The 69,726-nt window shown below is 48.3% G+C and overlaps 5 protein-coding genes and 1 pseudogene across 10 annotated transcripts; 2 read left to right on the top strand and 4 right to left on the bottom strand.

The window, feature by feature from the left end:
* Nucleotides 1–5,414: 5,414 nt before the first annotated feature.
* On the top strand, nt 5,415–9,739 carry LOC136518767 (uncharacterized). Of its 4 annotated transcripts, XM_066512460.1 has the most exons (8): nt 5,415–5,596; nt 5,688–5,836; nt 5,929–6,006; nt 6,283–6,346; nt 6,473–6,851; nt 6,942–7,000; nt 7,173–8,135; nt 8,205–8,768. In XM_066512460.1, the coding sequence occupies exons 6-8, from the start codon at nt 6,975–6,977 to the stop codon at nt 8,410–8,412; spliced, it is 1,197 nt and encodes a 398-aa protein (XP_066368557.1). In that variant the 5' UTR covers nt 5,415–5,596; nt 5,688–5,836; nt 5,929–6,006; nt 6,283–6,346; nt 6,473–6,851; nt 6,942–6,974; the 3' UTR covers nt 8,413–8,768. The 4 variants fall into 4 exon arrangements, 3 of the variants coding, with proteins under 3 accessions (XP_066368557.1, XP_066368558.1, XP_066368559.1); XM_066512461.1 differs by having other exon boundaries at nt 5,929–6,034; nt 6,473–7,000; XR_010774607.1 differs by lacking the exons at nt 6,473–6,851; nt 6,942–7,000; nt 7,173–8,135; nt 8,205–8,768 and adding an exon at nt 9,485–9,739 and having other exon boundaries at nt 6,283–6,334.
* A 3,328-nt stretch (nt 9,740–13,067) lies between these two features.
* LOC136517675 (uncharacterized) lies at nt 13,068–15,219 on the top strand. Its single transcript, XM_066511308.1, has 2 exons — nt 13,068–14,306; nt 14,400–15,219. The coding sequence occupies exons 1-2, from the start codon at nt 13,383–13,385 to the stop codon at nt 15,033–15,035; spliced, it is 1,560 nt and encodes a 519-aa protein (XP_066367405.1). The 5' UTR covers nt 13,068–13,382; the 3' UTR covers nt 15,036–15,219.
* Nucleotides 15,220–16,233: 1,014 nt separating this feature from the next.
* LOC136515047 (tubby-like F-box protein 9) lies at nt 16,234–23,161 on the bottom strand. Its single transcript, XM_066508741.1, has 4 exons — nt 22,610–23,161; nt 21,749–21,836; nt 18,860–18,989; nt 16,234–16,992 (listed from the first exon to the last, which is right to left on the bottom strand). Exons 1-4 carry the CDS (start codon nt 22,955–22,957, stop codon nt 16,437–16,439), a joined length of 1,122 nt encoding a protein of 373 aa, XP_066364838.1. The 5' UTR covers nt 22,958–23,161; the 3' UTR covers nt 16,234–16,436.
* Nucleotides 23,162–24,656: 1,495 nt separating this feature from the next.
* LOC136518946 (uncharacterized) lies at nt 24,657–27,222 on the bottom strand. 3 transcript variants are annotated; one of them, XR_010774657.1, is made up of 6 exons: nt 27,089–27,222; nt 26,445–26,788; nt 26,224–26,350; nt 25,825–25,902; nt 25,454–25,587; nt 24,657–24,815 (listed from the first exon to the last, which is right to left on the bottom strand). XR_010774657.1 is itself a non-coding variant. In XM_066512626.1 (4 exons), exons 1-4 carry the CDS (start codon nt 26,595–26,597, stop codon nt 25,574–25,576), a joined length of 372 nt encoding a protein of 123 aa, XP_066368723.1. In that variant the 5' UTR covers nt 26,598–27,080; the 3' UTR covers nt 25,416–25,573. The 3 variants fall into 3 exon arrangements, 1 of the variants encoding a protein (XP_066368723.1); XR_010774658.1 differs by lacking the exon at nt 27,089–27,222 and having other exon boundaries at nt 26,441–27,080; XM_066512626.1 differs by lacking the exons at nt 24,657–24,815; nt 27,089–27,222 and having other exon boundaries at nt 25,416–25,587; nt 26,445–27,080.
* A 7,063-nt stretch (nt 27,223–34,285) lies between these two features.
* LOC136516291 (CBL-interacting protein kinase 19) lies at nt 34,286–36,422 on the bottom strand. The gene has a single exon (XM_066509650.1). The coding sequence runs from the start codon at nt 36,222–36,224 to the stop codon at nt 34,710–34,712; it is 1,515 nt and encodes a 504-aa protein (XP_066365747.1). The 5' UTR covers nt 36,225–36,422; the 3' UTR covers nt 34,286–34,709.
* A 6,611-nt stretch (nt 36,423–43,033) lies between these two features.
* Nucleotides 43,034–44,293, bottom strand: LOC136518159 (uncharacterized; annotated as a pseudogene).
* Nucleotides 44,294–69,726: the final 25,433 nt, after the last annotated feature.

Raw genomic sequence — 69,726 nt, 5'->3', positions numbered from 1 at the left:
GATAGATTTCCTGAGCTGCATAAGTCTAAATTAATGCCAAGAGCAGCTGGTCCTTATAAGATAATTGAGAAAATAAATGATAATGCCTACAAACTTGAGTTGCCACCTAAGTTTGGGGTTAGTCTCACCTTTAACATTGCAGATTTGAAGCCTTATTTGGGAGAAGAAGATGAGCTTGAGTCGAGGATGACTCAGTTTCAAGAGGGGGAGGATGATGAGGACATCACTCCTTTGGATGTACCCGCTGATCCTCCAACCGTTATGCAAGGCCCAATGACCCGGGCTCGAACGTGTCAACTCAATTTAGAGGTAAGCTCGTTCTTAAGCGATCCTTTTCATACTTTTGAGAATAGACTACTACCTAATGATCTTATCTTGCTTAGGAACATTGGAGAGGGTCATGAGGGACTTAGAGGAAGAGGTGGAGGCATTGATGACCAGCAAGGACGTTCAACAGAAACCGGAGGCCCGGTCCAACATGATTTCGAGTCTGCATCGGCCTCCAGGACCAGTCTGCCTTAAACTGGTCACCCAGGACGCATCCAGACTCTGTTTTCAATGATCCATATATGGTTGGAAAGCTAATTTGATAAGGAAGCCAATCCAAGTAGTGCTCATATCAAAATACCTTCAGAATCAACAGGAATCATCGAAACGAGTCAGCATCTAGAATCTGTCCAGGGTGCTGTGACATCCGTCTTTTGGTCCATTGGACCTGTGTATCGTGTTTGGGCCCATTAGGAGGCGCATCCTAGGTAGGCGATGACCCTAAGACCTTTATAATCATATGCCACTGCTGTCATTAGGTTTTGGGGTTTTGCTTAGATTAATCTATCAAGAACAGTTTCAGCCGTTCATCGATTTGTGAGACCCCAACTTCGTGATGATTAATCAATCATCTGTAATTTGGTTGCTTTCTTTCTTATTCTTGCTTGTGTTCTTCGTTGCATAGGTAGGGATTAGCCTTCTTGGTGAGGTCAACTGGATCCGTGTCTAGGTTGATAACCTAGAGGAGTTATGGTGCTAAGATTGCAGGGTTCGATCTTTCGATCTGAAGTCAGGATCGGTGTGTCATTCTCTGCCACAACTGATAGTTATCACTACCTTGATAGAAGATCAGGGATCCCCGTTTCCATTAGCTAGCATCAGAGCAAGATTCAACATTAATTGCCACATGTGTATTTAAAACAAAGGTTTTTGTTTTCCAAAACCAGTTTCTAGCAACTTATAGCTATATATATAGGTTTTAGTAACCTTGTTAGTCACATTGCTTAGTTTGTGTAGCTAAGTATTTTGTGCTCTATAATTTGGCTTGTGTAGCCTTGTTATTGAGAATTGCTAGTGAGCTTAGGCTTTGTGCGCTTTGCATCACTAGATTGTGTAGGTGCTCCCTGGTTTGCATGAAGTACTAGATGCATAGGTTTGCGTGACCTTGCAAGCTAGAATTGGTTAGGTGAGCACTAGCTAGCCCAGCACCTTTGTTGCCTTATTAGGATCTTTATAAGGTGCTTGTGAACTTAGATAGAGGGATATAGTCTTGGCTAGACCGATAGTTTTAATTCTGCACTTATTTCGGTTAGCCGACGCAATTAATTTTGAAAGGACTATTCACCCCCCTAGTCCGCCATCTCGACCCTACACCTGTCGCAGCCTTCTCCACCAGAGCGGTGAGCTCCGCGCCACTGAGACACTGCTGTAGGACAGCATGGCACGTGGCTGCCATCTCCTAGTTGTGCAGCCATTGCCTCTCTGCCATGTTGCAGAGCCACCGCCACCGGCCTACTGCCTCTGGCACGCCTGTAAGGAAAATGGACCCTAGGCCCATTTACTTTGGATTTTAGTATTTGATGACCAACACAACCAAATTGGACTAATAAATTTGCAAGTAATTGTTTTGTAGTTCAATAGGGTGTAAGACGTGACTTGGACAAAGGCGACATGATGATCCCACGATCAACACCATAAGTAAGACCCTAGAAGCACAAGAGAAGACATAAGATATCAAGCATAGTCCAAGCACAAAGATGGAAACCAAGCCGGACGCAAGATCGCAAAGAAACGAGCTCGACAGAGGTGACTAGATGCGGCCCCTATAGGGACCGAAAGTGTTTGATTAGTTGCTCGGCAACAGCAGGCGTCAGCAGCTGTGACCGGACGTTGAGCGAAGCAGTGACCGAACGCACCGATGACATTGTTCTTCGTCACGGCAATGTTTTCAGCATGACCGAATGCAGCAGCACTGGACGACCGGATGCACAAAGTACAGCGTTTGATCAAGTCCAGAGAGGTTCTAGAGCGGCGCTAGCGTGACCGGATGCGTCCGATCGAGTGAGACCGGACTTGGCCTAGAGTCCGATCAACGCGCATGCTCTAACGGTCAGGACAACCAGACACGTCTGGTCAGGACGATAGCATCATTCGGTCAGTAGTAGAAAGCCGGGTTTTGCCCCCAACGGCTACTTTCTCGGTAGGGCTTATAAATAGACCCCCCAACTGGCCATTTGAGATGTGGAGAGTTAAGGAAACATACCAAGGGTGTTGATACACCATTTTAGTGATCTCCACTTGCATAGTGCTTAGTGATACATTTGGTGATTAGCGTAGGAGCTTTGCTAAGTGCTTAGGTTGATTAGACCACCGCTTATGCGCTTGCTCTAGGTTTAGGCCTAGTGTTTAGTGAGGTTTGCATACCTCTTACCACTCGGTGCTTGCACGCATCATTGTTGTACATCAGAGGGGCTTGTAGTCTTATGAGATCACACCAACCGCGTTTGTGGTGTGACCGCCACCGTGTACCGAAGGGAACAAGGCCCGTGGCATTTCGGCTAGAAGCTTGATAGTGAAGACAGCGGGGAGCATCCGGGAGAGGCTTGCCGAAAGGCACGTCAGAGACCCACTTGCGCATGGGGAAGGCCCGAGGCTATCCACAGAGTTACCCGATTGGGAGCTTGGCCCTTGCGAAGAATTCCTTGTGAGGGGCTCCAACGAGCACTAGAGGGAAGCTTGTGTGCTTCTTGATACCTTGGTAAAAATATCGGAGTCGTCGACAGGAGTTTGCATATCTCTATCTCACTCTTTAGCTTTCGCATTTACATTGCAATCTTAGTGTGTGCTTTACTTTCCTAGCTTAGTGATAGGCTAGTTGATAGGTTTGGAACCTAGGTTGCATAACTCCTTTTGCGGTAGAGATAGCAACATACTAGCAAAACCGTAGTTTCATATTTAGATAGTTTATCTTTTGCATAGGTTTTGCTAAGGGTAGAAAAGAGGCCATAGTTTAGAGTTAGAGTTTTAAGTTGCCTAATTCACCCCCCTCCCTCTTAGGTCTCATGGTCCCTTTCAACGCCGATGAGCCTCCATTCTCCCAAGTAGCAAGAAGATGTTGCGCTGAAAGTACATGTTGCAAGTGTATGTTTCAAGTATTTCAACGAATGTTGCAAAAGTAGATCGGGGATGTTGCATATGTTGCAATGGTTGTACACGTATGTTGCAAGTGTCTGTTCCCATTGTTTCATCTGTGTTTTTAGACGTATGTTGCAAGTGTGTTTATCTGGATGTTGCATATGTTTCACACATATGTCGTAGGTGTTTTATCTGGATATTGCGTATGTTTGCAATGGTTTTCAAGTATTTTTCAGGTGTTTTTGTTCAATTGTTTCAGAAGCATGTTTCAAGTGTTTCATCTATCTTCAGACGTATCTTGCAATTGTTGCATCTGGATGTTTCAAAAGTAGATCAGGTGTTTGCACATGTTGTAATGTCACCCGCCTGTTGCAGCTACTAGAGGGGGCGTGAGGGGTCGAGCAGGGCACAGACTCCGCATGGGGTTGGGTTGGGTGCAGACGCCTCGTCGAGCTAGCGCATGGGTGAAGTGTAGGCGCGTCTTGTCCGGATGTCCGGGCGCCAGCACTACTAGTAACCGGATCTTTCAAAAAATTATTGCTATGGCACTCAACCAAATGCATATCTATGTTTTTTCCCTAACTTTTTTTTCCCTAACTTTGACAAGGCTAAGTTCTAGCTTACCATGGTTTTCGTTGGGCAAGAATTAGAGGCCAACCAAACGGATCCTGAAATTCTGAATGGACCTCTAGACTGCAGCCTACATGTATTGTGCGAGTGGGAGCCTTTAGTTGCTATTGGGCTGACAAAAAGGCTAATAACCTATAGTAGATGGGCCAAATCTTGAGTCTTTAGGCCTAATTTAGTTGGCCCATAAGCAAGCTTCCTTGCCAATTGCCACAGATGGGCTGGGCCACCTAGAATCCAACATCATCTTAAGGGCTAAAATAAGGTCCGCATTTCTTTTCCTCGGTGTTCTTCTCCTAGTAAGGGTAGGATTAAAAAACAAAAAAGCTATGCAACAACCGTGTGTTTAGCAACTTTGGACACTTGATTTTTTTTGGCCGTGTGTCGCCACGCTTGCACCCGCCCGTGCCTGTGCCGCCGCCGCACCCACACCCGCCCATGCTCGCGCCGCCATCCCCCATGCTGCAACGCCCGCCAGGCATCTTCCCCAACTCCGACAAACTTCTTCTTCCCCAACTCCGACGCCACCCACCAAATTTTGTCCTTGTCCTTTTATAGAAAAAATAGTTGTGATTTATAATTTGTTACTTGTGCTTGTAATTTGTGATTTGTGCCAAGGGCGGGGCGGTGGCGGGGAGAGGAAGATTATGAACAGTATAATGGGGGAAAATGGTGTGTGCCAACAACCGAGTGTTGGATAGATTGACTCTAGAAAAACCATGACTTGCAAGCGAGCTCGGCAATATGTTGGCTCCGGATCGAGCTAATAGTTTAGCTCATCATATCATATCATCATATCATATCATATCATATCATCATATCAAATCTAATCTAATCAAATCTTTAGTTTCTCAGCCATCACAGTCCTACAGTGCCCAGCCACACGCTTGGTCGTCCGATCTGGCCATCCGACGGTCACCATTCGATACTATTTTACTGTTTCAATGCCACCTCCCACCTCACGTATGAAGCCACACGTGCCATCCATGCCTAGATGTGTGGCCTGCCTCGCAAACCATTAGCTCAGAAATAGAAACAAAAAGTCGGCCATCCTAGACCTCACGACCGTCGCCTCATTCCTATTCCTATCCTGATTCTCCTCCCTTAGCGTCGCTGCCACCAATCCCTTAGGCCGTCCTGCACCTCCGTCGCGCGCCCTTCACCTCTCCCACTCATGTAGTCATCTACCTCCATGGCATGCCCTCAGCATCTCCTCTGTGTCACCCCTCCCTCTCCCTCTCTCTCTCTCTCCTTCCCTCTCATGATCGATCTGATCCCTCGAGTCATCGTCCACCTCCATCGCGCACCATTCGCCTCTTCCCCTCATGTCATCCTCCACCTCCACCATGCGCCCTCCGCTTCTCCCCCCACGCCGCCCCTCCCTCTCCCTCTCTCTCTCCTTCCCTCTCACACTCGGATCTTGCTCAGCACTCGCGGAGGCGCGGTGCGATGGGCCTCACAGTGGACCTCCATGGCGGTGCACAGCAGCAGCGGGACACCGTCGCCACACCCTGGGAGGAACTCGGGACCCCACGCCCGTCGTTGCTGCTCAGTAAGAGAAACGGAGGTCATCACGTGCCCTAGGGCTGCCTTCCTGCTCCAATTTGGTACACCGGTAGTTCGATTTTTTTTTCTGAATGCCTTCATTTGTGTTGTAGGTACTGTTCGACTTGCTTCATAGGTCACCATGAGGTAGGCCGTTGCGCAGCTTCGTGGTGCTCAATTGTTGTGCGTGCCAGTTGATATGGTGTTCAATCTGCAAACGCCCACCACGCCAAGGTCATCTGCATTACAGCAAGTACGCCAGGTTTGTGCTTCCTGGGATTCAATTTATATGTGTTGGCTGTTTAGTTATTTTGTACCAACTAATTCTGGGTTGCCTGCGATATGGATCTGTAGCTGGTGATGTGGAATATTATCGAGGCTATGGAGGCCCTCTGCATGTATGCTCCTCTTTAGCCTGGACTACCTTGAAAGGTCCGTAGAGGACAATTGCGCCATTATGGTCTGCTGCCTCTCCTTACCTTCATATCAGGTTTTCATATTAGTTTCCCTAAATGTTTAAAGTTCTAATAACCTAAATTTAGGTCCATGTGCTATGCTTCCTGTGTAGTTTATGTATTAAAGAAACTAACTGGAATCATCATATAAGCTTTACAGGACCTGGTCACATGTGTTCATATGATCCTTCGTTGTATCCTTATATGCAATGAAAGATATACTAAATAGACTGGTCTGTTCATGTACCTGCAGATTCTGTTTGAAAGATTGCTTCCATGATCACAGCAGTAGGAACAATTTAAAGGTCTGCTCTTCGGTGAGCATTTACTTTTCTGACTCTTTAAAGTTATACTATGCTACCTTTGCACCTTTGAACTAATTCGTGTTTGTATTCTTCGATATGTGCTTACTCATCTTTCTAATTCAATATCTATGTGCACAGATGCAAGCTACACATATAGGATTATAAAAGCCCACACACGCATACATGTTTTTTCTCTAGGGAAAATTAGCTCAGTACCATTAAAAGATCCGATCGTTAGAAAACTACCACCGAAACATTCAACTGCAGAAAAGTAGCATGGAAAGCTTTCTCCGTTATATCTTTTACCATCCCCGTTTACTGCACGTTAGCTGAAGGGAAAAATAAAAAAAGAACAGAGCCAACAGCAGAAACGCACGCAGCCTGAGAAGGTCTCGGACCTGAGCGTGACCTCGAGCGGCGCTCTTTCTCTCGCAGCGACGGTCTTCCCCTCGGCGACAGCGCTCCTCCCCTCGGCGACGACAGCAGTGGTAGTGACTTCACAGGCCTATCCTCCATGGTGAGCCCCTCTTCTTCCCTACTTTTCTTGTTCTCCATTCTTTTTGTCCTCTTCTCATGGTCTGAACCCTAGGTATTGGGGATTTTGTAGTGCTATGACAAGAGATTAGGGATTTGATTGAAGATGGATGCTACTGAAATTCCAGAAGGGTAATCTCCTTGGACACATTCTACATTCTTTCAATTTGTATCTATTTTGCTGGGTTTTTTTTAGGGTGGACATAGCTATCTAAACGTACTGAATGAGGACCTGATTTATTTTTGTGAAATTGGGCCTTACTGTTTTCCCTTTGTTCTATGTGTTTCGGGCTGCATATCACAGGATTGATCCAAAGAATGCTTGTAGAGTAGAGGTCACAGTGAACTCATACTTTAGTATTGTACATGGTAAAAAGGTCTACAATAGGGGCAGAGATGTAAGCTGGGTTGTTGATTCAAAAAAATATTCAGTCATTAATCTAGAGAAGGATATTGCTTCGCACTTTGCATGGGACAACAACCAGCAGGCAAATTTCTGGGTTGTAAAAGGGATGCATTGGACAGACAAATTAATTTCAGATGGTCAGCTTCATAGCTTGCTAAGGGCATCTCAATTGGTGAAATTTATGATGATAGTGGGCAATCGTGTGGAGGGGGATGAGATGCCTCCTGCAGTGAACATGGATTGTGAGGGCATGCCTAATGAAGTGCCAGTTGTTGAGAAGAAGACGGAATTTGAGGGATTTGAATGGGCAGAAATACCACAATATGGAGAAACCATAGCAGGGCCACCAATGCCTGAAGAGGAGGAGAAGGAGCACTTCATGACTGTTGGGTGTGACCCTGATGGGGATGAGCCAACCGGAGTAGATGAAGAGTGGAGATACTTAAAACCAGTTGATGCTGCAGTTAATGATGCACAGCCAACAGAAAATATTGAAGTGGAGTTGCAGAAAAGAAAGAGGGCAAGGCCTGTTCTGGACTTTGATTCTGAATGTGTACATGATTACTATTCTGTGGAGAGATTCAAGATGGCTTACCAATTTCAAATCGCTCCTATGAATGACAAGTCTCAATGGCCAAAGGTTAATCTTGGTTTTGAAATGATTCCTCCACCACTACAAAGGGCTGCTGGTAGACCAAGGAAACAAAGAGTAAAGGCTAGAGGAGAGCCAGGAAAAAGAGGACCATACCAATGCAAAAGGTGTTTTCAATTTGGACATATAGAGAAGGGTTGTAATGCTACTCAAGCTGAATTAGAACAAGAACTTCCACCACCTCGTCCAAAAAAAGGGAAAAAACAAAGGTAATATAATATTTTGTTTCTTTTACGTGCTCAAAAAGTAGTTTTACCAATCCAAATTTTCAAATGTAGGATAAACAACTATGAATCTGTTGGAGCCTCCACAACTGATTCTAGGACATCTAAAGCAGCTATTGAACCCTCTCCAATGCCTCATTCAAGCCCGGGTGTAACAATTAGAAGGATGTCATCCATTTCTCCGACTAGCCCAGGTGTAACAACTAGAAGGATGGCTGCAATCTCACCTGGTGGAATCAATCGGAGGCTCATCATTGAGTAGATGAATTAGCTATATTAGTACTGTAGTGTGTGAACTATGGTCTTATATATATGTGTGTAATTTCTGGACAAATCTTGCTGAAACTTTTAGAGAAACCATGCTGAAATTTCTGTGATAAATTTTTGGAGAAACCATGCTGTAGTGTGTGAATTGTGGTCTTATATATATGTGTGTAATTTCTAAACAAACCTTGCTAGAACTTCTAAAGAAATCATGCTGAAATTTCTACCTTGACGAGTGTTATATCCTGTGGGATTAGGTAAGGCAACAACATATATGCTGCAGTCAGGTCTGGAGGGCTACTCAGTGTTTGCTTTTTTTTACGTGTTTGCTGAAATGAATCAGGTGTGAAAGGTTGCTCAAATGAACCTTTCAGCAGGAGTTAACGTTGAGTTAACAGATGTGCTAGAAGCCTACGATGTAGAAAGCTTTCAATGGTATTTTTCTATAGTTGAATCTTTTAATGGTATTTTTCTAAAGATTGGATCTTTTAATGGTACTCAGCTAATTTTTCCTTTTCTCTATTATCAGTGGTGTTCGATGTATGTTCAGATCATCCATGTGGCAGTTAGTACGAAACATGCATTACAACTTTGAATGTTGTTAATCTTTTCGTAAGCATTACTAATCTGCCAATGTCAGTTACAAGTGCAGCTCCTAATTCATTCTAGCTATCTAATGTATACTACTACGTACAATCTAATGCATTGTCACTTTTTGGATGTTTACTACAAACCATATTGGCTGCGCTCCACATTAGTTTACATAGCATTCAAAATATTAGAAAAAAGGATTGTACCTGCTTTTTGATCCTGCACTAAATGCAGTCATGACACTTTTTTGAAAATGCTTCACATAAACAATTAGTAGTAATTCTAATCTTTCGTATGTTCTGCATAGTCACTGATAAGTGAATCCAAATTTGTTATGCGAGGGTTGAATCTGGCAAAATCTCTCTAAATATCCATTCTTTCTTTCATCCCATTCTATTTGTCTAGGTAGTATTTGTAGGTTCATAGGTGTATTCTAAATTTGGTTTACACTCTTACAAACATGTCTACTTGATTCGTAGGCAAAGATTACACAACTCTTCACTTGCTCCAGTGTCTCATACATCCAATTTGACCCCTTAAGTGTTCTACTACACTTTTTGAAGTAAGTTGTCGTCGAGTTCCAGAACAAAAAAAAATGTAAGTCTACTTTTAGGCCATCTCACATGATTTATGGAGTTACAATTTCCTTCTATTAGTCATAGCATTTGCTTGATAAAAAAAACTTTCCCCATACCCACAGGATTTGCTTGATAAAAAAACTTTCCCCATACAAGAAAAAAAGAAATTGAAAGAAAGAGGCTAAAAAATAATACATGATACCTACTGATTTACATAGACCCTTTCAGAGTTTGATGTCATTAAAAAACAAATCCATTGTATCATCTTTGCTATGCCTATGGTATGTACATAATCTTGCTCTCTTTAAAGTTTAAATGACTACATTGAGTCTATGGAAACCTCTTTCTCTAATATGATGATTTAACCATATCCATGCTCATATTGATTGACCGATTTCATGCCTTATAAACTGGCGGATCCAAAGGAGGGCTGCCGGGGCTACAGCCTCCCCTAGTAAGCATGATTTCTTCATTAGACCACGGTTACTTAGCCTTAAATCACCATTAATCTCTAGCCCTAGCTCTAAATCTTCATTATTTAGCCTCCCCTCTGTTCTCATCCTACATCCGCCACTGAAACTGGCATAGGCTCTTCGTCTTTTTCATCTTGTGTTCATTTGTTCTTGGAGCTTATTGGTTATCTCTTGCTTGCTTTGTGACCATTGCAGATACATATTATGAGCCAGCGCATTACATAAGGAGACCGATCCACCCTGAAGTGGTGTGGTTATGAATTTGATCGATTATATATTTTCCAGCTCAAACACTTTGAATTGAATATGACATTTGTTTAGGGAGACATGATTATAGAGTCTGGTACATTTTTTAGTATCTTTGCTTATATTTGGTGTGTTTCGCCCTCTACCCGCGCTAGCGAGCTCGCAAGTTAGCTATCGAGTCAAAGGAACTAAGCATTTCATAGTCCAAACACCTAAACAAGCAAAAGCTAGAGTTTGACGTTATGTTCTACACATGAGATGAAATTCAGAACAGGTATATATAAGCTATGCATTGTACTTCTTTTCTGATGATTGCTTCAAACTATTAGTAGTTTTTTATTGAAACAAGTCCAAACTGTTAGCTAAACAATCTGAGTCGGACTAAAGTTTTAGCTTGTTTTCTTAACAATCCGAACCGAGCCAGCTAGTCTTAACGATCGAGCCATAACGAGGCTTAAGGCAAGAGTTCAACTAAAAATTAGCTAGTTGCTAGTTAGCTAAGATTAGTTTTAGTGCATCCCAACATGAGAGCTAATAGGTGGGCTAATTTTTTTAGCCAATGTTCAACTAGTAGTTAGCCAACTAGAAAAACAACCACAGCTAATTTGAGCTAATTTTAGCAAAGTTAATAACTAGCCATGTTTATCAAATAGGCCCTTAGTATAATGGGCTGAATTGACTTGTTGCGCCCTACTCCTCGAAGTGAGAAAAGTCTCGAGGAATGCTTTCTTCTTTATTTCCATTGAAAGAACCTTGTTTTGGAAAAGGGAGAAAAGCTAAATATCACCAGAGCGGTGAGTGCTAGCCTTAACAATCCCTAAGGGGGTGTTTAGGACTACTCCACAAACTTCACCGTGGAGTAGCTCCACAAAAAATTAGAGTTTGTGGAGCATCTCTTTAGGTACTCTCATAACTTCACCCTTTTTCTCGAACAGATTGCATGGGGCTGAAACCGTTTGGCTAAAAAAACGTAGAGCGGAGCTAAAAAAACGTAAAACGGAGCAGTCCCAGACACCCCAAACACTTTGTTTTTCTACTACTCGAACATTGATGCTGCTCTAAGATGATGTGGTTAGAGAATTAGAAACACAGTCCTCATCCCTGGCAATATTTCAGGATTACAGTGTTGGGATGGAATTTAGGAACGGGTTCACCGCGGAGTCCGGCGAGGAGATATCACTAGCGGCACATTGGCCTGATGGTGGCTGCGGTTTGAGAGCAGGATGGCAAGACAGCTTGACGCCCATGGTAGGGTGAGAAGTCAATAGATGCATCTGGCTAGAGAGGAACACTATGACTTTGGACTGTTACACGGTGTTTGGTTTGAGTGATTACTTTACAAGGTGGTGTATTGTGAGTTTATTTTTTCAAATTTGGTGGAATGACTCTAATCCTCGTACTAGTATTAATTATTAGCTTGTGGTGAATTAGGTGATCGATTAACCTATTTTTTCCACAAACCAAAAGAAAGAGCAAGGAGACAACGGACTAACCTATTCCTCAAACTAAAAACCCTAGTAGATTCTTCGATCCAGCGCCACATACTCCTGGGGAAAGATCAGGTGCTGTGCTGGCCGCTTGGCACGCTTTAGGTGCCGATGGACAGTCCCTTCGGAAAAAGTAGAAAGGGGCGTTTCAGCGAGTGACCTGTAAATGGGCTCTTGAATGTAAAACAAACAGAAACGCCATGCAGATAGTAGAGTTGTTAGATCTGGACGCATACAGCTTAACCGCGCTAGATGCAAGGTTCGCACACCAAACGCACTATTGGGGATGCTGCATACACTTAGCACGTAGTACTTGGTTTACTACTGAAACGAACAGTCCTTAGAATTATGCTTGCCAAACCAAACCAACCAAGCCATTATTAGCATGGCGATAATGTCAGAAAGAAATCTCAGACACGTCGGCGATGCTGGACGTGATTAGCACGTACTCATCGGATTACTGCACAGCATTGCCTGCCAATCAACGTGATGACTGTACCATTTCTGTAGCATGATTCTGGTCATCCCCTATAGTCAGTCGTCAGTTGGTGACGTCAGGGATAAACGCTCTGTTCACTTGGCTTATAAGCCGTACTTTTTCAGCCAACGAATAATATTTTTCTCTCACAATAAATCAACCAACAGTACTTTCAGCCATGGCTTATCAGCCAGCAAACGGACAAAAGGGAACACGGGTTGTGTCGGTGCTGCTCGATCTCCTCCCACCTCTCGCGCGACGGGAAAACGACCTGCCTCGCTGCAGTCTGCATGGCATTATGAACACAACGACGACTCCCCATCCGCTACCGACAATGCCGTCCATCAGATCCAGGGGCGGATCCAGAACGGGGCTGCGCCCCGGGCTGAGCTGCTGATTCACGTTCAAAACAGTCTGATCTTATTTCCTAGGCCTCCTTTTATCTAATTAAGATCATAGTTTTTTAGGCTAAAAACCACGTATATTATAGGGGCTACATGGACTCGCCCCGGGCTACAGCCCGGGCAGCCCGGGCCCTGGATCCGCCCCTGATCAGATCTGACGCAAGGGTCACCAACCGGTTGTTATGCATGCTCTAATCTCCCGCGAGACCACACAGCCGTTTTGTCAGCGCTGATGATGCTTCTGCTACGTACGTTCCAATAATACAACCAATTAATCATGCTGTAACCGTTTCCCCCTTTCGGCAACAGCTGCAGCTGCAGGCAGCAGCCGACAGGCACATAAAAAACCTTCACCTGCCACAGGGTGTAAAGAAATGTTCCACAGGAGCAGATGTATCTCTGTTTGTTTTTCTCTTCGTTTTTTACAAGAATTTTACAGGAATCAGAGCTCGTGACAGTGTAGCAACCTGTCAGCTCAGTTTGGTCGCTTCCCGCCACGTCGTGTACGGCTATACCGGCGCCATGCGGCGAGCTACTGTACTGCACCTGAATACGAGTACAAGGAATCGTTAAGCAGAACGATCCAAGTGTCTCCCATTATTTAATCCGCGGATTACTTCAGTGCAGTGCAGTGACGAAGTGGTTGCGGTCTGCGGAGCGCAGCAGCGAGCTTCGCATTCTCACTAGTTGTCTAATAATTAGGCCGTCGTCATGGCCGACGCCAACAAGCGCATCAATCTCACCGCGCCACTCCTCTCCGTCCGGCGCCACGGTGGCGGTGGCGCCGAGACCGCGGCCACGGGGTTGCCGCTGCCGGCCTACAAGGCGGACGCCACGTCGGATCCCCCGGGCCACACCAGCGCGGTGCCATTCGGGTGGGAGCACCGCCCCGGGCACCCCAAGAGCGTCCGCACCCGCCGGCCGCCTCCGCCGCCGCCGCCGGCCCCACCACCTCCCTTGACGATCGTCGACGTCAACGACAACGAGCCCTCGCGCGTGACGCGGGATCCGACGGCGGTGGTCGTGGCCTCTGAGCGCGCGCGGCGGGGCGAGGAGCCGTGCTCGGACGCGCTCTCCCGCGACGACGTCAGCTGCGTCACCGTGAACTGCAGCGCGACCGGGCTCAGCGACGCCGCGGGGGCCGGGGCGGGGTCGGGGCCGTGCGCCCGTGGCAGCGGCAGCGTCATGATGGACCGGTTCCTGCGGGCCGCGCACGCCGTGGCCGCCGGCTCCCCACAGAACACGTTCCGGAAGGCGGGGTCGGCCCGGGCGGCTGTGGTGCTAGGCGCGCACACGACCGGCGGCGACAGGGTGCCGGCGCAAAGGCGGGTGCCCCTCCAGCACATTGCGGCGTATCACCTGCCGCCCCTCCCTCCCAGTGGCAAGAACGACGACGACGACGACGACAATTCCGACGCGCACAGCACGGCGGGCTTCGCGTCCAAGAGCTGCGGGCTGCTCTCAACCCGTTGCGTGAAGAGCGCCTTGCTGCTATCCCGCGTCGCGCGGCGAGGTGCAGGCACACCGTTCCAGTCAAACGGCGACGGTAGCCAAAGAGAAAAGAAGCCAATGCTGCCGCCGCGCTCGCGTAACGGGCAGCGGCGACTTCTGCATACCGGAGACGATCACGGCATGGTACTCCTGTTACATATCCTCGTGTGCATCAACTTCACGTGCGTGCTGACGAATTGACCGCCTCATGCCTGAACAACTCGACTTGTCGTGCAGATCTCGCAGCAATCCTGGGAGGAAGTGTACATCAAATCACTGCTCCGATCATCAGGCCCCGGCGGCCTGATGGGACCGGCGGCCGCCGTGGCCTCGGAGCTGGACAGAACAGTGCACGAACTGTACAAACGCCGGGACGGGCGAGCCGTCCGCCCGAAGGCGAGCCATCTGGGTTTGCTCCTGGTCCTCGACAGGTCAAACGAGGCTTGCGGCCACGTCTCGCCGGTGCGAAAGCTCTCCAGAATCGGCGACACCGCGTTGCTTCTGACGGCTACTACTAAAAGCTCGCCGGACGGCGACAAGCAGCTGGGGCGTGAGCACGCGGCCGCCGATGCTGGCGGCGGAGGGTACGGTTTCCCGCTGCTTCTGGAAGACAAGGAGGCCGTTGCCGGACGTGAGATGGCGCTGTCGCCGCAGCCGCTGCTCCGGTTGCCGCTGCCCAAGTCGCCTACGGAGTCGTGGCTCTCGCTCGCGCTGCCTTCCGTGTCCACTCGACCCCCAGCGACGTCTTTTCTGGGACTCCATGTGCAGCCCAAGAAACGTGCTCCGTTGCCGCGGTGCTCCTCCATTGATTCGAGCAGGGACGTCCATCATGACAGGCAACGGCAAATTCGCGTGTACCACCTACTGAAATGACGGAAGCCGCTATCCTGATCATGCCAACTGTTAGCGACTCCTGGTTGTTTTGTTCTACTGGTGATGGGTATGTAGGAATGGATATGTTGTAGTGATGGGTTCTTTAGCAATCTCCAAGGGCATGTAGCATGATTCTATATAAATCTATATAAATGGAGCACGTGGTAAGTCAATGACAAGGTAATTTAATCATGCATGCTTCCTCACCTGGTCCAATAAACAATAGTACTACCAGTTTAGCAGCAACCAAAAATAGATATGCTCACACCGTCACAGGTGGTCGACAGTGCCGGCCCTAGGGTAGGGCACGAGGTGCGACGGCCGAGGACCTAAGCGGAGGAGAGACCCAAGTCTAGTATACAAACTTCTATGTCATATAGTCCATTAGGCATTAGCAACCTAATGAGAAGAGAGACATATAACTGGTCAGACGGCCCAAAAAGACAACATCGGCATTTCTTTCCAGTTTTCTTTCTCCATGGCCCTCGGGTAGAGAGGATGCGAGGAGTAACGCTGCACACAGCACACTCTGATCGTGAAGTTCGCGACGTGCGCCTTACACACGCGGAGCTAGCCCGCCACGCCGCCACGAAGAGCTAGACTACTGGAGATATGGACACGGCGCACGAGGACGGCGACCAAGCAGGGCTCCACGACGACGACATCTTGATTCTTGGCTTCTTACGAATTGTGATCACCGATCAGTTGTTTAAGCCCAAGGTATTTTTTTTCCTTTTTATTTTTAATCCAAATTAATTATTTGTATAGTATTCTAGACTTCTAGTACTTTATACCCATATCGTCATATTTTTCTTTTAATTTAGGTGTTAGAATTTTAGAATGTTACCTAACAAACATTTATCATGGGTACGAAAAAAAACGAATATATTACTTTTTTAATCTACATTGTTCCTTGATAATTATCATACATCTACAAATACATTGCTTAATCTACATTATTTCTCGGTAATTATCAGACATATTAAATTAAAAATATGTTATTGAATTTACTTTTGTTTTATAAATAAAATTAGTGTCTATATATTATAAGATTTTATACATGAGGGAGCCATTGCGATGAGATAAATCATAGCAGCGGCAGCACTGGTGGTCAATCATGTCTGATAGAAACCTCTCAACCATCATCTTTGAAATAATGCAGAAAAGAGGATGTTTAACAGCACACTGCACACCATCGGAATAAGGCATTATGAGTGAATCTCACCAAACGAAAGGGAGTGCCATTTACAACAATAAGTCATCGTCATCTCTTCAACAACATAGACGCACATCATATAATTGTCGCCAGTTTTCTCCCATCTCGGGGGCTCAGGGCAACTAGTTCAGACTATCCCCTACAATTTGATCCCCAACATATATAATGGGTAAACAGGCAATCACTTATTCACAAGCCAGCTTCGTGCCAAAGCTGGTGAGGCAGATGGCGAACGCCTGGAAAGCAGACAGAGGCTGCCGGTAGTCCATTGTAAACGCATCGTCCTCGATCTTCCCAAACTGCAGGATCACCGTTTCCTCATCTCCAACGCCCCATGGACCACCAGAGCCAGCTGTGGCAACAAGCTGGAAGTTCTTCACGGAGGCGACAGTCACCCGGCCATGGAAATTTAAGCACCAACACTGAAGATGGTCGTGCCAACGTGGAGCTTTGTTCTTTAGATCTAAGGAACTCGGAGAGGGTGTTTTCTCCTTGGATGGATCTGACGAAGTGCCCTGGCCTACAGGGCACTGGATATTGCACTGCATTCGCCTTGGCCCTCTTGATTTCATGAAGTTGAACTTATAGGTCACTTGCCCAACATCGAAATTGCCACCTGAAACCTGTGGGCTTATCTGCTTGCTTGCAAAGCGGCGAGTGGATCGGCTCCTCGAAGGTTTAGCACCATCATATGGTGCCTGGCTATCATAGATGATGAACTTTGTCCCCAAGAAGTCAGATCTACAGGCAGAACTCACATTATCAAATTAGTATTATTGCAAACTTTATAACAAGATATCATTTTTCTTATAATAACAATGCCTTTCATAATATAAACAAACACTCCATAAAGTGCCAAATTATGACTTTATTACTTCATGGCTAACGCTGGATCAAATGCATTTGAAAGTGATAGAAAGTCAGGTGTCTCTCCATAGAGGTTAGGACTCGTGTATGTAGGATTGAGAAAATCAGATGTCTCTCCATAACTGTAGGACTAGTTTCAGTTGGGTTAGGGCATGGAAATTAGCATGTGCTTGTGCCTTGCCCCTGTGTCAGGGTGGAGCAGGGGTTTGGAGTTTTCTCGGCCTGTGTGAGAAGGTCTCTCTTACAGGTTACAGCAATGCCCGAGGGGTGGCTTATCCCTCGCAGGTGAGTTTTTTCAAGGAACCTCCCAACCAACTGTATACTACAACAATATCTGCCTACCCTCCCACCAAATGTACATTTACCTGTATCGCAATGGAGCATTTTGTGCTGTAAAAAATAAATTTTTAAGTCAAACATCACTGTACAACATCTGTTGATGTTTTTCCGGATCTACACAAATATTAGCATGGTTGAAAGTTTTAAGTTTAATGTCCCTTGCAGCAATTTGTAAGTATAAACTATTTTTGTATTTCATTGTCTACAGTTCACTCTCATATGGATGTTTAAGGCCCAATTCTTTCAATGTTCACATGTTTTTTTCCAGTACAATGAACAGTAGAAAGTGCATATAAGCATTGAGATACCTTTGTGTAATGCAGAGCTAGAGCTAAGATCTGGATGACTGGATCAGGTATCAATATACGCTACTGAAAATACACATGGACGGGCCACGGTTTTGAATGACATTATGGAAAATCAAAGACAACACATAAAAGGGGAGGAAGGAAAATTCTTTGAATATGTTACCAGTACTTGCAACGAGATTAAATACAATTGCTTACAATGCAATTTTTTAAACGCTTTCAAAAGCCTTCCACAAACCAAACTTTGGGGTTGCACACAACGAATTTATGGGAGCAATGCATCCTACTAATGGAGAAGCAATCCTTCCATCATGGCAGCTTAATATGTATAAGAGAAGAATATGATACAGGGTATTATCATGTTTGAGGCTGTGTGCTAGGGCATCAATGACAGGTGCATTGAGTTATGGACGTGTTGTAGGCTGTAGCCAATTTATAGCGAAGGAAGCAAGGCATGAGCGACATGAACAAAGAAAACAATGTGCATATAATCTCCATTAGTAGAAGTTCAGAGGTAACAGAACAGTGTTTACTATACCCCTATAGTGAACTTGGCAATAAACAAGACAGCATTTGGAGTAAATTATCCAATAGATCGAATCGGTTCTTTGTTTTCATACAAATAGCTCTATGTAACAGGTGACTGACTGACTGCAAAGCAAGGAAAAGCAGCCACAATTCATCAATGTAACTGAGCCAGAAACTCAACCTATGAATAAACAGGATTTCAGCCAGTGCTAGCTGAATATAGATACCACAGAAATCTGTCGCAGCTGCACTCACACAAGCAATTTGCTCATAAGCTGATTCAATCACAGAATATGACCATGCATATGAACGTGGATAGTGTATATTGACAATATAACTACTAGAAATAAAGAGATGATGGGTTAATTTACTGAAGTGTTTGAACAATGATTAAAGTACCAGCAATGGAAATAAGGCACGTGATACAAATTATATGGTTTTATGCCCATAAATAGACCTCAGCTAACACATAGTCAAAAGATGAACATTTAACCTCGTGGGCATGCACAACAAACAAATCAGGTAATCAAATTGGAAAATAAGGTTCTGGAATGATTAGACCATACCTCAACTTTCCAACATATGAACTGCTTCTTGGGTGCAGATCATCATAGTCATAAGAGATGATATATTCTGTATGTGCTCCTTGTCTGAACCTTCGAGCAGCCAAAAGAAACTTCCCTTTATCCGTTAGGGCTGCCAAGAGAGCAACAACAACAACAACAACAACAAAGCCTTTAAGTCCCAAACAAGTTGGGATATTTATAAAATAATTACAATCTCTAGAACAAGCTTATTCGGATCGATAGCAGGGAATAAGAGATGAACTGGACTAATGCTGCACTTGTTCATGGTTTCAAGTTCCCAAGCCGTAATGCCTCTACATACCATACTTGTGAGAAACTGTAACCTTATTTATACAGTGAAATAATGAATCATACACTTGACAGGACCCAGTATTTCAACATTTTCTTGCTTTCACAGAACATAAGTTGAACTGATTATGTGAGTGGAAATGGATCATGCAGAGTTTCCAAAACTCCGTTAGCTTTGCAAAATCATCTATTGACTCCATTCCGAATTATAAGACATTTTGGCTTTTCTAGATACGTAGCTTTTGCTATGTACTTAGATATCCATTATGTCTAGATACATAGTAAAAGTAATGTATCTATCCTTTTAGTCCCAAGCAAGTTGGGGTAGGCTAGAGTTGAAACCTAACAAGAGCCCCTAGTCATGGTTCAGGCACGTCAATAAACGCTTTCCAAGCACTCCTATCCAAACAAAGATCTCTAGATATATCCCAACCCTTTAAATATCTTTTTATTGCCTCCCCCCATGTCAGCTTCGGTCTTCCTCTACCTCTCCTCACATTGATATCTCGACTTGGGACTCCACAATGCACTGGTGCCTCTGAAGGTCTCCTTTGGACATGGCCAAACCACCTCAGCCGATGTTAGACAAATTTTTCTTCAATTGGTGCTACCCCTAGACAAAAGGCTTTGTTGTTGTTGGTGCTACCCCTAGACGATCACATATATCATCATTCCGAGCTCGGTCCATCCTTGTGTGACCACAAATCCAACGCAACATATGCATTTACGCGACAGTCAGTTGTTGGACATATCGTCTTTTTGTAGGCCAACATTCTGCTCCATACAACATAGCGGGTCTAATCGCCGTTCTATAAAACTTGCCTTTAAGCTTTTGTGATACCCTCTTGTCACAGAGAATGCCAGATGCTTGGCTCCACTTCATCCACCCTGCTTTGATCCTATGGCAAACAAGCTCTACTGTATATTATTATGCCAGTGGGTGATCATGTTTCTGTAATTTGGAAGCTTGGAAAAAGTAATTCTTTTACTGTGAAATCAATTTATAATGGGTTATCTAAAGCCGAATCTGGAATTTATCACAAAAGGATATGGAAGGGGAAGATCCCCGCAAAGATCAAGATCTTTTTATGGCTTATGACTAACAATGCTATTTTGACTAAAGACAATTTGCAGAAAATGAAATGGCAAGGAGATCCTAGTTGTGCCTTTTGTGATTGTGTGGAAACTGTCTCTCATTTGTTTTTTCAATGTCCAGTTGTCAAAGTTATCTGGCCAGTTGTTGCGAAATGCTTTGGGGCTTCTAACATTCCTACAAATCTTCAGCAATGTTGGCAATGGTGTGAACAATGGTTCCCTTTTGGTAAACAATATCACCCCTGGGGTGTGGCTGCCATATGCTGGACAATATGGAAATGTTGAAATAGGGCCTGTTTTGAGAAAAAAAAAAAACTCATTAATAATCCTCTTGAGATAATTTGTCACGCATGCGCACTTATGATTTACTGGTCAGATCTATATGCAGAAATAGATCATGAACAGCTGGTGGAAGGGGCAAACACGATGCTGAGGGTTGCTAAGGAGATCTGGCGACCCAGACGGCGAGACAAGTCAACAGGCTACTCCTTCGTGACGGCGAATCATCAGACCCTGAAGATGCAGTTTGAATCGGGTCCAAAATACATGCGAGGGGTGGTGCCTGAAGTCTTCAGTTAGTGGTTGCCTTCTGTTAAACAAACATTGGCCTTGGTGTGTTCCAACTTCCAAGTGCTGCTTTTAAGATCTTTTCTGAAACTCTGGTTGTAGGTTGTTCTGGATGGTGAGTGTGGTGAGGCTCAGGGACCTTTTAGTTGCTTGTTAGTTTTCTGGTGGCTGGTTTTAGCTCCTGGCATCCCTGATGTCGTTGATCGGTTTCTGTTATGTTCGTTTACATGTCCTCTGCTTCTATCTCATCTGTAATGCTGAACAATGTATTTCCGTTGATCTAATGGAAATGGGGAAGGTTCCTCGTGTGGAAAAAAATAGTATTATGCCAGCAAGGTAGATTTCCAAAATTTACATTAGCCATTAAGATCAAATCAAGTAGATGCCGAGTAAGAATCAATGCCAAAGTATTCAATTGAATTGTTTTTCAACAATCAATGACACAAGTCAAATCTTCCTACCGAACGAATAGGATTATATTTAGGCAGGACCCTCTAAACATGTAGGTGAGACGGCAAAGTAGGTGTACAGGGTCCTCGTCAAATGGTACAAGAAAGCCGTAAATGATTATAGGAATAAACAAACTATATATTCACTTTTCTATTTTCTAAACAAGACTACGTACAGATGTGCAACATCACAAGTCATATGCAAAGTAACCTCAGCAGCTGTATTTGCTGTTTATTTGGCCCCAATGGCTACGCTTTCAATTTTATAAACATGATTTGACAGAATTATAGGATTCCATTTCAAATATCATAGGTGGGTCAGGAACCTCAGAAAGTCAAGTCAGCCTTTTTTGTTGTTTACTTGGCACTACCTATTGAAACCAAAAGAGATCTGAAACCCCTATGTCAATCCACCAAGTGAACCAGATCAAAAGCATGGCGGAATAAGAAGATACCCAAGCTTACTCACCCTGTGTTAAGCTGAGATAGAGAGAAAAGGTTGAGTTCTTTTTGTCCCTCCGGATAAAACAGTGCATCGGTGCATCCCTTGGTCCTGGCTGTGCAAAAGAAATAATATACGTGTCCATTAAATCAATACTTAGTAAAGCCAAACGAAGAAGCAAGCTTTTATAGGTAATATCATATCGCTATTGGCATACCAAACAAAATCCAGCTATCACATATAAACATAAATAAAGAAAGTCCGTGTTTGTGCCAACTTCTCCACTACTGTCATACTTTATTAGCACTAGCCACCAAAAATATAGTGTTATGTAGCCAAAAGAAGAGGATGGAGATTATGATGAATATGTGGCTCCATTCTAAATCCTAACGCACAAGGAACATTACAGCAGCGCTAGACGAACAATAAGAATTAGATATACAAATTGTTCGAGTACTAACATGGATCTGCTGATCCTTGTAAGCAGAACACATAAGAATTAGATATACAAATTGTTAGCATTTCTGCGTACAAATAAAATTGAATAGGCATAGACATCTATTCAGAAACAGAAAAATAATTTGAAGAAGATGAAATCCAACAACTGATCCGGAGATCATCTGAGATCGAGTCAAACTGCATACGAAAAAGGCGCAGAAGACATCTCTTGCACCTAGAGCTTCAAATCAAAGATACCCATAGGATTTGTAGCTACTGGTTTTAGAAATGGGTAATAAGAAAACGCACAGCCACAATAACCATGAGCCCCAAATCCTCAAGAACACAGCAATTTCAAGCCATGTAGATTCAGGCAATTTACACAAACAGATCAAAAGAGCCAGTATTACCATGACGAGACGTTACGGCCCGGTGGTTTCTGTGTCTCACCTGCTTGAGCGAGGACGGGAAGGTGATCCTCCCGCACTCGAGCGGCGGGCGCACGACGGAGACCGCAGCGTCGCGCCACCGCCGGCACACGCAGGCGCAGACCACCACGTCCCGCCGCGGCGGCCAGCGCTCGGCGCCGGCGTCCACGCGCCGCATGATCTCCGCGAGCAGCTCCGGCAGCAGGCGAGACCACCGCTCCTCGTCGGCCTCGTCCTCCTCCTCCTCCTCCTCCTCCTGGGCCGCCGGATCCGCCTCCGGCGTGACCTTCGCCTCCCCGCCGACGGCAGCGCCGAGCGAGGAGCGCGACGCCGACGACAGCCAGGACGCGCTGCGCCGCCAGGAGATCATGACGGGCGGCGGCCAGGAACCGATCCCTGCCCCCCGGCCGAAGAGATTGGCGCGAGTGGATGGAGGATTAAAGGGGGTGCTGGGGGAGGAAGGGGAGCAGGGAAGGGAAGCGAGCGAGAGGAAGGAGGAAGAGAAAGGGAAAAAAAATGACGAAGAAACGGCGCCGAAAATTGAAAAAGTGGCTCATCGACGTGCGCCTCTCACTCGCCTAAATTAATCCCGGATCTGCTGCGCCTAATTATACGCCTTGTCTGCCATGACACGTGGGGCCATTAAGCGCCTGGGTCCCACGCGTACTGAGCGCGGATCGCAGGCTCGCTGCTGCCGCGACACTACACGTACTCTTTTAGCGCCAAAAAAAAAAGGGCTCGTGCTCGTTTATTTTTATTTTTTTTCCGAACTCGTACTTCCTTTATTTTATTTAAAAAAGAAAACAGAAAAACCAGTAGTCGCACTCGGCTTACTTGCGAATTGAAGGTTTCCAGATTTTCTCAAACTGGCTTGAAAGTGTGACATCTTTGACGAGTTCACAGTGGATCCGACTTTCTCCGTTTTGAATTGGACCTAACATTTGAAAACAGATGGTAGGTTCTAAATCCTTGGTAATTAAGACGAAGAAGAGTATTAGGTGAACCGTGTCTAGAAACTCTCCGGGTATGTCTCGTGTTGCGGTGACGTCAATGTCCCGTCCAAGGTCCAACCACCTGACCTGACAACACCCGGGCGACGACGCGATTAGCTCAGCAGCTTCAGCGTCAAACTCCCTAGCACCCAACAGTAGTCAGTAGTGCGGCCTGCAGCAGCCGAAGAAACAGGCAGCCGCTAGAAAAGTCGCCCGGGAATCCACCCACCGCCCCCCGAGCACGACGTCCCCGCGCGGGCAGCACGTCGCGGTCCGGTCCACCAGTGCGCGCGCCGAGTCGCGCACGAGCTTTCCCCGCCCCCTCGCCCCGAGCGACAGCGTCTTGCTAGGGGACGTGACGTGGCGTGGCCGCGTGGGAGCGGGATGGTTTTCCACTGCTGCCGCGGACTGCGGACGCCGCGGCCGGGCCGGACTGCCCCCGCTTTGGACGTGCGCGCGGGAGGCGGTGTGACCCGCGGGCCTACGTGCCGGGCGGTGTGGTGGCTGGTGCTCCTGGCCGGCCATGGGCCATCTCCGTGGCCGTGGGGCGGGAGCGGGACCCGGGGCCGGGGCATGCGCGCCACCCGCTGTTTGACTGATTTGTCCTCGTGGTCCAGGGCCTTGTGGTGGCGGTGGGGTGGACGCCGCACGCTCGGAAAACGTCCTGACGATTACCCATATCTAGAGACCAGTGTCAGGGCGCGCGCATTCGCGCGCCCGGGGATAAGTGTGGGTATAGAATGTGATGCACGCGCTCGGGAATAAGTGTGGGTGTAGAATGTGCCGTGAAGCAGGTCTATTTATATAGATTACCGAAAGGCATGCCTATAACCAGCATGGTAGGGCATCAGAGCATTATACAAGCAAGGTTCACATAAATAGCATGGCGCATCATATACTGAATATTACACGGTTCTGTTTAGTACTAAACACACAAGACTCAGAAGTCCACTATAGGTTGCAATGTACATAGGGATTACACAGTTGTCTTTAGCACTAAACACACAAGACTCAGAATTTAGGTATGTAAAGTCGTGCGCCAATGTTGAGTCATTTTGCGAAAACTAAAAAGGCAAATGTTGGAATGGAACATGGATGCCCATGTAAACTGAGACACTCCATGGAATTGAGCGAAGGAAAACATGTAGAATTAGATACGATTAGATATGTAAGCCAAATAGGTTGGCAGGACGGCCTGATTTTGGCGTAACTGGAATTAGAACCATATGTATTAACCTGCAGGAACCACAATCAAACAGCTGTATTATGAGCAGAGGATACATAAATTGTTCTAAGTCAACCAAATGTAGCAAATGCAGTGGACATAGGCTATGGATAGGTCTGTGGGTGTTAAAATAAACGGGAAGCATTCATCCATAGAAGAAGGGTATTGTGTGGCAAAAAAAGAGAAAGAATTTGGCTTGGAAGCAAAATAGAAGTGCTAGACGTAAATAATAGAAGGCAAGATAAAGTGTTGTACACTTAACATCTAGTTGTTGAGCAGCTATAGCGGATAAAGGGGACAATTTCCTACAAACTCAGGTATTTCTTGGTGATTTCTTAAATATTTGATGAACAGTAACGCACTTTGGGAAAAAAATAGCGTGCAAAATTAAGCAAAGCAAGTCACTACCTGCAGCACAATTAATAGTAGTGCCTTTTTTCACTCACTGTGCTGTGGCCATTCATAACTGAACATCTAAGAAGTAAAAATGAGGGAGCAAGAGAGATTGTGCCAGTTTATGCAGGTTTTGTTCAGTGTGTAATAACAGGTTGTTTTCAGGAAGACACATGCAGCCAAACCAATTTATTCAATCATACTTGAATGTACGGAAGTCATCGTGAAATAGATCTGAAGAAGCAGGCAGCCATACCTTACAAATAAACTGCCAATCAAATTATATGTGAACCAGAAACGAGATCCGTCAGATCAGATACTCTTTCTCCAACTGTTCAGCTGTCGCTGTATATCACCAGTGGATTGTTGAAATGGGCTACGTAGATAAGCCTGAAACCAATGAAAAGAAATCGCACCACTTAGACCATAGTAATTGAATTTAAATTCAGTCAAAAAGTTAGACGTCGACAATTTCTCAGTTTGAGGTTTGGCCCCAACATTTATGAAAGCAGAGATGATAGACACTGTAAGATGTAAATTGAGGTGGGTAGCTGTATGAATGCGAACTCATTCTATTAGCCTACATTCAACTAAACAATAAAAGTCAACAGAGAGATTGGAAAATACCTTTGTTTCCCGAATAAGGTAGCAGAAAGTAGGTGTGCGCCATCGCGCACACAGGCAGGTTGCAAAAAGACCTCGAATCTGGAGAATATATAGATTATAAAAAATAAGAAGGTAGATATATAAATCTAAGATGTGCATATTACATATGTTGTTCAAGGTTTCAAAGAGCCGAGGATGGTGCATAGGTTTATATTACATGCACTGTCACTGGAGTAGAGAAACCGGGAAAAAAAACAGAATAATGGATGCAAAGATATGGCCAAATCAAGTATCTGTTCAGAGAATGAACTACTCGAGAAACAACTGGGAATAAAGCTTTGTATTGAGCTGTTGAACTAAGACGAAATGAGCATTAAATGATCCTCCAAAGGCAAGAAAATCGAATGCGAGTGTACTCACCAGAGGCATCAGTGTTTGTTATTTGTTGGTCCATGTAAACATGCTCGAGAAGTTCATGCGCTTTTGTGTAGTCGTTTTGTTTCAACCGGAGCAGTTCCTTGTGGTACTTCTGAGAGAGTGCAAATTCCTGTCAGTATCAAAAAGGAATCTTAGCGACACAATGATACCGAGCACAGGAGCCGCGGACCGGCGGCAGGAAGCGGCGTCGGGGCGGCACCTACGCCGGTGGCCACAGGGAGGCCCGCTTGGGACGTGCTGTGCCCGGGGACGGCCACCGTGGGGGCGCACGCGCTTGCCGCAGCCCAGGGACGCCGTCGCGCCGGCAGCTCGTGGCGCGGTGGCCTCGTGGCCCCGGCAGCGAGCCGCGCGGCCATCCGGTGGCGCTTGGCCCGGCCGGCACGCCACCAGGTCGGGAGAGAGGGAGAGGGAGAGAGAGGAAGGGAAGGGCGGACGCGGCGGGGGGCGACGCCTGCGGGAGAAGAGGCGTCTGGGATCGGGACGAAACGTCGGGAAGGGGAAGAGGAGGCAGAAGCGGGAATCCCAGCTATACAGTCGGCCTTTGTTACTGCACAAAAGCTAGTAAAATATAACAATATATTGACAGAAGGTATCAGCAATACGCCAAATAAGAAATCTACTCGGTGTTGTAGCTTAAGGCAGCAAGGTAGTAGTGCCAAGATTATTGACAGCAGCCATAATATGCAGGAGGTTCAAAGTTGACATATGTAAACAAAAGCCCACATTGTAAACCTCTGTTTTGCATGGATCACACAGAACACAAGAATAAAAACATACCAAGGAAAAGCTCCAAGTACCATTCTATTCAAAAGGAAGGAAAAATGCAACGCAAGACAGGAATCAGCACCTTCCTCAGCGTCTCTTCTCTCTTTTCGTCCAAGGCTTTTGATGCAACGCGCAGCGACAACTGCTCTCTGTTGTAATCATGAAGCCTCTGCTTGAGGGCATCGACCTCCTTCTCGAGCTAGTGGACCATGGGTGCCTCCAGCTGCTCCCTAAGCAGATGTTCCTCTTTCGCCTTGCTAAGCTGTATAAGGTGGAAAATGGAAGGGAACAAAACGCCAAAAAGAAAACACACACAGGGAGAGAAAACCTAAGTATTTCCCCGTACAGAAGGCAGGAAAATGTAAAGGAGGAGGATGGGAACGCGACCTCGTCGATCTTAGCCCTGACCTCCCTCTGCCGTTTGTCAAGCGCACCGTACTCTTGGACGATGGGCTCGATCAAGGCGAGCTTGTCCCGCCTGAAGAGGAGGAAGTTGATGAGGGCGTTGAGGATGAGGACGACACGGGGGCCGTCGGCGCGGAGGAGGTCGCGGAGATTGAGGTCTCGGAACTGGATGGACTGGAGGAAGGCGTTGGCCCTCTTGTAGATCCGCGACAACCGTAGGGCGCGCATGTGGTGCTCCGGGTTGTCGACCACCTGCAGCGCCTGGACTGTAGCTGCTGGTCGGGCTCGTGGCTGCAACAAGCAAAATGCCCCCCAAAGCAAGCAAACGCAGAGATGAGGCCGGATCCAGGTGAGACGAGACAGCTCGGGGCGAGGGGAGCGTCGGGGGCGTACCCGACGAAGTTGAGGAGGAAGAGATAGAGGACCTCGGCGACGAAGCCGGGCTGAGGGTGGACGATGTCCTCGGCGTAGAGGCTAGTGCTGGGCGCGATGCCGTGGCTGTGCAGCGCCGCCTCGATCTCTGCCGGCTCGAACAGTGGGAAGGAGTAGGAGCTCGCCATCCCCTCCGCTGCGGGCACCACCGGCGAATCGAATCGAAATCGGATGGGTGGGGTGGGGTGGGATGCGATTTCGGCGGGTTTACCCCTTTCCACTCCGGCAGGCGGCGGCGTTGGGGTTTTCGTCTTCCCGCCCCGTTCTGCGCTGGAGAAACGCAGCGTCTGTGGCTGAGAAACTGAGCCCACCCACCATTGATTTTGAACACACCCGTCCTCGATGCCAGCAAGGGGAGGGGAAGGGGAACGGGAAGGGGTAGAGGAAGGGAATGAAGGGAGACAATGCACCTCCACTTGGTTCGCGTCGGAGGCCTCCCTAGCCGGGACGGCTGCACCCGTACAGCCGCGCTGGGGCTTGCTGGTCTCGGAAGGGGCGGCGACGACGATGGGGAGAGGCGGAGGCAGAGGCAGAGCTGGGAAGGGGGAGGGGAGGAGCACCGGCGCTGGGGAGGAGCGGCGGCGGAGGTGGGAGGGGGCGGACAGAAGCTCGGGGGAGCGGAGACGTCGAGGGAACCGACGTCTGCGGCGATGCTTCTGGAGGAAGGGAGGGAGCGGATAGAGACGGCAACAGATATTTCTGGACGAGGTAGGATCAGCCTCCACCGTTGATCTCAGAATCAAACGGTCAGAGGATATCGGGGTGACGTGGACGGCCTGGCCGCTCGGGAAGCACTTCCGGCTTGTGTAGGGTAATATCTTCAGCAGCGCGCCGCGTGCATGATTGATCGCCATCGCCACTAGGTGATTTCTTTTAAAATATATATATAAATATAAAAAAAATACTAGCTTCGAGATGAGATCGCCATTAGCGAGGTGTTGACGGCTCGTCGATAACGGGCCCCCACGTCGCTGATGGCGTCTCGCGTCTGTCAATGTGATTGATTTAATGATTTCTCTTCTCTTAAGGAGCAAGGAATATTTTCCTCGATGCCCAGTTGAACTGTGCCGTGACTTGCAACAGCTGTGCTGCTGCTGAGCTTGCACGAACTGGAGTGAAGGTGTCAACTTCTTCGTCGACACGATGAGGGGCCCCCTCAATCCGCAAGCTGTTTCTGCTCAATGTCCGAATAGGTGAGTCCATCGTTGTCAGAGACTGGAATCTTTGAAAAGTAGGAGATCGATAAGGGGGGTAACAGATAAAAATTCATGGACAAAAAAATGCGCCAAAAAGGGATTGATGATCATCATAAAGGCGGTATTTTATTAATCTAACAAAATATCAATGCTGCGTGGCTGCATGAGCGCTGAACTTCCGCAATACACGGAAGAACATTTTCTATTTAACCCTCCCTGTTCTCCGTTGTGAGACCCCGCTAATAGGCCAAGTGGGCCGGTCTGATGGACTGGGCCAAATTACCGAGTCCTGCAGCGATAAGGTGATGTGAGCAACTGTAGCATCATGGAACACTGTAGCTGCGGAATTTAGTCGGAACCTGAAGGGTACCCAACCAGCTTAAAAGTCTCGGTCTGGGAAACTATCAACTCTAGTTTAAACTTTTTGCGCGAAGTGAGAATAAAAACGTAAGAGAGTTAATTAGCAGGCGTGGTCCATTCAACGTGTAGCCGTCTTCCCGGAGTGGGGCGTTACAAATGGTATTTAGAGTCAACTTTCGCGGTTTCACGGACGTATGGCTCGGGAGCTCGGACAGGTTGCGCATGACTCTACAAAAGCATGGCACTTGGCTCGAGGAGCTGGGAATATGGACGTGGGCCAAGAGAGTCAATCCGTTTGGGTAGGTTGGTTTGACCCTCGTCGTCCCGGGTCGGGCGTTACAAATGGTATTTAGAGCTAACTCTCGCGGTTTCACGGACATATGGCCCGGGAGCTCGGACAGGTAGGTTGGTTCGACCCTCGTCATCTCGGGTCGGGCATTACAAATGGTATTCAGAGCTAACTCTCGAGGTTTCACGGACATATGGCCCGGGAGCTCGGACTGGTTGCGCATGGCTCTGCAAGAGCATGGCACTTGGGCGGGGGAGCTGGGAATATGGACGTGGGCCAAGAGAGTCGATCCTGGACATTTGTTCCGTTTGGGTAGGTTGGTTCGGCCTTCGACGAGGACGTCGAGTCCTAAGGGTGCGCTAATGGGCCAAGTTGGGCCGGTCGGATGGGCTGGGGCGAATGACTAGTACTGTAGCTGTGAAACTTAAGTCCCACATCGGAACCTGGAGGGTACCGGACCAACTTAAAAGTCTCGGTCTTTGAAGCTGTTAACTCCGGTTCGAACCTTTTGCACGAAACGAGGACGAAAGTGCAAGAGAGTTAATTAGCAGGTGTGATCCATTCAACGTGTAGAGTGGATCTTAGCTGTGTTTCCGGGCTAGGGCATTACATCCGTTCTGTGTCATCAACTATAATCTTGCTTGGTCACAAGATTGTTAGGCTCTCCTCAAAAAGAAATACATTTCTTTCAGCCAAAAGTATCTTCCTTGCAGCTTCCAGCAGCACTTCCCCTCCTGCTGGCACCATTCAAGGTTCTGGAAATTCTACACATAGCAGACAGCAAGAAAACTGCTCCGGCAATAGCTTCAGTGAGCTCAAGAAAACTGACCATTGAACATTCGAACCGTTCAAAACCTGCAACCAGTAGGAGGGCCAATTAAGCTGCTCTGACAGAGACCAAATCAACTGCTTGTTGACACCTCAGCTTACAAGTGGGCTATCCAACTCATAAACACCCCTCAGCTTAGAGTATCTAGCTGAGTCTTAAAGTTATTAAACAATTCTAGTAGTTGCTACATCTCATTCACTATCGAAGTAAGGACTCTAGTCAGAAGTAGAATAGGAATTTACAATGCATGTTAGCCTCAACTCATCACAAGAACAAGTCCAGAATAGAACTCCAAACACTATGGACCTCACCTACTACTGGATCATAATTTCAGCTGTTATCCAGAGGAAGTAATCTTAGTCCAGTAAATGTAATGAGACATGAATCAGGGGGGCATTCTTCGCTTCAATATGAGGCACAATTTGTTTACTCCTGTAGAAATATACAAATAGTACCACACATTAGTCTCCTTCAAATCAGCATAAAACAGGCTGCAACAAAACAATAGCTTCAATGAAGTACTAGCATTTGCACTTGACTTTGCACATGCTCGTGGTTTATTCATTTGCTCGTGCTTGTAGTCTGAGACAGCAGTATCAAGTCCTTTGCAAGTACCTAAAGCAACAGATGGCTTGACTTCTTGTAGTGCATTACATAGCACGACATGAATTATTAATGAGAGAAAAGAATAGAAGTTCCACTCGGTTGTTCACTATGACACATGACTGCATGAGTTTCCCAGGAAATATCCTACAAAATCGATACCCGAATATTTTGCATTATACCTAAATACCCTTAGACCTAAGAAATAAAATATACCTACAAAACAAGTGAAGGAGATATAACTGCATTTGTGAAACTTAATTTGGGTTGTTCACTCTGACACATGACTGCATGAGTTTCCCAGGAAATATCCTACAAAATCGATACCCGGATATTTTGCATTATACCTAAATACCCTTAGGCCTAAGAAATAAAATATACCTACAAAACCAATGAAGGAGATATAACTGCATTTGTGAAACTTAATTTTGTTAAAATGAGAAGGAATTAGTATTCAATATTTACGTAATTCAAACAAAAAAATGAGACACTTGTGAAACAGTGTATCAAAACACTATGCTTTCTCCACGCATTCATTTTGGCTTTAAATTCTAATTGTTTTCAAGTCATGATATTTCTAGGTATATTTCACTATCACAATTAATTAATTGATTTCACTCATTGTACTACATTTCTTTATGAAGTGACTTTATTAAAGTTGGCCTTTGAACTCAATGTACTGTGTTCTTTTTCCTTAGTGAAGTGACTTTACTAAACATTGGCCCTTTATATGCTGTAAAAAGAAGAAACTCCGTGACCGAACATCTTAGTCATGGATGACTCTTTACATCAGGTGAAAACAAATCCATAGCCTGACAACTACAAATTAAGTATACCAACTATTGTTCACACATGACATGAGTGGCCAGAATATTTATCCTCAGACAATTACTCTCGTGACTGATGTATGTAGTTAAGTTGCAAAGAACATTTTTAAAGTCGAGCACTGCAAAATATCAGCTACCTGTTTATCAATTTCGCCTCGTCACCAAAATGAAGCTGCACCCATCTGGCCATCACATTTAGTTAGATTAACAAAAACATGTCAAGTCCTATTCTATTCACAAATAGTAAGAAGGGAGCAGCGGCGAATCTAGACTAAACTGCTGCTGGGGTCGCACAGATTCATGAACTCAATTTGATGGGGTCGTAGCTGGCCGGAATACGCAGGGTTCCACTGATTCGTACAAAGTTATCGGCTTCGCCGCTGGAAGGGAGGATTCCCAAAGCGTACAACAGGTGCACAGTGCAAATGGGTGCGTGACAACCAACTAACAACTAGATACTTAGCACAGCAATTCCTCCACCAATACTCCAATAGGGGAAAAAGTTTTGTTAGACCACTTAATATAATTCTTCTTTCCTCTGTGAACCAAATTACAAATGGAAGGGAGTCCAAGGTTTATAACCATGCAAGAAGAAACTCAGCCATCTGGAAACATTGTTTTCTAATTGAACTTCGCTTAGAACAACATAAGTTTAGTTTTTTTTTTTGAGCAAAACAACATAAGTTTAGTTGAGAAGAAAGAATCAGCAGTACAGCACAATTTTGCATTCAATCAAAAACAGTAAACAAAGTTCATTAGAAATATGGTACACGATTGTGTACGCAGTTTACAGCTTTTCCACCATCAATTACTCGTCCTACAGGCTACAGCCTACAGGTGTGAAAACAAATTCTTAGCCTGACAACTACAAATTAAGTATACCGACCATTTTTTCACTACATGACAAGAGTGGACCAGAATATTTATCCTCCACAATTACTCTAGTGACTGATGCATGTAGTCAAGTTGCAAAGAATAATTCTAAAGACGAGCACTGCAAAATATCAGCTACCTGATTATCAATTTCGTGCTGTCACCAAAATTAAGCCGAGGCACCCATCTAGCCATCCCATTTAGTTAGATTAGCAAAACATGTCGCCCTAATTCTATTTAGGCCATGTTTAGATCCCACCCAAAATCCAAAATTTTTCAAGATTCCCCGTCACATCAAATCTTACGGCACATGGAGCATTAAATGTAGGTAAAAAGAATAACTAATTGCACAGTTTGCCCGTAATTGGCGAGACGAATCTTTTAAGCCTAAATAGTCCATAATTGGACAATTTTTGTCAAATACAAACGAAAGTGCTACACTAGCCAAAAGCCAAAAATTTCCGCATCTAAACGGAGCCTTGCCAGTAGTAAGAAGGGGGATCCCCCAAAGCTTACAACAGGGTGCAAAGTGCAAATGGGTGCATGACAACCAACCGACCACTAGATACTTAGCACAACAATTCCTCCACCAAAAAGGAAAAGAAAAGTTTTGCTAGACCACTTACTATAACTCTTCTTCTTGCCTCTGCAAACCAAATCACAAATGCAAGGGAGTCCAAGGTTTATAACCATGCAAGAAAAGGAAACTCAACCGCCTGGAAACATTGTTTTCTAATTGAACTTCGCTTACAACAACATAAGCTTAGATGAGAGGAAAGAAACAACGCAATTTTGCATTCAATAAAAAACAGTAAACAAAGTTGGTTAGAAATATGGTAATGATTGTGTCCGCAGTCTCCACACAAGCTTTTCCACCATCATTTACTTGTCCTACAAGCTACAAGTTTGAGTTCTTCTTACTACCACCCTCTGTCTCAAATTATAGGTCATTTTGGATTTTCTAGGTGTATAGATTTTACTATGCACCTAGATATACAATGTGGTCTAGATACACAATAGAAGTTGTGTATCTAGAAATGCCAAAACGACCTATAAATTACAACGGAGGGAATATTAGCCATCTCCTATTAAATTTGGATCAAACAGAATGTTCTCAGTAACTGAATTAGTTAAGCTCAATAGCAACAAAACAATGGTCACTCTAACTCTACAAGGACTCTTGTTCCATAAGCCCGAAAAGACCACAGGATATACAAGCTACACTATTTAACCTTGTACACAGTTACAAACCATAATATAAGTATGAGTAAGGAAGCAAAACACCGAATTTGAGAATTTACACTTTTTAGATAATGGAACAAAGTTCAGAGAATTCACACTTTTAGCCGCCTACCATTTTATAATTGGATCCAATACAATGTTTTTCAATTAATAAAGTGGTGAAGCTGCACAGGAGGGAACCAATGAATATTTTAATTCTAATACTTTGATTCCAGAGTTCATAAACCCACCCAAAAATAACTGAATATACAAATTTTACATTCTTTAGTCTTTTGTATGTACACACCAAGGCCAATATTCCTTCTTCAAGAAATTTACAGATGACATTTGTACAAGAACGAATGTACATAATTGTAGCACAGTTACATGGCTAATAACATTAGAGTTATAGCTTTGATAATTCTGTAGTGAAATGGCCACAACTTTTAAACTTCCAACTAAAAAGATTGATGATTGATATTAGCACACAACTACTATCACAAAACATCATTGATTGTGGAAAGAATATTAACAAAAAGAAACAATTAAGGAAATCTATGAATAACATTTTCCTGCACAGATGCTTAGACTGAAACAGAAAGGTGCATCCTTTCAATCCAAATTTCCTTTTCATATTCCTTCAAAGCAAGAGCACACTGCCTTTTAAGCTACTCAGTGTCAGAAGGTATATCAGGAACAGAGGCTGTATGGTGCACGAGGTGCTGCATCCCAGGTTTCAACTCCCTCTCACAAAAATCCTCATATTCTTTCCTGTCCCCTGCCTTCATCCTCACCTCCACCACCACAAGGCTTGGTGTGAGCTCAAATACTTCAGCCCCGATTGTCAATGGACCCTTTTCGCTTTCTCTCGTGCCTTCCAGGCTCACCCGCCAGTCCTTCCGCCGAACTGCAAAGCTCTTCACCTTTGCGATCTCCTCCAATTTTGTTATAATTGTTTGCATGGGGTGTGCTGAGACAAATCTCACTTCACTGCCTCGCTCCTCAAACAACCCCGACAAATTGAATCCCCTTGAGAACGATATGATATCAAACGCATTTAGACTTACTGGCCGTGGGAGAGATCCAACAGGCCGTCTCCTCTCCTCTGATGACAATGTGGCTGGGCAGGATGCTACAGACGAGTCTGATTCCCATCCAGAATCATCACCATCGTCCTCTTTCTGTGGTGGTGGTGGGAGAGGTGGAGGTGGCGGCTCACTAGGCCCCAGTTCCGGCACCTCATTCTCACTGTCTGCCAAGCTGTGCACTTGGTCATCCTCGACGTAGAACCTGACCGGTCGGAACCCTTTCTGAAACCACCTGCTCTCCATTATCTGAGCCACGGTGATCCTGGTCTCTGGGTTCGTGTCAAGAAGCCGATTCAATAGACTGCTAAGATCCTTGGAAAACCATCTCGGACACCGGAATTCCCCCCTGTAAATCTTACGGTACATCGCCATGAGGTTCTGGTCATGGAAAGGAAGGTAGCCAGCCATGAGCACGAACAGGATGACACCGCACGACCATATGTCCGCCTTGGCGCCGTCATAGCCGCGGCGCGCGAGCACCTCCGGGGCGACGTAGGAGGGCGTGCCACAGAAGGTGTGGAGAAGGCCGTCGGGGTGGAACTGATCGGCGACCGCCGAGAGGCCGAAATCGGAGACCTTGAGGTCGCCGCGCTCGTCGACGAGGAGGTTCTCGGGCTTGAGGTCGCGGTGGAAAACGCCCCTGGCGTGGCAGAAGCCGACGGCGGAGATGAGCTGCTGGAAGTACCTCCGGGCGGTGTCCTCCTTGAGCCGGCCCTTGGCGACGCGCGCGAAGAGCTCCCCGCCGCGGACGAACTCCATGACGAAGTAGATCTTGGACTTGGTGGCCATGACCTCGAAGAGGCGGACGATGTTGGGGTGGCGCACGCGGCGGAGGATGGCGATCTCGCGCTTGATGTGCGGGACGAGGCCGTTGCGGAGGGCCTTCTCCTTGTCCAGCACCTTGATGGCGACGGTCTCGCCAGTGTCGGCGTGGCGGGCGTGGTAGACCTTGGCGAAGGTGCCGTGGCCGAGCAGGCGGCCCAGCTCGTAGCGGCCGAGCAGGAGGCCCCCGCGCTTGGAGGCGGGCCCCGCGGAGGAGGCCGGCCGCCGGGGCTGCGGCGACGGGTCCCGCGACGACGGCGGGGTGGCGGCCATCGGGCAGCGGAGGAGGCCGGGCGCGCGGATAAACGGAGGGGAAGGCCGAAGGCGGATTAGCGGATTAGGTGGTGGTGGTGAGGGCACGGGTCGGGGGCGCGCGGAGGGGAAGGTGATGGGTGGCCGGCATTGGAGGGGGAACGAACAAGCAAACGGCTCCTGGATACTTCCTGTTTATTTGCTCTGCTGCGCTGGCTGTGACCTGCCGTCCGCCGTCCTGCCCTGCTGGAGTCAAGCTCCCGACAGAATTTGATACATGCAACTACAGAGGTTGTATGTGCAAGTGTGCCATCATACATGGGCGGATCCATACTCATGGTTCTGGGTGCAGGCCGCAACCACAGGAAATTAGAAAAATAGTGACGATGTTTATTTTTTCACCCCATATACACCCATACAATAAAAATCTATGCACCCACGAGGTAAGGGTACTCTCCTTAAATTTGTTCCAGCTCCACCACTACCATCATATACACCATTTCGAGTAGAGTATACATGTACTCCTTCCTTAACTTTTAAATATATGGCTTGTTCGCTGGTTGGTTTCTGGGCTGATAAGCCCGGCTAGTGTTAGTTCGTTGTGAGAGAAAAATACTATTGACTGACTGATAAGCCCTGATTGAAACCAACAAACAAACAAGCTGATAACATATATTTAGGTGTATAACAAAAGTTATCTAAAACAAAATCTGACCTATGATTTAGGACAGGAGGTGTAAATGTGTAATTGTTTACACCAAAAACAGTAGTGAAAAATTGGTCACCGGATGTGTAAAATCTAATTATTATATTGATCCTCACCTCCGTAGTACAATCTTATTGTGTTAATCCTCCACTATACCAAGCTCTTAGCCATCTTCGTCAACCCTAATTTACTTGCATATCATCCACATTTAAATGGCATAAACATTATCCTACTCCTTTTGTCAAGACATTGGCTTCTCATCTAGCACCTCCCATCACCATCTATCTTTCTCTTTACTAGCCATCGCCGTCTATCTTGATAATGTGGAACCTGTCATGTTGCAGGCTTCACCTACCACAAGCTACTTGAGTACATCAAAAAAAAATTGTAGTTGCCTCTGTCATTTTCTTTCACCATGGAACTCTAGCCACCGAATGGATTCTGCGGGTCCTCTTTAGGATTCATTATCTACTAACAGTTTGTTGCTAATAACTCATATCTAATATATTAGCTAACTAATTGTTAGCTACTTATTGGGTAGAGGGTCTTTGATACACAGCTAATGAAAAATGCTACTAAGATACTAACTATTACATACTATTATCTTATTTGGTCCAACTAGTGAGATAATTATAATCTAGAGGTTCAGATAATAATTAGCTATTTTATTAGCACTTGCTTGATCCAAAACGAGAACTATTATCTATAAGGATCCAAATAGGTCATAAGTATTCACTATTCACCAACGTTAAAATATGACCCATGCATGATCCAATGTAGTTTTTGAATGAAACGGCGCTACATTTTCTGGATTGATTTACGTGACTTTTATTTCAAATTTTAAATTGGAACGCCATGTTGATTTTGTACCTAATCCATAGTAACTCTTTTGCATTTCCTTATTTCTTTTCTCCCGGATCTTCATTATTTCGGCTAGACACTTGTTATATGTGTGTCAAGGAAAATAAGTTAGTAGTATATATAATATTAACCCAGCCGGAAAATAGACGGACAGTATTCATTTACGAAAAAATGTGCACGCGTATTTGAAATGCAAAGAGCCAAAGAAAGCGAGTACGGAAGTTTTTTTGAATGAAAGGAGAAAAAAACGTTGCGGGGAAGCAACGACCGCAACTTGCTACGCGCCCCGCGGACACAGGTGGCGCCCCGGCGGTGGAACCGACATACGTGGAGCGTTCTGGGTGGCGCAGACTGGTGCCAGGCCGGTGCACGTCGGCGTCGGCGGAAGGTTTCCGGGCGGCTTGGAGTCGCGAACTGGCACCGACCGACGACCGCCGGGGAGGTGCCGAGGTGACACATTGTTGACGGAGTCTGTTGTGACTTCTGAGGCAGGTGAGGTTAAGGATGGCGATGGGTAAATCTCCGTCGGGTATGGCCACCTCAGACTCATCCCCGCCATAAAAATTTGGTGCCGCCAAAATACCCATACCTGTTATGGGTGGGGAATTTTTCCCAGATCCATACCCGACCGGGTAAATCATACCCGTCGGGTCACCCATACCCACCAATAATTTATTCACGCACATGAAAATCAACAATTCAACAGCAACCATCACTAACCAGAGCACATAAAATTAGACAAATAATAGCATATAATAATATCTTCTGCAAATTAAGATTCCTTTTCATTTAGTTTCTCCTCTACATTAGTCACGATTAATGTAGAAGTTACTGATTATAGGCATGGCATGCAGGACATGGGAAACAAGCAATATGTAACTAATTGAATGGCATGCAGGACATGGCTTACATATGGCAATAGCAGATTCAGTTATTTTAGGGGTATACTAACTGAATGGAAGGCTATATTGCTTATATGCTTGATGTAAAATGTTTCCGTACTGAACTCCTTGATGTGGCTGGTTACTGGCTATAGAAACAAAAAATTCATGTTGCTATGTTTAAATTAGAAACTTATAACTCATAACTCTTACTGGCTACCGAAACTCTTATTGGAAACTCATAACTCATGTTGCTATGTTTAAATTAGAAGAAGCATATAGTCACAATAAATACAATCTGCCACTAGCACTATTACTCTTGGGTTTACTTACATCAGTGGCTGCAGCAACTTGTGGCTAGTACCAGTAGGCCGAGTATTAGTTACTGCTCCACCTCCACCCGAAGATGTGGCTGCAGAAGAGGGGCGGCGACCGAAACGAGCAGCAGCAGCACCTTCCCGAGATGAAGCTGGAGAAAGAGGGGGTCAGCCGGTCCTTTTCTTCTCCTTGGTGGTGGTGTTCTTGGGCTTGGATGTAGGAGCGGTGTCGTTCCCGTTCTTGGGCTTGGATGCAGGAGTACTGCCAGTGCCGGTGCCGTTCTTTGGATCCGCTGCAGGAGCACCGCCAGCGACTTTAGCTTGGACCTCCGGATCTAGCAGCTTCGGAGTCTTCACGGCATCGACGAGCTCGGTATCCGGCAGCTTCAGGCGGTCACCATCCTGCAGGACCTACACGAAAGTCCCTTGACGCCGGAGTGAAGGAGCTGGTTAGTGCAATAGTGCGGGGGAGAATATGATATGAAGGGAATTAGGGGAAGGGGAATCACCGTTCTTGCTCCGTCGCCGGCATGGCGTGGCGAGTTCCTGACGCTAGGATGTGAATCTGCGATGCGAATACGATAAACGCCGAGACGAGGTCACGAGGGGCGTTTTTTTTGGCGAGGAGCGAGACTTGCGATGCGAGCGCCAGAGGAGTAAACACGGCGCTATTTTTTTCGGCGGCGGGAGGCCAGGCGTCGACGGCTCTAGAATCCAGGCGACCAGGCGGGTCACGCGGGTGGGACCGTGGGAAAATGGCAATTGGGATAGGGTTGGCAAACCTAGGGTTTTACATGGGCTGGTGGGCTTCTTCACTTTTGGGCCAGGTATTTTTCACCCATGGGTAAACGGGTACGGGGACTGCTGGAACATACCCATACCCGCGTACCCGATGGGTGAAGGGTTTGGTCCATTTACGTACCCGTGGGTAGTATGTTAAGTCCATATTTAGACCCTAATGGAGTAAATACCCGTCGGGTATCGGATCACGGGTCCCCATTGCCATCTTTAGGTGAGGTGAGTGGATCGTTTTCTCACGCTTCGGCAGGGGGTCTCGGTTTCACTGTTTCAGCCCGCGACCGCAAACGAACGGTAGGTCCGGTACGGAGTGCGGACGGGCCAACGGGATCCGCTCGGCTGCTACGACACCATCTCGGCATCAAGCACGGCTGCTGATTTTATCACCGCCGAGTTCATAAAGTTTTTTTTGTGTGTGTGTGACTGTGCCACGTATAATAATCATGTAATGCCATCCTGATTCCTGATTTCCCGAGGTGGGCTAAAGTTGTGGATTAGGCTTAGGGCGGTGGGTTCAGGCTTTACTAAGGCCTCGACAGTTCTTGGGCTTGATTTAGGCCTATATTGGCTGTTTGGGCTTTTCTAATTCAAAAAGCATGGTTAGGTTTAGGGCCTTTGACGTTGGAACGCCAGAATTGAGAGAAATTGTATCATCGTCCGATATGAGTTGTTCTAACTCGTATCCATGACTCATGGAGATCACATATGAGATACGGAGGACACGACCTAATATGTCTTGAAATCGAACTCTATATCGATCATCGATAGACCCGACTTATTCTAACTTCTAACTCATATGAGCACGATCATGTGAGTCCAGATCATATACGACGCACATAAGAGTATATAGGTGTAGTTTGGAAAGTAAAAAAATGGAACAGAAGAAACTCTCCACTGTTTCATAAGTAAAAGAAACCACCATTGAACGATACCTAAACGACATCATCCTCGTCACGCCAAGCCAGTAATGACCTTGCAATGGCTCCTCCCACGACGGTCCTCCACTATCGTATCTAGCGAGATACACGCCGTTAGGTAATGCTGCCCCTCGCTATCACTAGCTAAAGACGGAGAAACATCGTCCAGAAGACCTACAGCAGTATCAAGTGTGTAGCTGTTTAGCCTATCATAACATAAAAGAGAAAAATTCTTATTTGACCCTGATTAAAACTTGCCTTTCTTTCTTGACCCTGAAACAAATTTTCTTATCTATTTGGCCCCACTTGAACTTTTGATTTCTAATCTGGCCTTACCGTCACCTCCATCCAAGTTGATCAAGATTGACTTGTCAGGTTTTGTTAAACTGACAAAAATGTCCCTGGGATATTATAGGGCGCAAGGAGGCAGGCATGTCTCTCCTTCGTGTCATCACCTCCATCTATCCCGTCTCCCTCCCACTCTCCCTTCTCAACCCTAGCGGTGGCGAAGGCGGCAGGCCGAGCAGCGAAGCCAGGGCACAAGGCGGCATGGCACGACCTGGGGGCGATGCGACCTAGGCGCTAGTCGACGGCTTGAGCAGCGCATGCTGGGCACTAGGGGGCGCCAGCTTGTGCTGAATGGAGGCCAACAACAATCGTGTGTGGGGAGGTAGGTGTGATTTAGAGAGGAGGAGACCGGATCCATGGCGTCGAAGCGGATCCTCCAGGAGCTCAAGGACCTGTAGAAGGATCCGCCCACCTCATGCAGCGCAGGTGATTTAGATTCCGCCCGCCCTTCCTCTTTCACTGCTACAGCTTTACTTTTTTGAATTTTCCATGATGGGAGACGACTTCTTCCCTGCGTTTGGTTGTCAGCGCAGTGCGATTCTTCATGCGTAGTTGCCAGATCTGCGTATACATCCACTGGGGACGTTTGTAAATAGTGATCGCAAATTTTGAACGGTGTAGGTTGTTGGTGGGATAATGAGCATGTGTTGTGCAATGTTTTTGAGGCGCCGCAGAATAACGAGCATGTGTTGTGCAATGTTTTTGAGGCGCCGCGGCGAGGCACGGCGCCCAACCCCCTTCACAACGCCTAGGCGTTTGTGGCAGATGCCTAGGCGACGCCATACACACATTGTAAGGCATTGTAAGCTAGAATTTTATATACTAGTGCAGCACATACATACCTCGTTTGTTGCCAATTCTTGAGCCTATGTTCCTTTCTTTCCTTTCCAAAAGCTCTTCTCCCATGTAGCATCCAACCCCTTGAAGGAAACTGCATGATAATTAAAGAATTCAGCAATCAAACACATTATCAGTTGCTGAGAATTAAATAGGAAACAATACACAAGAGGCAAGATAACAAATTAGCAAGCATTAGTGCATGCATGAGCATGACAATGACATCATAGTCTGTCTCAAATAGTCCACAAACTTAGAATGAAGTACTGAACTCTAAAGCATACTAATTAAGTCAACTACACCAAAGCCATACAACAGAAGTGTAGGACAATACAAAAGTACAGCAAGGGTGCAGGACACAAAAGAATCCATCAGCAGGAGTGCAAATCTCTGTTTTAGCACTCAAAATCCATCATCAAACTCATCAGGATTAGCAGCCTTGTCTTCTTCAGTAGCAAGAACATTGCCATGTTCTTCACACTCGCTCACTTCTGCATCACCATGTGGGTCTTCAACTTCATCTTCCTCTTCTCCATCTTCAGTAGCAGGAACAGGAATATTCCTTAAATGACTATAATATTGAGTAGCAGTAGCTCTCCTAGGAATATTATGACCCTGCAGCGCTTGTGATGCACCAATGGCTTCATCAACATGCTGCCATGTGAGCTCATTGACATCATCAGACCCTCGAGCACCCGGAATGGGCACATGCAATGAATCAGCCCATTCATTGTCCCAATCAAACTCCTCAATTACCAAAGGGTCATATTTCTTGCCTACCTTCTCATGCATAAACTGAAACCTTGTTCTCATCTTCTGATTGTATGAAACAAAAACAATATCATTCAATCTCTTATGCAGCAGCCTATTCCTTTTCTTTATATGCATCTACAAACAAAAAATCAGATGGGAAGCAAAATAAAAAAATTAGATTGTATGCATCTAAATAGAAATTGTTAATCACAAGGATACTCACAAAATTGAAGGTACTCCAGCATCACTCACAACCAGATGATGAAGCACAAAGACTAACTATACGCTTAGCAAGTCTTTGTAGTTCAATGGCTCGGCCACCATAAGAACGCCACCAATCAACTGGATGAAAAGTATATCACATATTAGGAGTTTGGAATACAATTAAGTTGCTAAAATTTGCAAGCTGAGATTAACAACACTTATGAGGACTCATTTTGTCATAGCTTTCCTTTGCCATTTTGTTTGAGAAGGCATCTCCACGTTGCTCTTCATACTCAATGGCCTGCCTATTGATCTTCATTTGTGTTTCCACATATGGTATCACTCTTCCAAGCACTTCAATAAAATAACCTCTTAGCTACCCAATAGTGGCATCATCATTAGCTTTTACAAGAGGATAAAATTTTTCTAGGTTCAAATATAGTGCAGCCCCATACAATGGATGCTCCATTTGATTCATCCAACGCTTCTCAATAATGTCCATGATACGCTTGAGCAGGCCCTGCTTGGTTGATATATTGAAGCTGAGCTTTATCCTATCTTTTGCATGATTCATTAGAGTTGTGACCTCTGGCATTTCAGGCTTCTCATCACCATCAATAGCCCTCAAAACAATTAAGAGTGGGGCTAAAGCTCTTAGGGAATCTTCTACTGAGTTCCAAAACTCAGTAGATAGCACAATGTCTTGCACTTGTTGACCTGCTGTAGTTGTACACAAGTTGTTCCCAATCCATGCTTCACTAACAAACAAGCTCTTCAAGGCATCCTTGTTCTTGTACAAACTCTTCAATGTCAGAAATGACGTGGCAAATCGAGTCTTTGCTGCCCTAACAAGATCATTCCCACCTGTTTGAGCCATCATTGCACTAAGAAGCCTCCCATGCCTATAAATGAATGTGGTGACACGCCTAGCACGTGCAATAGGTTTCTTAAATGCCTTCAAGTTCCCAATTTCTTCCAACATCAAATCCAAGCAATGTGTAGCACAAGGACTCCAAAACAGTGTGGGAATCCTATCCATCAAAATCTTACCAGTAGCCTTGTAGTTAGCACCATTGTCGGTCACAACTTGAACAACATTGTCCTTTCCAATGTCCTCAATCTTCTCCTGTAACAAATCAGCTAACATTGTTGCACTATGAACTTGACTTGATGCATCAACTGACTCCAAAAAGTATGTTCCCTCAGGGTTGTTCATAAGAAAATTAATCAAGTGGCACCCTCTCATATCAGTCCATCCGTCTAACATTAGTGTACAACCATATTGCTTCCAGGCCTACTCATGGTCCTTCCTCATGGCACTTGTCACCTTAACACATTCTTGAAGCAAAGGTTCACCAAGCTGTTGGTTAGTTGGAGGCTTGTACCCTGAACCATATTGGGTTGTTGCCTCACAGGCTACTTCAAATTGCCTTGAATTTGCCGCATTAAAGGATACACCACACTCCATGAACCATAGTGCCCATTGCAAATCCACATATTGCTTCTCCTCCTTAGTCTTTGTGCTAGACTCAATGGTGGGTTGGAAGTCCTTTGCACGCCTTTGATCTACTATCTGTTCAGGTGTTCTTCTAAGCATAGCAACAACAGACTTTGTTGTCTTTGGTGTCTTTGGTGTTGAATTGCCATTGCTAGGTCTTGAAGCCTTGAATTGATAGGTAGCATGCCTTCTCTTGGCGGTTGTCCCAGAACTTGGTTTTGCAGCCGATTTTGGTGTTGCACCCCCATCTACTCCTACTTGTACATCTGCTGCTGCCGCCTCCATAACTTCATCTTCCCCATCTTCTTCCTCAATACCATCCAAGAACAAAGGCCTTCTTCTCTTCTTTTGCATGTAAGCTTCCATCTCTTTTCTGATTTCAGTGGTAACTTTTGGACAAAGGACAACATCTCCATATCCACCAGTCAAATGTTGCTTGAACCTCTTTATGCCTCCTGAAGCCTCATTTCCACACAGGATACATGTCACCCAGTCTCTCCTAGCAGGGTCCTACCAGTAGGCATATTTTTAGCCTGGATCATTGGACTTTGCTTTCCTTACTAGATTAGTATTGGGATCATAATCAGGTGCTTCACTTGATCTTGCCATGTTGTTGGATGCTACATAAAAGAAAGCAAGAGCCTTATGTTTAGGAAAGCAGAGCACACACCATTGAAAGGGTTGAGATGGCGACTAGAGGGGGGGTGAATAGTCATTTTTAAAACTTAATCACATTGGCTGACTGAAACAAGTGTAAAATTAAAACTATCGGACTAGCCAAGACTACACCTGTCGGTGTTTCGGACCGGGGGATCCTCAACCAACTAGTAAATTTATACCATGTGTTCCTGATCCCGGATGGTGATGTAAAGAGACACAAGATTTATACTGGTTCGGGCAATTGGTGCCCTACATCCAGTCTGAGAGATCGATCTTGTATTCCTTGCACCGAAGTGCTTGTAGTAGGGGGTTACAAGCTGGGTGAGAGAGGGAGCTAGTCACAGGTCTCGGCGAGGAGTGATGCGGACTGCTTGAGATGTTGCTCTCAGGCAGCAGGGAAGTGTGCGTGTTATAGAGTGTTGCTTTGGTGGGTGCGTGTGTTCCCCTTAGAAATGGCCCAATTCCTTTCCTTTTATAGTTGAAGGGAGGACAAGGGTAGTACGTGTGCTAACTATACGGCGTCGTGCGAATGGAGGCGGCGTGTCCGAGCCCTGTAGCCTTTTCCTGTGGCGGCGTGGTCGTCGGAGTGGTCCGTCCTTAAAGCGCTGGGGCGACGTGCTGGTCACATCCGATCCTGTGCGTCATGGGAGCTCCAGGGCTGCCTCGAAGCGGGCGCGGCGGTCAGCGTGCGGGTTGTCATGGATTGACTACGCGTGAGGCCAAGGCTCGGTTGGTGTCGAGGCCGAACTATGGTGGGGGTCTCGGCAGACGTGAATCTCGAGATGGCCGAGGCCCTGACGTAGAGTGCCGAGGCTGAGAGGGAGCGGTCGATCTGGTACGCTGGTTTGGAGGCAATGATGGCCTGGGCCAGACTTACCATGCCGCGCTGTCTTCGGGGCATGTGTTACGGGGCACAGCGTAGCGCCGGCCCTGATTGTGGGTATAGTGCCTGAACACAGTGGCCGGTAATCCCCGCCGCGCCTTGTCTTAGCCGGTATGGCGTTGATGCGACTTCTTGTCCCGTCGGCCACTCCGTGGTGTCGAGCCGTCGTCCAGCTGAGATTGCGGGAGTGGTTGACGCATTAATGGGACGTGACATGCTGTCGGGAAGGCTGGTCAAGGCGGGAGCGACAGGTTATTGACAAGCCAGCCTCGAGCGATACGGAGAATAGCTGTCTTGTTTGAGGCTGTACGCACGGGGCCTCGGATGAGACGGAGATTAGGATCCTTGCCGAGGCCTCTCGCGAGAGGCCTCGCGCGAGGCGGAGATTTTGTTAGGGTGTCGAGACCTCCCGTGCGAGGCCTCGGACGAGGCGGAGAGCCGGTGGGTCACGACGGTGCTGGTGATGAACCCATGGCTTACCTTCTGGCTTTGTTGTTGATGAGATTTAAGTGACTCTTTTGGTGGATGCTCGGGGTACCCCGTTTTATGGTACCCGACAGTAGCCCCTGAGCCTTAGGGGGAGTGCGTGCACTCTCCCTAAGGGTTTGTCGAGACTTGGCTTGTAGCCGCTCCTGTAGGGATTGTGTCTCGCTTCTTGAGGTTTCGGTGGGTGCACGCGAGCGCACCCGCCGGGTGTAGCCCCCGAGGCCCTAGAGGAGTGGATTTTACTCCTCCAGGGGCTTTTTTCGTGCTTGAGTGTGGAGTTTTTATTGTATTTGCCGAGCCCACAAGTGCGAGTTCAGGTCGCGGGGTTTTGGCAAGGTTGCAGGGAGAGCCCCCGAGCCTCTGCACAAAGCAAGAGGGCGATCAGGGGTGCCCCTGACTTTTTGCGTGACCCTCATGCTTCCTTTTCGCTCAGAAGGAGGGGTGGAATGTGCTAGGCTACCCTCGGTGGGCACGAGCGGTGGCACTTTCGGTGAGCTGTTATCGGGTAAGTCCGAGTGGAGGCCCACGCCCCGTTTGCTAGGGGACGGCTAGTGGTCCAGAGATGCATTCCAAGGGTACCAGAGGGTTTCTCTAGTGGGTGCTGAGGCTGTTCGCTGGGCCCCGGTGGCTCGGTGCCTCCCTATGGTGGGATCCCATTTGGAGACCTCCCTACCGGCCTCGGACACGACTTAGGACACCCTGAGCGATTGTTTGCTTGGGCCTTGGCCATACGTGGGCTCACCCATAGTCGTCCCTGACTCTGTTGCCCTAGGGCGGCTGTCGAAACCTCAGGGGGGCTAGCATTCGAACCCCTAGACCGTAACGGGCTCGGTGCCCTTTATTGTGTTTGTAACAAAACTTCTAGCGTGGGCTTAGGTCGTTTGTCTTTGTCTTGGGTGCAGGAAGAGCCCCCGAGCCTCCGCTCAGAGCGAGAGGGCGGTCAGGGGCCGCCCTGGCTTTTTTGTTCGACCCTCACATATCCTTTTTGTTTGGACGGAGGGGTTGTTTGCCGAGCCCATTCGGGTGCGAGCCTGGGCCGCTGGGTCTCGGCAAGGTTGCAGGAAGAGCCCCCTAGCCTCTGCACGGAGCGAGAGGGCCATCGGGAGTTCCCCTAGCTTTTTGTACGCCCCTTTTACGTGAGGGTTTGTTTGCCAAGGCCCCTTTGGGTGCGAGCCTAGGTCATAGGGTCTCGAAGCCTCTGCACGGAGCGAGAGGGCCATCAGGAACTCCCCTGGCTTTTTGTACGACCCTCGCGCTTCCTTTTCGCTCAGAAGGAGAGGTTGTTTTGCCGAGCCCCCTTGAGTGCGAGCCGGGGTCGCTAGGTCTCGGTAAGGTTGCAGGAAGAGCCCCCTAGCCTCTGCACAGAGCAAGAGGTCCGTTAGGGGTTCCCTTGACTTTTTGTACGACCCTCACGCTTCCTTTTCGCTTGGAAGGAGGGGTGGAATGTGCCAGGCTACCCTCGGTGGGCACGAGCATTGGCACTTCTGGTGAGCTGTTATCGGGTAAGTCCAAGTGGAGGCCCGTGCCCCGTTTGCTAGGGGACAGCTAGCAGTCCAGAGACGCACTCTAAGAGTACCGGAGGGTTTCTCTAGTGGGTGCCGAGGCCGTTCGCTGGGCCTCGGTGGCTCGGTGCCTCCCTACGGTGGGATCCCATTCGGAGACCTCCCTGCCGGTCTCGAACACGACTTAGGGCATCCCAAGCATTTTGCTTGCTTGGGCCTCGGCTCCATGTGGGCTCGCCCATGGTCGTCCCTAATTCTATTGTCCTAGGGCGGCTGTCGAAACCCCTAGGGGCCTAGCCTTCGAACCCCTGGACCATAATAGGCTCAGAGCCCAGTTCCTTCATCTGAAAGGAATAGGGCGGGGGGAATATCTTCCCCATCGGCTCAGCAATGGCTGGCGCACCTTTTGAGGCAGTTTTCTAGGGAGACGGAACGACGCCTGCTGTCACAGCGGTCGGGCGCGATGTGGTGGATGGGACATAACTGTTCCCGTAATTAATGAGAAAAAGGTGGGCACGAGGGCGGTAAAATCGGATCGGGGTTAACCGCGTCGGATCCGGGGGAAACTTCCCCGATTTCATCATCTGTCCGTTTTGCCTTTACCCTGTATAAATACGTAACGAGCCTCGCCCCTCCTCACCTTACCTTTCCTGCGTTAGTTCTGCCCCCATCGAGCCATCGCTAGAGCAGCGGGTGCTGGGAAGAAGGGAGAAGGGCGAGCTAGAGAGAGAGATACTCATCGTCGCATTCGAACCCTCCACCACACTCATGGCTAGCGACATCATTATCATCGAGGTGGATCCTTGGGATCCATCCGACGTCACCGTGGAGATGCACCAGTCGCTCGACGACGGCGGACTCCTTCGTCCAGTGATGGACCCCAACAGGCCGGAGTGGATCGCTCCGTCGGGCGAGCCAGAGCTAAGGCCTCGCGACGGCTACGTCGTGAGCTTCGTCTCCTTTCACGAGCGTGGCCTTGGCATTCCGATGGATCGGTTCATGCGGGCGCTCCCGCACTACTATGGCATGGAGCTCCACAACTTCAACCCCAACTCCATCGCGCAGGCGGCCATCTTCGTCGCTGTCTGCGAGGAGTACTTGGGGATTGCTCCCCATTGGGAGTTATGGCTCCATCTCTTCTGGGCGGGGCACACCACTAAGCCAACGGGCACATCGGGCACAAGGAAAGCGGTGAGGGTCGGTGGCTGCACTCTCGAAATGCATTAGGACTGCCAGCACCTCTACATCCCGGCCCAGCTCGCGCCATCCAATTGTCAATGGTACACGAGCTGGTTATATCTTCGCAACGACGATGGAGGACTTCCCCCTACACTAGGTAGATTGTGGGGAGCTACCCGGAGAGGTGGAAGTACGTTGTCCCGAGGGAGGATCAGCCCAAGCTGTAGCCACTTCTGGAGGGGCTAGAGAGGCTATGGAGCCGTGGCCTTACTGCGGCCATGGTCGTGGCTACCTTCCACCACTGAAGGGTGCTGCCGCTGATGGCTCGGCGGCGGCGCCTGTTCGAGATGAGGCCGGGTGAGCCAAATGAGGGCATCCGGATGTCCTCCTCCGCCCTTTTCGATGAGGAAATTCTTCACCGAGTGGGGGAGATGGTGGAGGCGAAGCTGAGGGGCGGCAACCTGACCCCCATCGCGATGCGCCCATCACGATGGTTCCTCTCGCTAGTAAGTCACGCGCCGCTGCAGCCCCTGAGGCTTCTTCGTTTCTCCTTACTTCTCGTTCCCTTATGCACGTTCACCATTCCTGCAGGGGATGAGGGACGTGCGCGCCTCTTTGCCGCCCGTCCCCAAGGACGCGAGGCGGCGGGCGATCAACCGGGTGCACGTCGAGGCGCAGAAAAAGCAGAAGGACGCCAAGGCGGCGAAGCGCACGAAGAAGATCCTCACGCGCGAGGAACTGGACAAGCGCCGCTGTCAGCAAAGGAAGGATGGCCTCCCATTGGAGGAGTCCCCATCGCTGTCGATATCGACGGATGCCTCGGACGGGGATGATGAGGGCGAGATAGGACGGGGTCCCCTAGACCATCTCCCTGACGTAGGGGAGGTGGTGCCCGAGGCGTTGGCAAGCAGCCCGGCGCTCCTAGGAGGAGGAGGAGGAGCTACCCCAGGGTCGGCGGTTGCCCACCTCGGGGCCGAGGCCAACACGCTCGAGGAGCGGGCGTTGGGCAAGCGTGGTGTCAGCCCGGTGGGCTCGGCGGCAGCGGTAGAGCAGGTGGCGGCGGGGGCGACGCAACTACCCCCGCAGAGGACCGTGGGGGCATTGGGGTCCATCGAGGACCATCCAGCGCTGATGGAAAGGAAGGTGTGCCTCTACCACCACCACCGCCTGCACGGACAAGGGTCGTCATGGCGAAGCGGTTGCCGCCCCGCTCGAGGTAGGTGTATTTTTGGTGGAGTCGCAGTGCTTTCCGTCCGTTCTTTTGTCTTGTGCTGACCTTGTAAACACTTTGTCCTTAGCCAAAAGCGGCCTATGGAGGTGCCGACCTTGGCGCCCCTAAAAGGGCTCAAGGTTAACCTCAGCTCCACCGCCCACTGGGTGGCGGAGGCGCAAGCCGCCCTGCAACATGGTGCGGCGTTGGCGAGGGCCGACCCGAAGGAGCCGGCCACCCAAGGAAGTGGTGCCGGGGCAGCCCTGACACATGTGGGGGAGGGAGCGCCTCTGCCCCATGATGGTGAGGCCTGTGGGTCAGATGGGGCCGAGGTTCCCTTACCTACGGAGGCCGCCGGGATCAAGGTCCCCGTGGTTTCATAGGCCGGGGCAACGGAGGCAGCGGTGCCTAGGACCATCGAGGTCGCTACGGCGGGTGCCAGAGCCCCCACAACCACCGAGGCCATGGTGGTGGGGGGCGGAGCCCCCGGGACCACCAAGGCCACGGTGGCAGAGGCCAGAGCCCCCGGGACCACCGAGGCCACGATGGCGGAGGTTGGAGCCCTCGGGACCACCGAGGCTGACGTGATTGCGGCGAGGCTATTCACCCAGGAAGTGGAGACGAGGGCCGCGGAGGCCTCGGCGGCACCCTTGGTTCAAGGCCCGCCGTCATTGCGGGAGAGCACTCGGGAGGTGGAAGTTCTTCCAATCTCCTCCGACGATACTTCCTAGGCGCAGGAGATGGCCGACGCTGACGCGAGTATGACCTGAGCCCCACGGGTGGGATCACCCGCGTGTCCTGTGGTAGAGCCGGGACGACCCTAGGGCGGAGCCTCTGTTTACCCTCGAGGACGCGGCCAAGGGTGGTCGCTGGGACACGTTTGAGTAGTACCGCCAGCTGGCGGAGCGGTCACTACAGACGGCGCTATCCGTGGTGGCCAATGATTTGCCTGGAGTCGCCCAAGTTCGTGCTTTCTTTTCTCATGCGGTGGTATTTTCTGAGTTTTCTTTGTAGGGATTGACCCCTGTTCTGTTTTCCCCAGGAGCTCGAGACCCGGTCCCTTGGGAAGTCGGTCTTTCTCCGGCGGGAGAGGGACGTCTAGGACCAGCTTCAGTGGCAGAAAGGCCTTCTTGACGGCGCCAACGAGCTCCTGTCGGCGTGGAGCGTAGATGTGGAGGACCTCCGCCTTCGTTGTGCCAACACGAAGGTCGAGGCGGCCATGGCTTAGGAGCAGCTCGCCCCTCTGGCGGCGTGGATCAAGGAGTTGGAGGAGGAGCTCACCTGCATGGCCAGTGATTGGGATGCCTTCAGGTCTTGAGCCAAAGAAGCCACGGCCTCAGGCAAGGCTCTAGCTGGGCAGCTAAGAGCAGAACAAAGTGCGCACCAGCTGGCGAAAGGCGCTTTGGATGACGTCCTTGCAGCAGCTGAGGCCTCGCGAACCGAGGCTATGGTTTGGAGGGGAAAGGCCGAGGGTGATTCCTAGTCCCCTCGTTTTATTCGCTTTATCTTATGTTCGCTCCCTAACTTCGTGGTGTGATGCAGAGCTGGGGAGTGAAGCTTCCAGGGTGGCCGAGGCTTCTCGGGTCGAGGCCCAGCACCTGAAGGAGAAGGCTGAGGCCTCTCAGGTCGAGGCCCAACGCTGGGAGCTGAAGGCCAAGGGTGAGTTCCGTAGGCTTCCGTCCTTATTTGGCTTGTTTTTTCTCTCGTTCAACCCCATTCTGTTTCCTGTGGTGCAGAGTCGGAGGCGGAGGTCACCCGGGCTGCTGAGGCTTCCGTCGCGGTGCAGACGGTGCTCGAGACCGAGATTAGGGAGCACGACGCGCTGAAGGGTGCTGCACGTGCCGCCTGTGAGGCCCTGGTGGTCGAGGGGGTTCAGTTAGGCAGCTCCCTTGGGAGCCATCTGATTGCACTGAGCGGTCAAGTGTGTGAGCGGCTCCGAGGAGTGCTGCATACGGGCATCAAGCATGCACTGGCCGTCATCGCCTCGCACTATGTCAGTGTTGACCTCCAAGCCATCAGCGATGGCTACGTCTTGCTCGATGATGACGATGAGGCCAACGAGGTGGTGACGAAGCTGTTGGAGGTGGCGGAAGGCCCTGGCACAGCGCTGGCAACGTTGTTTGAAGAGGAGGTGGTCCCTCCCCCACCGTCTGCCGATGCTGGAGGTCCAGAACCCTGACCTGGGCCCAAGCGGCCATGTAAATAGAGTAGGAATTAACTTTGTATCGTAACGCTTGTGGCCGTCGAGGCCTTTCTTTTAAAGTACTCGTGTTTCTTTAATCGTTTGTCTTGTATTTCCGAGCCTCTGCCCTCTTGTTGTCTCTGATCTGATTTCTTTGCAAAAAAACTCCTTGGAGCCTAAGCCGTCCCCTAGGCGAAAGGTGGTGAGGGAGCACTGTAGCCTAGAGGCTTATGCCATCTCACGACTCTACCGACCTTCTGGCCCTGAGACGGACTTTTGGTCCTTGGGTTTTCTACAACCGATTCGTTAGAGCATGCTAGAGGGTTTGGCGTAGGAGTTTTTTCGAAAAACGACTAAAAAATGGTGTGTGGGACTTAGGGGGAATCCCCCATCTAGCCTTCGAGGGAGATTCAGTTCTGTGGAGGTAGAGCCAAGTCTCCCTTACAGTGTCATCGTATTGCCAAGACCAACGATAGGCTCGGGGGGGGGGGGGGGTTCTCGAACAACTAAAGAACGCTTTTCAATTGTATTCCAAAAAACAATATATACAATGCTTGGAATTTTAAGGGTAAAAGCGACATAGCTGTTCTATATTCCAAGCGTTGGTGAAGATTTCGCCCTTCTCGTTGGCTAGCTTATAGGTTCCGGGCTTCAGCACTTGGGCGATGATGTACGGTCCTTCCCATGGCGGGGTCAGCTTGTGGCGACCCTTGTTGCTTTGCGCTAGCCTCAACACCAGGTCGCCTATCTTCAAGTCTCGTCTTCAGATGCGCTAGGCCTGATAGCGCCGTAGGGTTTGCTGGTATTTAGCCGAGTGCAGCAGCGCGACATCTCGGGCTTCCTCCAGTTGCTCGAGGGTGTCCTCTCGGGTGGTGCGGTTGCTGTGTTTGTTATAGGCCTGTAGCCTTGGGGAACCATATTCCAAGTTAGTGGGGAGGATGGCCTCGGCCCCATAGACCAGGAAGAAAGGTGTGAACCCTGTGGCTCAGCTTGGAGTGTTCCTTAGGCTCCAGATGACCGATGGGAGTTTGGCGAGCCATTTCTTGCCAAACTTTTTCAACCGGTTGTAAATTCTTGGCTTGAGGCCTTGTAGGATCATGCCGTTGGCATGCTCTACTTGGCCGTTGGTCCTTGGGTGTCCTACGGCCGACCAGGCTACACGGATGTGGTGGTCGTCGCAGAACGTCAAGAATTTTTTGCCAGTGAACTGTGTCCTGTTGTTGGTGATGATGGTGTTAGGGACCCCAAACCTATGGATAATGTCAGTGAAGAACAGCACTACTTGCTCGGATTTGATTTGATTGATCGGACGAGCCTTGATCCATTTGGAGAACTTTTTGATTGCTACCAGTAGATGGGTGTAGCCCCTGAGGGCCTTTTGTAGAGGCTCGACCATGTCGAGCCCCCACATGGTGAACGACCACGTGATGGGGATGGTTTGGAGGGCCAGGGCCGGGAGATGTGTCTGCTGAGCATAGTACTAGCATCCTTCGCAGGAGCGTACTAGCTTGGTGGCGTCAGCAACCACCATCGGCCAGTATAACCCTTGGTGGAAAGCGTTTCCTACGAGCGTCCGAGGCGCCGCATGGTGCCTGCAGGCCCCTGCGTGCAAGTCCCAAAGCAGGGCTCGACCTGCCTCAGTGGTGATGCATCGTTGGAGGACATCGGAGGGACTTCGCCTGTACAATTCGTCATTGCAGAGGACGTAAGTCTTGGCTCGCCGCGCAAGCTGTCGGGCTTCGGTCCTGTCACTAGGAAGCTCCCCCTGATCAAGTCAATCAAGGAACGGGATTCACCAGTCCGCGTCCTGGTCGGTCTGGGGAGGCTCGGTGTTGACTTCCATGATGTTGGGCTTGGTCGAGAGAGTCTCGGCAGCGAAGGTGGCGTCGAGCCCCATTGTGGGTTCGATAGGTGGGCTCACCTCTGCTACCAAGATGTGGTTAATGGAAGGTTTGTGGAGGTCCCTGGCAAAGACGTTCGGGGGACCAGAGCCCGTGCCGAGGCCATCTTTGCTAGTTCCTCGGCGGCCTCGTTGTACTTTCGCGCGATGTGGTTTAGTTTGAGACCGTCGAACTTGTCTTCTAGGCAACGTACCAACTGGCAGTATGCCTCCATTTTGGGGTCAAGGCAGTTTGACTCCTTCATGACTTGATCGACGATGAGCTGACATCGAGACACTGTACCCCAAGTTCGATGGCGACTTGCAAGCCGTTGATGAGGGCCTCGTACTCGGCCGCGTTGTTGGAGGCGGCAAAGTGGAGCCGCACCATGTAGCGCATGTGTACTCCAAGGGGTGAGATGAAGAGGAGACCCGCGCCAGCCCCGGTCTTCGTCAGAGACCCATCGATGTACATGGTCCAGCATTCTGTCTGGACTTGAGCAAGTGGTAATTGGGTGTTGGTCCACTCAGCCACAAAATCAGCCAAGACCTGAGACTTAATCGCTTTCCGAGGCGCAAAAGTCAAGGCTTCCCCCATAAGCTCGACGGCCCACTTGGCTATCCTACCTGAGGCTTCCCGGTTATGGACTATCTCTCCCAAGGGGAAAGACAATACCACGGTCACTGGGTGGGACTCGAAGTAGTGACGCAGCTTGCGCCGAGCTAGGACTACGGCGTAGACTAGCTTCTAGATGTGGGGGTAGCGTGTTTTGGTCTCAGAGAGCACTTCGCTGATGAAGTAAACATGTCGTTGGGTGGGTAGAGCATGCCCCTCTTCCTGCCTTTCTACTACTATGGCAGCGCTGACCACTTGGGTCGTTGCGGCAACGTAGAGTAAGAGGGCCTCGTCCCTGGCCGGCGGTACCAGGATAGGAGGATTGGTGAGCAGCGCTTTGAGCCTATCGAGGGCTTCTTTGGCCTCGGGGGTCCAAGAAAAGCGCTCAGATTTTCTCAAGAGTCGGTACAGAGGCAAGCCTTTTTCTCCAAGGCGCAAGATGAAGCGGCTCAGGGCGGCAAGGCATCCCATGACCCTCTACACTCCCTTGAGGTCTCTGATTGGTCCCATACTGGTTACGGCCGAGACCTTCTCTGGGTTGGCTTTGATGCCGCGTTCTAAGACTATGAATCCTAAGAGCATGCCTCGGGGGACCCCGAACACACACTTCTCGGGATTGAGCTTGATGCCCTTCTCTCTAAGGCATTTGAAGGCTATCTTCAAGTCATTGACGAGATCCTCAGCCTTTCTAGTCTTGACCACGATGTCGTCCACATAGGCCTCAATGGTTCGCCCAATGTGGTCGCCAAAGACCTAGGTCATGCACCGCTAGTACATGGCCCCTATGTTTCTGAGGCCGAAAGGCATAGTCACGTAGCAGTACATGCCGAATGGGGCGATGAAAGAAGTCGCAAGCTGGTCGGACTTTTTCATCTTGATTTGATGGTAACCAGAGTACGCATCGAGGAAAGACAGGGTCTCGCACCCCACAGTGGAGTCAACGATCTGATCGATTTGAGGTAATGGGAAGGGGACTTTTGGACAGGCTTTATTCAAACCAGTGTAGTCTACGTACATCCTCCATTTCCCATTTTTCTTCCTAACTAACACGGGGTTAGCCAACCACTCTAGGTGGGACACTTCCTTGATGAACCCGGCCGCTAAGAGTTTCTGCACTTCCTCGCCGATGGCCCGACGTTTTTCCTCGTCGAATCGGCGCAGGCGTTGCTTCACCGGTCTAGAGCCGGCCTGGATGTCCAAGGCATGCTCGACGACCTCCCTCGGTATGCCCGGCATGTCTGAGGGACTCCATGCAAATATGTTGGCATTTGCACGGAGGAAATCGACGAGCACGGCTTCCTATTTGATGCCGAGGGTGGCGCTGATCCTCAGCGCTCGGTCGTCGGGGCAGGTGGGGTTGACCAGGACGAGCTTGATGGCCTCCACGGGCTCGAACGCCCCTACACGATGCTTGGAGTCAGGCACCTCGCCACCGAGTTGGTCGAGGTTGGTGATGAGGGTCTCGGCCTCCGTAAGAGCCTCAGCGTACTCGATGCACTCGACGTCGCAGTCATATGAATGTTCGTACGTGGACTCAATCATGATGACACCGTTGGGACCCGGCATCTTGAGCTTGAGGTAGGTATAGTTGGGGACTACCATGAACTTGGCATAGCACGGGCGCCCCAGGATGGCGTGGTAGGTTCCCCTAAAGCCGACCACGTCGAACGTAAGGACCTCCTTGCGGTAGTTGGAGGGGGTGTCGAAGCAAACAGGAAGGTCGATGCGCCTGAGGGGTCGTGTGTGTTTCCCCGGCACGATGCCATGGAAAGGTGCGGCGTCGCCTCGGAGCCTCGACCGGTCGATTTCCAAGAGCTCCAGGGTGCTGGCGTAGAGGATGTTGAGGCCGCTGCCTCCGTCCATCAACACCTTAGTGAGCCGGGTGTTGCCCACGATTGGGTCAACGATGAGCGGGTATTGCCCGGGATTCGGGACATGGTTAGGGTGGTCATCTTGATCAAAGGTGATTGCCTCCTGAGACCAGTCGAGGTACCAGGGAGTGGCCACCTTGACCAAGAAGACCTCTCGGCGTTCCCTCTTTTGCTACCACGCCGTAAGGTATGTCGAGGGTCCGCCAAAGATCATGAAGGCATTGTGTACCTCAAGGAACCCGTCGTCCTTATCATCGTCCTGGTCATCGGCGCCTTTCTGCTTGGCATCATCGTCGGGGGGTTCGAGCCTAGCGTAGTAACGCCGCAGCATGGAGCAATCCTCGAGGGCGTGCTTTACTAGGCCCTGGTGATAAGGGTAGGGTTTCTTAAGCATGTCGTCAAAGGGCTTGGGGCCTCTAGGGCCTCGGGGATTCTTGCATTCTGTGGCCATGACCAGATCAGCCTCGAGGATGGCTCGCTTCCCTTGGTGATCCTTTTTCTTTCCTTTGGGGAGGTGGGGAACCGAGGCCCCGGGGGCCTCATCCCTCCGCTTTCCCTTGGCGTCGTTCTCAGGGAAGATGGCCCCTATAGCCTCTTCGCTCGAGGCGAAGTTGGTGGCAATGTCGAGGAGCGCGGCAGCCGAGCGCGGCACGTTCTAGCCTAATTCTTGGACCAAGTCTCGGCAGGTGGTGCCAGAGAGGAAAGCCTGGAAGATCTTTGAGTCACTGACGCTGGGCAACTCGGTGCACTATTTAGAGAAGCACCGGATGAAGTCTCGGAGAGACTCGTTTGGTTTCTAGCGACAGCTCTTAAGGTCCCAGGAGTTTCCAGGGCGCACATATGTGCCCTGGAAATTCCTGACGAAGATCCTAACCAAGTCGCTCCAGTCGTGGATCTGAGAGGGAGGAAGGTGCTCGAGCCAAGCTCGCGTCGAGTCTGACAAGAGCAAGGGGAGGTTGCAGATGATGAGCAGGTCGTCGTCCACGCCACCTAGCTGACAAGCGAAATGATAATTGGCAAGCCAGAGTTCAGGATTGGTCTCGCTGCTATACTTCGTGAGGTTGGCTGGTTGTTGAAACTGGGCTAGGAACTGAGTGCTGCGGATGGCCCTGCTAAAGACCTGAGGACCAGGCGGTTCAAGAGAAGGACTGTGATCCTCCTCACTGTCATAACGGACACCTCGGTGTGGATGGTAGCCCTGGGCGGGCCCTTCATTGTCGTGGCGTCGTCGCCTGCTAACCACCTCATGGTCTGCCTGCACCTCTCATTGGTTGCCGAGGTGGTCGAGCCGCCTGGGGACCCCATGGGCTATTGGCACCCGAGCGGGCTCGGGACAAACCGAGGCCTCCCTATCCTGCCGATGCGGTGCCGAGGGGAGGTCCGAGGCGGCCTCGCGCCGCCGGGAGGCGAAACTCTTGGCCTGCTGTAACACCTCGGGTGTTAGCCTTGCATAACTTGACTTGCATAACATGAGCATGAGCATCAAGCATTCATAAATCATCATTTACAATGGAAACATTTGATCGAAACATATGAAACATTGCTTGTTATCTCGTGTTTCTTGGAACATATGCATATGATCTTGTACAAATGAATGCAAGTGGGTAATGCTAGTCACTACAACACCTTAGCTACACTTAGGTTAACAAAAGGAACCTTGTTCATGAAGGCCACATTTCATGATCAAGCACTTAAGCGATATTTCATGTGTTGACCTGAATAGCTATATGAGTGACTACTACATGAAATGCTTAAATAACCTTGCAAATTGCTTAAACATGCTTAGGGTATCATTATGAGCAACTTTGGTATTTAGTGCTAGGGCTAGTTTGGTCATTTAGCCATGGTTTGAATGTGTATCATGGTTTCAAAGTGACATGTTTGACTAAAGTTGAACTAGGTGTTAGGGACCTTGCATGGAAGAGTTCACTAAAGCAAAGTTGTAGTGTTTGACATAAGGAACAACTTTTATTTTTATGTCATGGACTGATTTAGCTTCTAACATGTTTGAATTGGACTCACAAAAATCAGCTTTTCACTGTTTTCATGACTTAAGAAATTTTTCTAAGTGGTTGATCGACTGACCGACTGACAGCCAAGGTTGGGCACGAGATTACTCCGTCTCCGTTGCGAATTAGAACGAGGTACTTGAACCAAAGTTGTAGCTGGTACATAGGACTACACAAGTCGTGAAGATCGCTTGCACATTGGAGCCTTGGTTTAGTCGATAAATCAACGTGAAAACTCGTCGTCAGGCTCGGCCATCGCGTTTCTGAACGAACTGAATCGCGACGTCAATGGCCGACCGGTTTCAGGCTTCGCACGCCACGTGTCCCCGGCGACGGCCGCGCGTCGCCAGCGCTCTGTCCGCGCAGGCCACGCCGCGCCCAAGCGTGCCTTCATCACCGCCAGCACCCGCCCGAGTCGCCCCGCGCTCCCATTTCCCTTCTGGCGTCCTTTCTTCCCCGCTGCAGCAGCCGCCGAGCGCCCGCAGCTCCGCCGTCGCCATAGCCGCGCGCAGCCCGCGCCTGGCCACTCCCGCACCACCGTGATAGCTCCACCGTCTCCCCAGCACCCCATTGTTTCTCCCCGTGCCCGCTGACAAAGCCCGGTAAGCCACCGCAGCGCGTGTAGGCTCGCCGGAGTTCCGCCGTGAGCCCCGTCGTCGTGGCCACGCCGCCACAATCCTCCTCCCGCTCCGTTAGCTAGCGCGCTAGGTCCCCCAGCGTTCATAGATGCTTGTCCACGCGTTGATTTGAACCACCGTAGCCCACACCGGCGTTTCACCGTCGACCCGCACCTCCACCCCGCCATGGCCGCCGCCGTAGCCGCTAGCTCCGATGAGAAGGCCACCCAAGTAGCTCAATCGCTCCGCTAAGTCGAGTAGGTCATCGTGTGATGATGTCACCGCCGGCGAGTTCGCCGTCGGCGAGCTCTGGCCGCGCCAGCACCGCGCAGCGCCGCTGCCCTGCTCCGTGTCACTGACGCGTGGGGTCCCCTGACCACCGGGTCCCACCTGTCAGCGACAGCAGTAGTGTAGGCTAACTCATTTTGAATCCAGTTTTTGATTTGTTTTGTTATTTTTGTATCTTTAGTTTGGTAGCTCCTAAAATGGTGAAATAAATATGATTGTGTTGCTTAGGAAGTGTAGTATTTAGGAAAAATATGTTCTTGGTTTCAACAGTAGAAATTTCTGGAGATTTAAATAGGGATTTCAAATGTGTTTTTGAATGCATTCAAATTTGTTTATTTTATATCTAAAGTTCCTGTGCTCCAAAAATTATGAAATTTTTGTGGTAGGCTATTCTTGTTATACATGAGCTTGGATAAAAATTTGAGGACCAGTGCATGTGTAGATCTATAGTTATAGATTTTTCTTTTATAAATAGTTAATCCTTGCATGAATTTTTATAAATTAATTATGAGTCCAAAATTCATGAAATTTGTTGGAGGTGATACTAGTACCATATGGATGTTAAGAAAAATAAGAAATCTGTTGCTTGACACTTTTCAATAGGATTTTCCATTTATGATATTTCAAGCCTTGCTTCCTTATCATTTTTGTATAGGATGTTCTACTTAGCAAAATGACATGAAATTTTTATAGTAGTCCTTTGATAGCATTATTAAGGCTCTGTAAATTTTTGAGAATTTATTCAGCACATCTGATATATATTTATTATTTAACCTAGATATCTAAATAAAATAATAAAGGCAATTTAATAAATAGTTTGGGCTTTGCCATTATATTATCTTAACTATGTTTGGTATGCTTAAACTGTTGGTAGGTTCTAGGTTGTCAATTTGTGGATGATTACATAAAGTAGAGGTGCTATTACTTTATATTGCATGTTAAATCATTTCCGGACTGATTCTAGAGTATGAGGAGTTACATGTTGAAACTGATGTAGACTGTAAAAATGGTTAATAACAAAGTTGTAGAGAATTTGATAAGCTTTCCAGAAAGTCCAGGATCACTAGATTTGGAATTGTAGAACTCCAGTTATGAGTGAAACAAGTAGATACTGTTTATGGCATAGTCGATGCTTTGTAGAAGTAGTTAAGTAGTAAGCAAGAAGAGATATGCACCTACTCAACAACGCGATGTACTTGTTAACATTATGCATTCGTAATACTCATACCATACTCATGCATCTAGGATCGGAGGAAGAGATCACGTTGCTGGAATTCGAAGAAGCAGAGGAAGGGAACCCGCAGGAGGATCCGCAAGCCGCAGCTCCCGAAGGCGTGGAGCAGAACCCTGAAGAGCTGCCGGAGTGCCCTGACCATCGCCCTACTTCCTTTCTGCGAGGCAAGCCCCGGAGCATTATAAGTCTCCCAGTAATTTACAAATGTTTAAATTACTACTTATGATTGATGCATTAGGTTATAAGAGTTGAATGAAACCACTTGATGCATGTACATTCCTTGTCCAGAAATTACACCTTTAACCGGTATAGGTCCAGGATCGAATATATGCTTAGCCATGCTTAGACCGGTAGAAGTCGGGTGATTTCCTGTCACCTGCGAGATATAGGTGGATACCGGAGCACGATTGGTCATAATGGTCATTGTGGAAAGAACCATGGTTAATGTAAATGGAGACCGGGCGGGATATCGATAGAAAAGCAACAAGGCATGGAGGTCTTGGGTGTGGATCTATCCCCGTCTGTGTCGATCAAGGACCGTACCGTTGTTGGAACTTCTGACAAGATTGAACGCATGCCTCTCACTTAGCTGGCCGGATAACCCGTTCCGACCGCGAAGCCGAGTAATTCAACTCAGGCCGGGAATCGTTCTGTTGTGCGCTCCTTCCGGGGAACGATCAGACTGAGCCCAAGGGCAGGCTTGGCCTGAGCATCCTGGCATTTGGTGTTCCAGATTGTGCGGCGCAGTACGAACCCACGAAATGTGTACCGGAGTTGTACCAAAGGTGACCTAAGACTATCGTGGCTGATAGATCTGGGTTTGTGTTAGGAATAAATTCCCAGCTGGTGAAAATCGATTCGAATCGCCGTCTCTCCCGGATAGTGAGAAACTTGGCTAGCTCCAACATCGTAGTAACTGTGTTATGAAACATGATGGTTCGGATGAATATGGAATCACAATACCTGCTATGGTTACTATTGTATGATTCTAAATAATATACTACATGTTTGGCACAGGGTAGTTGCTAATCTAGAAATGGATAGTTATAATTAACTTGATAAAGGAATCACAAGTGTACCAAGATTAATTGCCTTTTTCGCAAAAATGTTGTCAAGTTACGTCCACTTATACAGCCTTGCATAATCCTTGGAGTCATTTTATTTCTGGTTCATGACGGGTAAGTCTAGCTGAGTACCTTCTTGTACTCAGGGTTTATTTTCCCATTGTTGCAGATGGCACTGTGTATCATGGTTATTGCAAGAGTTGCTTTTATCCCGCTGTGGATGAGGAGTAAGCCTTGGGCAGGCTTCCTTAGTAATTCCTATCTTTGCTTTTGTGGATCGTGATCTGGCATGGCACTGTATCAAACTACGTTGGAAACTTATCTTCGAACTTATTTGCTTCCGCTTTAATTATCAAACTCGGTTTGTAATAACTTTCTATTCGTACTCTGATGATGAAAAGTATCTGTGAACTTTATGTAATATGTGACATGTATGTTGAATCCTGTACGATCTTGGTTGTTGTAAATCGTTTATCGAGACCCATCGTGGTACTCGACGGACTACCGGGTTTATATGGGTTCAAGTATGACAGTGCGACCGCTTGCGGATTGCCATTATACTTGTATTCTTATAAATTGGTCGGTTCTGCGACACCTGCTGCACCACGTCAGTCTCGAGGAGATCCTAGAGCTCACCGTGAACCTGTCGCCCTTCCATGGTAGAGGGCTCGGGCATCGCGTGCACTAGCATCGCTGCAGCCGTGACATTCTGGCTAGCGCGATTGAAGATTGGGGGACGATCGTCCCCTTCATCGTCGTTGATGCAGTGGTGCACGTCACGGGCCTGCCACCGGGCTCCTCCGCCATCACTGCGGCCCTGCTGCTCTTGCTCGAGAGTGTTTCGGAGCTGTTGCAGAAGAAGTCGATCTTGCTCGACCTTGGCCTAAAGCTCACGGAGCTGCTCTAGGTCCAGGCGTCGAAATTGTCTGAGGGCAAGGTTCTCATTCCATGCTGCCGGTGGGATAGTTCATGAAGGTGTGGCATCGCCCATTCCCTGATGAAGCAGAGTACGGTTGCCTACCCCCTCATCCTCGTCGCCTGTACTTGGCATCCCAAGTCTGACGTGGAAGCACTCACGAGTGGGATCGTAAGTACCTTCATCGTCAGAGTCGGAGTAGCCAAAGCAATAGTCACTTGCGGCTAAGAAGCGACGCATGGTTTTGTGGTCATGGAGGTCAGAGAAATCCGCTCTGGCCCATGCCTCGTCCTCCTCCGAGGAGTTGGCGTGGGTGTGGGTCGACATGGTGGTGTCGAAGTCGAGAGCGAAGTGCTAGCGGCGTCCTGAGAGATCCGCGTGAGCGGAAGCGTAGGCGTAAGCATAAGAGGCGGCAGCATTTCTCAACCCAAAGGGGTATGGAGATGGTGCCGTCTCCTGGCTCTGCTCCGCCGGAGTTGGCCCCTCAGGGAGTGGTGGAGGGGAGCTTGATGTCGGGGCGTCGCTGGGTGCCACCGGCGTTTTTCCCTTGTCCAGGCTTAGGCTAGATAGGTCCCCAACTAGGGACCTTGTGCCAACAGCTGGTCGAAGGATACCGGCGGAGAGCGGCGAGTCACCCTGGGTTCACGTCACATCGGGGTGATCCTGCTCATGTCGGGCCCGGCGAGCACGGCGAGAGCGGCCGCCTGGGCACCGCCTGCACCTGGGCTGCCGGTGCACGACGTCGTCGTCGGCAGGCGGGGCTCGGGGTGTGAGGAGTACCATGTCGTACTCGTGCCCTAGAGACATGAACTCTAGGCTCCCAAACCAGACCACCGTGCCGAGACGCAGCGGTCATACGGGGTCTGCCATCCGGAACTTGTTGGGATGACGAAACTGACACGCAGAGGCCCCTACCTGGCGTGCCAACTGTCGGTGTTTCGGACCGGAGGATCCTCAACCAACTAGTAAATTTATACCGCGTGTTCCCGATCTTAGATGGTGATGCAAAGAGACACAAGGTTTATACTGGTTCGGGCAATTGGTGCCCTACATCTAGTCTGAGAGATCGATCTTGTATTCCTTGCACCAAAGTACTTGTAGTAGGGGGTTACAAGCTGGGTGAGAGAGGGAGCTAGTCACAGGTCTCGGCGAGGAGTGATGCGGACTGCTTGAGACATTGCTCTCAGGCAGCAAGGAAGTGTGCGTGTTATAGAGTGTTGCTTTGGTGGGTGCGTGTGTTACCCTTAGAAATGGCCCAAGTCCTTTCCTTTTATAGTTGAAGGGAGGACAAGGGTAGTACGTGTGCTAACTATACGGTGTCGTGCGAATGGAGGTGGCGTGTCCAAGCCCTGTGGCCTTTTCCTATGGCGGCGTGGTCGTCGGAGTGGTCTGTTCTTGAAGCGCTGGGGCGACATGCTGGTCACATTCGATCCTATGCGTCATGGAAGCTCTAGGGCTGCCTCAAAGCAGGCGCGACAGTCAGCGTGCAAGTTGTCATGGATTGACTGCGCGCGAGGCCAAGGCTCGGTTGGTGCTGAGGCCAAACCGTGGTGGGGGTCTCGGTAGACGTGAATCTCGAGATGGCCGAGGCCCTGACGTAGAGTGCCAAGGCTCAGAGGGAGCGGTCGATCTGGTACGCTGGTTCGGAAGCAATGATGGCCTGGGGTAGACTTCCCATACTGCGCTGTCTTTGGGGCGTGTGTTATGGGGCACAGCGTAGCGCCGGCCCTGATTGTGGGCATAGTGCCTAAACACAGTGGCCGATAATCCCCGCCGCACCTTGTCTTAGCCGGTATGGCGTTGATGTGACTTCTTGTCCCGTCGGCCACTCTGTGGTGTCGAGCCATCGTTCGGCTGAGATTACGGGAGTGGTTGAAGCATTAATGGGATGTGACATGCTGTCGGGAAGGCTGGTCGAGGCGGGAGCGATGGGTTATTGACAAGCTAGCCTCGAGCGATACGGAGAATAGCTGTCTTGTTCGAGGCTGTACGCATGGGGCCTCGGACGAGATGAAGATTGGGATCCTTGCCGAGGCCTCTCGTGAGAGGCCTCGCGCGAGGCGGAGATTTCGTCAGGGTGTCGAGACCTCCCGTGCGAGGCCCCGGGCGAGGCGGAGAGCCAGTGGGTCACGACAGGACTGGTGATGAATCCATGGCTTACCTTTTGGCTTTGTTGTTGACGGGATTTAAGTGACTCTTTTGGTGGACGCTCGGGGTACCCCGTTTTATGGTACCCGACAACACCCCTCTATCTATGTTCACTAGCACCTTGCATAGATACTAATCAAGCAACAAAGGTGCCGGGCTAGCTAGAGCTCTCCTAACCAATTCTAGAAGTAAGATCACACAAACCTATGCCACTAGTACTTTAAGCAACAAGGGAGCTCCTACACATGCTAGTAAGCAAAAGCACAAAGCCAACTAAGCTCACTAGCAATGCTCAATAACAAGGCAACCAATGCCAAATTAGAGAGTGCAATTACTTAGCTACACAAACTAAGCAATGTGACTAACAAGGTTACACAAACCAAATTAGCCACGCAAGGGAGCTACTTCTATGCTACACAAGAAGAAGGTAACTAGCAAGCTACACAAGCTAACTAATTACAAAAGCAACAAGGCAAGCTCAATGTATATGAAAGTAATCGCAAGCTTGTGTAACGGGGATGCAAACCAACGGGAAGAACAAGGTTGGCATGATGATTTTTCTCCCGAGGTTCACGTGTTTGCCAACACGCTAGTCCCCGTTGTGTCGACCGCTCACTTGGTGGTTCGGTGGCTAATTGGCATCACCCGCTAAGCCCGCACGTCGGGCGCCGCAAGAACCTACCCTGGAAGTGAGGGTAGCTCAATGACACGCTTTACTAAAGTTGCTCTTCGCGGCTCCCACGGGGTGAGCACAATGCCCCTCACAAGCTCCTCTCCGGAGCACCGCACAAGCTTCTTGCGGGCTTCCACAGAGACCACCACCAAGCCATCTAGGAGGTGGCAACCTCCAAGAGTAACAAGCACCATCGGCTTGCAACTTGATCACCTAGTGCCACTCGATGCAACCTCAAGATGCAATCACACTAGAATCACTCACTCACACAATCGGATGATCACTATCAAGTATGTGTGACTTGAAGGGCTCCTAAGCACTCACAAGCATGGACACAAAGTCCCCCAAGGTGTTTAGCACCAGCCATGTCCAAAGGCCACTTCTATTTATAGCCCCAAGGGCTAAACTAGCTGTTACCCCTTCACTGGGCATTTTTCGGACTGACCAGACGCTGCACCGGATGCAGCACCGGACGCACCAGACGTGCATACCGAACATGTCCGGTCGCAATACCGGACATGTCTGGTAGCGCCTGATCGCCACGTGTCCCATTCAAACTAGCCGTTGCCACAATGGCTCTCTGACATGTCCAACCGAACGCTCACACCGGACGTAGAAGTAGACATGACCGGACGCAGAGGCGCTGCGTCCGATCGAGTCCAGTAAGCACCTAGGTCTGACTGGACGAGTCTGGTCACCCCTGACCAGATGCTGCCAGCGTTCGGTCGACCGTTCATAGAACGCCGACCATGCAGATTCACACCGGACACGTCTGGTGTGGCGACCGGACGTGTCCGGTCGCTGAGTTTGCCGGTTAATACCGGACGTGTCCGGTCACCATACCAGACGCGTCCGATCACTCTCTGACCAGCGCGACTCACTCCTTTTCTTCACCAAGTTGATCCGCATCAACTCCAACTTCATCTCCTTTGTAAATGTGCCAACACCACCATGTGTATGTGTGTTAGCTTTTCACAATCATTTCCCAAAGGATGCTAGCCACTCAACTTGCCACGCCACTCGATCCTAGCGACGATGCAAAGTTAGATCACTCGAGTGGCACTAGATGACCGATATGTAAATAAGTTTGCTCCTCTTAATAGTACGGCCATCTATCCTAAACCCGGTCATAAACTTCTCTACACACCTATGACCGGTGAAATGAAATGCCCTAGGTTATACCTTTGCCTTGCGCATTCCATTCCATCTCTTCCAATGTTGATGCAACACATGCACTAACATGATCAACAATGATATGATCCACTTCATATCATCACGTGATCATGTTGGTTCATCGATCTTGACTTTACTTGCTCTTCACCGTTGCCATCGTCCATCGGCACCAAGTCTTGCTCAAGCTTCACTGCCACGCGGTCCATCGCTCCAAAGCCTCCAACTTGCCCTTCACGCTTGCAACCGGTCCATCAAGCTAAGTCTTGTCTTGATCTTCTCCACCTTGATCACATGACTCAATGTCATGTCTCATGTGCAATAAGCTCCTTCATCATCACATGTGTGAGCTTTTCAACATCTCCAAACCATTTTCACCTTCATGGCATATGTTGCTCACACACATGTACCTGTGGACTAATCACCTGTGTATCTCACATAAACACAATTAGTCCACCTAGGTTGTCACTCAATTACCAAAACCACACAAGGACCTTTCAATCTCCCCCTTTTTGGTAATTGATGACAACTCTACAAAGATACGGAAATTAAGCTCTTTTAGATTTATGTTGCTTGTCCAAGCAATTTTACCATGTGAAAATGATTTTGGACAAGTACCACAAACCTGAAATGGTAGTATTAGCTCCCCCTACATATGTGCTAGAATGTTTGATTTGAAGTTCGCACATATGCATAGATTAAAAATGTGGGAGAGTAAATACTACGAAATGATGCTAAGGTGTATAGAATAAACCTTTGAAGCGTGTACCAATCGGAGTTGCACCTTTAAGTTCATCCTTAGCTCCATGGTTAGCTACATATCACTTGGCAATAAAAGCACTAGATACCTTATGAGATCAACATTAAAAGCAAGGTACTAGCATTACTTGAAAAGCATACCAAGTGTCTAGTTATCATCCTATGCATGCTAGTTATCAAATCATTATTCAAGCTCTACAACTAGCATACACCACACAAGCATGCATATTGAATTTAAAAGCTTATGCAATGTAAGCAAGCACATGAATATGCACATATCAAATGCAATCAATCAAAGTTCATGAGCTTGCTCCCCCTACTTGTGTGCTTCTCTTGTCCAAGAATTTTGATCCATCTCTTTTCTCCAATGTTGCTCCCTCTTTGTCCATGTCCAACCTCTATTTCTTTTATATCTCATCTCTCCCATTGTACAATCTCTCCCCCCATTCAATCAAGCTTTCATATCTTTGTACAATCTCTCCCCCTTTGTCATCAATTTCCATAAAAGGTGCGCTTCTCATTGATGCAAATGTATGCATTTGGGGTAGATGGTTTAGTCTTGAATCTTGCATTTTTTATGGACATCACTTGATTATTGGAATGACACCATTTGTAAATACCACTTGTAGCTTGTACCACTTGTATCTTGTGTAGGGCTTCTTGAGATACCACACATAAGATTTTTTTTCTTGTGATCAATTTGTGGGACACCTCCCCCTATGTGATAGCATGGGTCATCCATTTGATACACTTGAGCTCTTGTAGGTGAGGGATGCATTCTTCATTTGATGATCACTTGAAGTTGAGGATCACTTGTGGAACCATCATCTTTTATGGTTGATACTATGTATAGATACCACTTGTAGGAAGTGAATACTATTTGAAAGAATCTTCTAGTATGGAACCACTTGTTTGATTTATCAATAAGGACCATTTCTTGAACATTTGCTATCTTCATGAGTACCACTTATAGGATATCACTTGTGAGTTGATCTAGACATTATTTGTAGATTCTTGATAAAATACTTGAGTCTAGATACCATTTGAAACAAACTAGATATCCATTTGCATTGTTCTCTTGTGCTTGTACTCTTATCATTATCATGAGCTTCTATGGTTGACTTGAACTAAATTGATTTGCCTAAGCTTTCAAGTCTGGTTTGAACCAATGACAAGCTTCTTCACACCTCTTGCAAGGGTTATCTTGCCAATGTTGTACTTGTCACTTGTTAGCAATCCAAATTAAGTCAAGTACTTGGGTTCACTAGCTCATGAACAAATTCATGTACTAACCACTAGATCAAGTAATCATTCAAACAATAGTGGTAGGCTATGAATTTAAACATTTCATTTGTTATGTATGATCCTATGAAGCATGTACTATATGCACTAACCACATACTAGTAAGGTACGAGATGATCATGCATATTACAATGATACCTTTGCTATGTTGGAGTAGAGGATAGTCACATAGATTCCAATTCATTACTCCAATAGCAATGTGAAATCCAATTATAAGCTTGGTGAAGACCAATTGATACTATATTGAATTTCATTCTTCACCCGTATGAAATGAATACCACTTATGATCAAGTGCACTTTCTTATTGTGGTTGACTTGCTTTATCTTTTGATCTTTGCTTGCATGAGAGCAACTTAAAATATCATGACTAGCTCTCTTTTGGGTGTTGCTTGCTTTCCTTGATCAACCCTTTTGATTTCTTCAACTAAGCATCTTAAATATTCCTCGGATCATCACTTCCATGTTAGCCTTCCAAGTACCACACTTAGTACACCTACACATAGGCGGCAAGCCCCTACACTAGGGAGAAGTGACCTCTCTCCAAGAATCATTCTTGATACCCACTTGAAATGACTTGATAGATTGATCCAAGTGATGGACTTAACTTGATGAGTAACCTTGATTCCTTCTTTAAGTCATTTTCTTTCTTCTTATTTAATTCCTTTTCTTTCTACCAAATGATCTCAAATCATATCTAGAACTTAAATTTCATCTTCAACTTGAGTTTGATCTTGATCTTCATCTTGAGTACCAAA

Source organism: Miscanthus floridulus, chromosome 17, assembly GCF_019320115.1.
Source record: "Miscanthus floridulus cultivar M001 chromosome 17, ASM1932011v1, whole genome shotgun sequence".
Classification (NCBI taxonomy): domain Eukaryota; kingdom Viridiplantae; phylum Streptophyta; class Magnoliopsida; order Poales; family Poaceae; genus Miscanthus; species Miscanthus floridulus.
The sequence above is the reverse complement of the archived record's forward strand: the minus strand, read 5'-3'. Positions and strand labels throughout refer to the sequence as shown.

Excerpts from the sequence above, each read along its gene's own strand:
- LOC136518767 (XM_066512460.1), top strand. The coding sequence starts at position 6,975 with ATGGATGCTACTGAAATTCCAGAAGG. Across the intron at positions 7,001-7,172 it reads GCTACTGAAATTCCAGAAGG|GATTGATCCAAAGAATGCTT; the intron begins GTAATCTCCTTG and ends TGCATATCACAG. Across the intron at positions 8,136-8,204 it reads AAAAAAGGGAAAAAACAAAG|GATAAACAACTATGAATCTG; the intron begins GTAATATAATAT and ends TTTCAAATGTAG.
- LOC136517675 (XM_066511308.1), top strand. The coding sequence starts at position 13,383 with ATGGCCGACGCCAACAAGCGCATCAATCTCACCGCGCCACTCCTCTCC. Across the intron at positions 14,307-14,399 it reads CCGGAGACGATCACGGCATG|ATCTCGCAGCAATCCTGGGA; the intron begins GTACTCCTGTTA and ends CTTGTCGTGCAG.
- LOC136515047 (XM_066508741.1), bottom strand. The coding sequence starts at position 22,957 with ATGATCTCCTGGCGGCGCAGCGCGTCCTGGCTGTCGTCGGCGTCGCGC. Across the intron at positions 21,837-22,609 it reads TCCCGTCCTCGCTCAAGCAG|CCAGGACCAAGGGATGCACC; the intron begins GTGAGACACAGA and ends TCTTTTGCACAG. Across the intron at positions 16,993-18,859 it reads TCATATGTTGGAAAGTTGAG|ATCTGACTTCTTGGGGACAA; the intron begins GTATGGTCTAAT and ends TTCTGCCTGTAG.
- LOC136518946 (XM_066512626.1), bottom strand. The coding sequence starts at position 26,597 with ATGGCCGCGCGGCTCGCTGCCGGGGCCACGAGGCCACCGCGCCACGAG. Across the intron at positions 26,351-26,444 it reads GCCTCCCTGTGGCCACCGGC|GAATTTGCACTCTCTCAGAA; the intron begins GTAGGTGCCGCC and ends TGATACTGACAG. Across the intron at positions 25,903-26,223 it reads AACAAACACTGATGCCTCTG|ATTCGAGGTCTTTTTGCAAC; the intron begins GTGAGTACACTC and ends TATATTCTCCAG.
- LOC136516291 (XM_066509650.1), bottom strand. The coding sequence starts at position 36,224 with ATGGCCGCCACCCCGCCGTCGTCGCGGGACCCGTCGCCGCAGCCCCGG.